Source organism: Rosa chinensis, chromosome 5, assembly GCF_002994745.2.
Source record: "Rosa chinensis cultivar Old Blush chromosome 5, RchiOBHm-V2, whole genome shotgun sequence".
NCBI lineage: Eukaryota > Viridiplantae > Streptophyta > Magnoliopsida > Rosales > Rosaceae > Rosa > Rosa chinensis.
Window position 1 is genome coordinate 11,809,948 of NC_037092.1, and position 72,089 is coordinate 11,882,036.

Genomic DNA, 72,089 nt, shown 5'->3' on the forward strand with positions numbered 1-72,089 from the left:
TCCTTATCCTCAATGTTGTCTCTCATGTATCGCATGATAAAGTAGCCACACTCCTTGCTGCTAGGTTGAGGAGGAATACCCTAAAAGCAGTAAATCCATAATAGCAAAAAAAAAGAATCCAAATTAATAATCATGGGAACCTAATCCAAATTTTCTTCCACAATACTTATAAGCAAATTTTAGAATCCAACATAGCGAATTTCTAAACAATCCAGAATCTAACATAGCGAAAATGTACATACCGACAAATTTTTCCATAGAGGCAAACTTCGGCCTTTTCTGCCCTTGTGTGCATTATACATGGATATTGCACTAAAACAGAACACACGCACACACAATCAGGTTTTAAGAAATAGCCATGCTACCCCAACATGCATTATTCAAACTTGTATATTCCTGATCACTTACCTATTAACAATGGAAACCCATTCTCCAGTGGGTAATCGCCGCTTCATAGGATCCATAAAATAGACAATTTCTTATTCGGGATCGACAATAGTCAGCACCCAATGTTTACTATATAACAATATAATCAGATTTTCATCAACGGCCCATATGTATAACTACAAGCAAAGTATTACATATATAACAATAGCTAATACTAAGTTGCCGATACTTACTCTGAGTTATATGGCAGCATGAAAATCTGTCCAGGTTTTGCAAATATCAGCATCTCCTTTATATGTTGGGATCTTTCCTGGCCTTTCCCACACCCAATTGCACCAATCATCGCAGGGTCAATAAAAGCAACCATATCCAACATTTTATACTGACTCAGGACATCATAGAGCTACCTAATTACAAGCATATACATCAATTTGAATCCAGCAACAGATTATTCACATTGATACACCAATCAGATAACTTTTGGTACTTAATAGAAATAGATTCATGAAATTTACCTCTGGTATATGACTATGCAGTTACCAGTCAATTCTCTCATGGTTGCAATTATGCGCACGTCTTGTCCTAGTATAAATGTTTTCCGTGCATGCCCAAACACTTCAGCCTCAATTTGAATGGTGATAGCCTTCCCATCTTTGAATCCAACCTCACCCCACATGCACAACATCCTCAATGAATTTGGTAATGAAGCTGCCAATGATTGTAGGCTAAACTCATCCTCAGAGTGATCGTCTTCTTGTACCACTTTCTTTTTTCTCCTTTTCTCAGGTTTCTACACATACATAATTAATATAAAATTTTCAAATCTTATATGCTGCAAGCTTAAGCAAATAGAATATCAACAGATCAATGTTTGGATATATATATTACAATTATTACGAGAACTTACGTACCTTCACAGGTGACATTATGACAAGCTCTTTCGGCCATGCTACCCAACTCCCCATGGCCTGCCTAACAGTTCATATTTCATCACCCACAGGAAATGGAACTAAGGCATTCTCCTCAATTGCAACAGAGACTGAAACACGCAAATTACTATCCCCTAGCGGATAACCATGACAAACTTGGGAGGGGCCATTGTGTTCCACAACAGTGCCAAGAGCTACAATATGATCAACTGAACCTAATGCGAACTTGCCTCAATCTCAGTTCCTTGTACCTGAAACAACCAAAAAAGTTGGAATTTTAAAATCAAACATAGATATATACATTGTGTGTGTGCATAGTCCACAATCAATAAAAACTATACTACTTTGCAATAAATATAGACAACTGTTTAAATAACTAACCAACTTCTCTCCAACTAATTGTCCCTGAACTCCATGATCAGCCACCTGTTTCTTTTCTTGGTCACTCAACTTGCTTAGCTCATCCTCTTTTTTGGAGTTGGAAACAGATTTTCCATCACACTCCTTCCTCTTTGAAACTTTGTTTTTACATCCCAATACCCTTTCCTCAATTACATCAATAGCTTTACGAATTGATTTTCCATCCACAAGATTTAATACTTCGTCTCCCACTTGACCACATCGAGCTTCATCAAATGTTGGACATGCGGTCTGTGAACAACTACCTTGCGCAGATCCATGTGGAATGTGTTTCTCTAGTGCTGCTGGAGAACTAGCTGCTTTCCCAACCTCCCTTGCATCTATCTTTGCTTCTATCTGTGCTAACTTACGAACCCAAAATTCTCTCTCTTCTTTTATTGCCTGCTGCTTCGCCTCTTCAATGATCTTATCTCTTTCCTCTTCTAATATTTTTTGTACACTTAACCGAACCGTCTCTTGGAAGCTCTCCCTTTTACGTTTATGGAAGGGAAAGTAAGATGAGGGATTCACATAGCCTCCCACCCCTCGCACTCTATCACCATGCTCAGGAGTGCCCAAAGCCAAGGTTAACACATCATCACTTCCACTAGTGCTTAGTTCTCCACTAGCAATCTTTTCCTTCAAGTTCCTCTGCTCACATTTACAAAATATTAAATAAGCATAATAGTTAACAAAAGGGCAGCTGTACACATTGAACTTCACAAAATTATACTCACAATTTTGTCAGCGCATTGCTTCGTCCCTTCATCCTTGAAGGTTCCCTGCTTGGTTTGTCGTGCAGCAATCCATAGTGTTGCTCTATCAACTTCCTCCTCATCCATTGTTGTAGACTAGCAAAAATATGAGTTACTAAACTTGTGGTGATAAATTAACAGCTAAGTTAACAAATTACCTATCCAATTATGTTAACTTACCAGCTCTTCCTCCAATCCAACATACCCCTTACGGGACATTCTGTGGGGATACTTATTTTTCTCACGCCGCGCTTGTGCAATCCTATGCAATTCCTGAAAAATATATGCACTCAATCCACCATATACCACACACACACACACACATATATATATATATATAACAACTTAACACAACAATCTTAATGTAAAACTTACAAGAAATTTTGGGTTTGTCCGTTCAGCCACAAATTGGGTCCAATGATCTTTGTTGATGAATCTATAATCATCTGGAGGAAACTTTAAGGATTCAGGGTCATCCAAGTAAGGCATAATGTAATGCCTTGTAAGCCGGGACTTGAACTCCCTCCATTTTGATGAAGCTGATTCCAGTACAATTTTCCTCTTTTCAGGACCAATCTCAAATGCCCCCTGTGTACACAAACACAGTTCTGACTAAGTGATAGGAAGATAAACAAAAAGGTCAAATTCACCCATCATTAATAATATATAGGCAGAAACTCAAGGTCAGAACTCGAAAGGTAGATTTCATAGGAATAAGTTCCATTAATAATTTAATAGTAGAATAATGTATACCTGCACACGTAACCAGATTTTATCTTTCTCCTCAGCCGTGACACATCTAGGTATGCTTTTGCTGGTCCTCCAAGTTGTCCTTATGATTGGTATTTTTCTATGAGCTAAGACACCAATATATGATTGCATTTCCTTTGCTACCTTCCCACATGGAGTCCCTTTTACGTTGAAGAGAACCACTCTCTTCTGCCTTAAGCTCTTGCGCTTTGAAATACGGGACATTGTCACACAATGCCGCTTAAGTAGCTTCAGACCTCCGGTTTCTTCATCCTTTCTGTGAGATGAACCATTCTTATCAGAAATGGATGCATCAGCTGATGTGGAACGTGACTTTTTTGATGACTTAGTTTTCTTCAGTTTCAGTCCCTTATCTTTTGACTTCTTCGGTGTTGAGGCAGATTTAGATCGCGCCATTATCTACAAAAAATACATGAGACATTAATTAGTAACTTGTACACCAGAATATACACTTTCAGTAATCAATATAAGCACGATATAATGCACACAATAAAAATAGTGATAATATGGCAAGCAACTAAAAACTTCCTTCATTTTCAGTAATCACATGAAATATATGAACCACAATCAGTTTCATTCAACAACAATAACGAAAGTACAATCTTACATAGAAGGCATTGATATGGGATAACAACTTAAACTCATAGAAAATAAACTGCCTATACTATCCATCAACAATTATATCCTCCTCCCCTTCCCGCATGTAACCCACTTCTTCCTCGTTCGCTAAGTTACCATGTAACTCAATAGATGGCATCATAGTGGTGATAGGATGGTGAGCAATAACAGTGTCCCCAAGCTCATCTTCAACCTCAAAGTCACTGTAATCCCTAGTAGGCATTCTTAGAACTACTGACCACATTGGATCTACAGGGTCTTGAACAAAAAATATCTGCTGAACACAGTTTCCCAACACAAAAGTGTCATTTAAATGACCTTTCTTAATTGACCAACGTGAACCCAAGCTCATCTACCTTCACACCTTTACTATTCTCTACCCAATCACACTTAAAGATCGGGATCCTAAACTTTTCATAATCGAGCTCCCAGATTTCAGTAATCACACCATAGAAACTCATATCATCAATAATTGGCCTTTTATCCCTAGCAGTAGCTACTTGTGGTGTCTTAGCAAGCAAGTAGACACCACTGTTTTGCATCGATCTAACATCATCGCGCTTCCTTGTGTTATACTGCACTCCCGCAATTCTGTAACCACTGAACTTCGATACTTCATTCCTCGGTTTATCTGAAAGCCACCTGACAATCTCAGGGATGTTAGCATCTGGTTCACTAAGTTGAACAGCAACATGCGAAAAACTATAAAAATAAGTTTTTTGAATCAACAACTCAAAATAAGTCACCTGGAATATGATTAGTGCATATTCCCAACATCGTTACTATTGGGACTTACCCTCTCCTTCAACCAATCTGCAAACGTCTTGTTTTGCTTGTCCGTAAGCCACTTTTCATTCTTTTTGTATTTAGGAAATTCCCTCTTCAAATATTCCAAGTGTTCACTACAATTACCAATAAGACAGCAACACAATGAGGGAAGATTAGTGTTTACTTTACATGAAATATTAACATAAATCACAATATTTGAAAGAGGGATATTACTTACTCAAAATAGCTTCTGAATTCATCCGTGTTTTGAAGCACGCAGAGATGAGCTTCGTCAAATACTTTGCCATAAACACTAACAATTGTAGCACCTGAGGTAGGCTTGTCTACTGTGCGAGGGCCAGCTGGGATCCCAATAGTCTTGTCGTCGACTAACATTTCTGCTAAAAACTCAATCGCCTCCTCAGCAATATAACACTCGGCAATGCAACCTTCTGGTCGATTTCTATTTCGAACATATCCTTTGTAGATCTTCATGTACCTCTCGAAGGGATACATCCATCGAAAACAAACCGGTCCACATAACTCCACCTCTCTAACTAGGTGAACTGTTAGATGAACTATTATGTCAAAAAAGGATGGGGGGAAGTACTTTTCCAGCTCACACAATGTTTCAACAAGTTCATTTTGGATTTTTGGCAGCCTTGAACCATCGATAGTCTTGCTGCAGATTTCGTTAGAAAACAGACACAACCTTATCACAGCAATTCTGACCGGCTTTTCAAGTACACCACGGATGGCAACAGGGAGGAGTTGTTGCATTAAGGCATGACAATCATGGGATTTAAGTCCACTAAGCCTTAAATCATCCATGGAAACCAGGTTTGATATGTTAGAAGAATATCCTTCAGGAACCTTCATACCAAAAAAAGACCCACACATGCATCTTTTTTCATTTGCCTTTAAGTTCCAGCTTGCCAATGGCAAGCGCTCCTTCTTGGGACCTTCGAGATCAGGCTTCAATCCTAATCTAATACCCATTTCGACTAGATCCAACCGAGTTTTCACCCCATCCTTTGTTTTTCCATGAATATTCAGCAAGGTCCCTATAAGACTATCACATACATTTTTCTCTATATGCATCACATCAAGGCAGTGCCTAACAGGGAGAAACTTCTAGTATTCGAGTTCGAAAAATATAGACTTTTTCTTCCAGCAAGGCCGGGTTTCATCATCCCCACCCTTATAAGGAGGAGGGGGATTTTTTTTTCCCAAAAGGCCACTTTGGAACTTCCTGCTCCACTCTTTGCAATACTTCTTCACCACTCAAAGGAACAGGAGGGGGAGAATGTTCTGGAAGGTTGTTGAAAGCAGCCTTTTGCCTTCGATAAGGATGGTTTCTTCCTAAAAACCTCCTATGCACGATGTAGGCCATTTTCCCTCCATTCACTAGTCTTTTTGGTTTTGTTTTTTCAAGGAAAATAGGCCATGCATTATACCCCTTAACTATACTCCCAGAAATTCACTAGTCTTTTTGGTTTTGTTTTTTCAAGGCAAATAGGCCATGCATTATACCCCTTAACTATACTCCCAGAAAGATTACCATAAGCTGGAAAATCGTTGATTGTCCAGAATAATAAACCCCTAGCTAAGAGTAAAGTATTCACTTTGTCTTGCGTCGTAGACTCCACTAACTCCTTCCCATAACAGTTTTAAGTCATCTATCAAAGGTTCCAAGTAGACATCGATATCATTTCCTGGTTGTTTAGGCCCAGAAATCAATAAAGTCAACAACATGTGTTTCCTTTTCATTATGAGCCATGGAGGTAGATTATATGCAACTAGAATAACAGGCCAACAACTGTACTTGCTGCTTAATGAACTGTGAGGATTGAACCCATCTGATGACAATGCAAGTCTCAGGTTTCTAGGGTCAGAACCAAAGTTCGGCCATTTATCATCTACTAACTTCCACGAAGCTGCATTGGCCGGATGACGCATCAAGCCATCGCGTTTTCTGTCAGTAGCATGCCAAGTCAGACTCTTACATGTATCCTTTGACTGAAACATTTTTTTGAACCTAGGAATAGGGAGAAAGTACCAAAGTACCTTTGCAGGTACACCTTCCCTCTCTTTGGAGTTTTTACCTATTTTCCTTCTTGAAATACCACATCTAGGGCACTCAGTTGCATCAACATACTCTTTTCTATACAGAATACAATCATTCGGGCAGGCATGAATTTTAGTGTAATCCATTCCTAGAGAACTCAGGGTCTTCTTTGCCTCATAGACAGAGGCAGGTATCTCATTACCTACTGGAAGAAACTCCGTAGAGGCAACCAACCACTCAGAGAAAGCAATATCACTCATACCGTGCTTTGCTTTTAAGTTATAAAGTCTTACTAGAACATTCAACCTTGTGTGAATATCACAACCGGGATATAACGGTTTATTGGCGTCATCGACAAACTGTCTAAACTCATTACACTCATCACTTTCCATCTCTGCGTCACTACCCAACCCTGCTTCATGTTCAGGTATCTCATTGCCATTCACAGAGTAAGAACTGTGTGAATCTGAACCTGCTTCTGCGTCATCAGTATATTCCTCTATTCCTAAGTCTAATAAGGCCTCCCCATGCTCATTCCATCTATCATAACTAGCATCAATTCCATTCACAAATAGATGGTCCCTTATCACAGCAGCGGAAAAGTAGTCAACATTTCCACAATTTGTACAAGGACAGGGAATATGGTTAGGGTCTCTAGCATTTTCCAAGGCAAATTTACAGAACTGTGTCACCCCTAATTTATATTGACCAGATCTCCTATCCGCAACCATCCATGTTCTATCCATTTATACTACGCAAAAACAGAAAAGCAAATAAGAAGACAAACTTAATTGCAAATATATCAACAGAAACACACATTTAAATTTGTTGGTTTCTTTTAAACTGAAAGGTACTGGAACAGGGAATCTCGGTGTGCAATGGACTGAAACAGATACCAATCCAAGATTATGTTTTATCCAATATACCTTCAGCATACAGACTATACAAATGCACCCAAACAGGAAGACAAATATTAATCCAGTTTTTCTCATTATTACAAAGTGGATAATGTTTGAAATATGGCTAATGAAAGGGCAATAATTGCTAGTTGTCTTTCATGCTTTACAATACTTCTAAAATTAACAGAGGCAAATACATAATTTATCAAAAGAAACATGTTGTCAAAAACAAACAAGCAAAATAACAGTATCTGCAAGTAGTACAAATATATCAGAAGCAAGCAACCAAAAATAACATGATCTTCATGTATCATGTAGTAATCCCCAAACTGTAAACACAGCAATTCAATAACAGACACAAGTTCTTGGATTTAGAATAGATTGACTGGGTAAAAGACAACTATTATCTGACAATTCTAGAAATCACTACATCCACAGGGTTCAAGAAAACAAGATAAGGAAATAGTGATAATACTTTAACTATGACATAAATATTATAACTGGTTTTGCCAAAGAAATGGAATCGTACCTGAATCACAACCAAAATTCAGTGCCAAAGCTTCGAATTCGTTGCTAGTGTCCAAAGCTCTCAGATTATCAAAATCTAGACCAGTAGATTGTGCTTGGGTTCACACACGAAGCTTCCTGAAATTCCAGAAATTAGAAAGGAACTGAAAATCATAGAGTATAGGAGGAAGAAATTAGCGATGACCCAGAAAAAAAAGAAAATTGAACCTTTTCTTTGTTGCTTCTCTTCCAATAGGAGAAATAAGGTCGACGCAACTCGGACAATTGAGAGGTGACTGAAACACTGAAACCCACAATAATTTGAGTTAGATTCTCACTATTTCCAACTAAAGGAAGCTCAGCCTGTCCAACCCAAAATGAAGAAATTAACTTCACAGCAGAATCAGAATCCATTAACAATTATAATTAAGTTTCCTACAACGTCTAATATTAAACTTAGAACAAAAACAAAAGTAACAGAGCAGAAACCCAGTCTTTCATTTAAGATGAAATAATTGAAATAAAAACATAGAAGAAGATCAGAACATTGAAGGAAAAAATTCACACAAAGATAATTCAATTTCAGATGTATCTTCAACAGTATAATCTTCTTTATGCTTAGTCAATCATCCACTAATACAAAGCCATCAAGTGGCCATACCTAATCCAAAGCCAAGTTATTCACACATTTGATTGGATAAAGCTAGTTAATAGCAAAAAATCTTGGAAAGCTTAAAGTTAATCACATACTTGAAAGCTTAAAGTACTTTCGAAACATACATGAAAGCTTAAAGCACTTACAACACAACAGGCACAACAGTTAGAAAGTTTCTGTTTCAAGTGAGCTGGTCATCAGCAAATGGTGTTCCTTTTTCCAGTGAAAGAAATGTACGTAATCTGAAAGGAAGACGTAAAGACAATCAGAACAAATAAGTAGGTATAATATCAACAGGAAGATTGCTGTATGTCATCAACTTATTGTAAACATAATGCCATGGATAAACACTATTATACAATTGAGTAATCTCAAGCAATACATCAATTTTTTGGTTTTCACAAAGAAACGCATAACATACACTTCTGTACCAAATCTGCAGCAACTATTCAATAGCTTAAAGCTTTAATACCAACACAAACTTAAGGGTAATTGTGAGAAAAATATGAAGCCTATATTAATCACTATTAAATTTGCTATTCCAAATATGCAATAACGTCAGAAAGCAATGTCGAACCATAAATATGGATTATTTGAGCATACACAATGTTCATAAAGCCTATGCACATCCAGAATTTGACGAATTTTCCCAGCAGCATATCACAAACTACACATTTTAAACTATATGATTACTCTTCAGAACATAATCAATATATAAGACATTTATTTCATTCTCCTTTATCTTGCTTAGAAACCCATTGACCAATGCCATGTCTAAAGTTTCAAACTTCAACAACCAACTACAGCTAATTGAATTATATTTTAGTAATTAGGGAAACATAAGGTGAGGCTGAACCAGAAACTTCCCATTGCTCACAGCATTACCCATAATTCTGGTAAAGACTTCACTAAAAGAATAAGCTTAAACTTTTTCCTATAAACCCAGAGAAACAAAACTGCAATTACCCACAATTTGTACTTCAAATTACACAGAGAAACAAGAAAATTGAAGAACAATACATAAAGTTTCAACCTTTAGCACTATACCCACTAAACCCAGGAATCATTTGAACAAAGATAAAGTCTTTTTTGTAAACAAACCTTTTGTCAGAGTGAGAGAGATCCAAATCCCAAATATGTCGCGAGAGACTATGAGAGAGGACTGAGAGAGGATAACAACCTCTTAAACTTTTTCCTGTAAACCCAGAGAAACCCAGTTGAAAGAAGAACAAACCCAAGAACGTTCTTGCAAAAAAAGCCCAAATTTCACCAGAGAAGTAAAGCAGACCTGGAATCAGCTCTTGATAACGTCGATCGATGAAGTAACAGTCCGACAAAGAGAGATAATGGTGGTTGATGGTCAAGACAGACTGAAATATGCACAAATCCACTTACATTATCCAAAGTAGAAACCAGATTGAAGAAGAAGAAGAAACCAGAAAGAAGAACAAACCTTCTTGGGGAAAGAAATTCCAAAGCAATAACGAGTAAACCTCAGTCCACCATTAGAACCGAACCCTGAAACAAACCCTCAATCCGTTGTAATCACTAACTCTTTCATTCAAAAAAACATAGAAAACTGAAACAGACCTTAGATCTACGAACCTGAAGAACAATGTATCGAAGCCCTAATTTTCCAAATCGATATCCAAATTGTAGTAGGGATCTTAGTAGAGAAATGGGTTTGATTCCTGGGGTTTGATTTCAAGGGTTTAATTCTTCCCTTTGGTTGCGGGCTATTTTGGATTCGGTTTCGAGTAAGAGTACATGCATGGGTTGCTGTGTTGAATTGGAAGGAGCTAAGTAAGAGCACGCAATTGTGGGTTTGGTGGGAGTAATTGTGGGAAAGTAAAGGAATAAGAGTGGTTGTCGGGCTTCAATTAAGATGTTTGGTGGGAGAGTCCAATTTGTCTTAAGTTTCTCCAACAACAGATGAAAATGACCGTTGTGTGACAATATAATGACAAAGCAGGCTAGGAGGGAAAATTTGCCGCTTGTGCCTACATAGGTTTCATCAAATTGAAACTTTCCCGCGCTGTGCAATTTTCTTCCATGCTCAGACAACAGAACAATGACAATCTGTTGTATAAATTTGTGCATCTTACACTAGGTGTGCCTAGTGGGATTTTTCAAAATTCATACAACAATTCGTTGTACAACAGATAACAAAAGACTGTTGTGTGTATAATTCAAATTGGATTTTGTTGAGCTCATTCTCGGAGGGAATCATATGCTCATTTCCCTCCATTCTAGGCCTCACACTTACACAACATAAAATCCTTAACTCAGTTGTGCAATGTCTTCCTAAAAAAAAAGTTTTCAATTTCCTTGCATTCACACAACAGAAACAGATTTGTTCCGTTGTATGATAGAGTTGGTGTTAACACAGAATAGCAGATTTTGGTTCTGTTGTGTGATGAGTGTTGTGTGTTTCGATTTTTGTAGTAGTGCAAAGAAGGAGTGGGCTTGATAGTGAAGCCTATCGGGCTTAGTCTGCAAGCTTGTGACCCGGGCTTTCATGCGTAAGTCAAATGGTGTGTGAGGCCTGCTAGGCTGCTAGGTCTCGCAGAGGGAGAGTGGGCCTGCTGGGCTCAGGTTGGTCTGCCAAAGAATGAAAAATTATTACTCAACCCTTTCGGTAACTCCAATTGAATACGACTAGGTAAGGAAAGATGAGGTTTAGGTGGAGCGAGGCTCTCTTAAGTACACAACCTCATCTGAACCTTACCTAGACATCGCATCCAACTGGATGAGCCTACTTTGAGAAGATTCATAACCTTTGTTATGGCAACATGTGACAAACTTCTGTTCTGGCCTTGTAGCTTGGGCCTGAGCTTCTGGCTCGGGTTTGTTGTTGTGACTTTGGTCTTGATTTTGAGCTTCTGACTCAGCCTCATTTAATATTCACAATTATAACATAACCAAATTCAATATATGTTATTAAATCGTAACGTAAATAAATTAATGTAGCGATTATGTACCTAAGGAATTGGGTTCAAATCCCATTAATGCTTCTGGCATTTCGTATAGGTAATAAGGGCAAATGCTTCTGGCATAATGTTTATGTAATAATCCTGTAATAAATTAGCCCATAATGCTTCTAGCTTAAGGAATTATAATGGCATAATTCATATTGCGTAACATACAATATTAAAATGATTACATTGTGAAACTATTATGGTAATTATTTTGGATGAATATCAATCAAAACCAAAACCAAAACATGAATTGAATCAATTGATCAATCACCAATTATATGGAGTTGAATCTGCTTCTGGCAGTATTAATACTAAATGGTGTTGATAAATTCTAGCTAGCCATAGTGGCATGGTCGACAATGTGCTAGGCTAATGCATGCTGTGGCTGGGTTCGAATCCCAGGAGCAGCAGAATCCTTTTTCTTTTTGCTTGTTTTTTTTTTAATTGGTATGCACTAAATGGTACTACTGGACCAAATGCTTCAAATCCAAGAATCCTAACCTTTTTTTTCTTTTCCAACCAAACAATCCAAAACATAAACAGGTCCAAACAATCCAAAACATGAACAGGTATATATATTCCAAATAGAACAATCAGAATTTAGGGTTCATGCATCATGGAGGATTTTTCATGTTCAATCAATAGGCTCAATAAGCATGAATATAAAATTAGATTTTGGAAAACATTACTTGATGAAGAGCGGATGAATCTTCAGTTTATATGTGCAGAACTGAGAAGGTTGTCTTCTCAGCCAATCTAAGAGCTTGAATGATGATCCGCCTCTTCTCTTGATTGAATGACTAACCACCTCTTCTCCACAACTCGCAATCTAAATTCTAGAGCTTTTCGTGCTGATAACGTGTTGTAAAACAGAAAAGTTTTTGAGAGAGAGAGAGTTTGGACACAGAGAATGAGATATCTTCTATTCATCTCACTATGAGGTTTATGTAGGGCTACATCTTGTGTACAAAAAGTAAAACATCAATCACTCATACAATTACGAATGTGTCAATCGCCAATTAGAAGCATGTCAATCGCCAATCAATAGTAATGGCATGCATCAAGCAATACCTATTGCATGAATAGCCATATCATTTATAACAGTTAAAGAATATTACCGTTAGAACATAACGGTCACTTGTGCTTTAGGGATCGGATTGAGTTAGGGCTCACTGAGATGAATTCTCAGTTATGGGATTCAAGACCCCTCTTTAGAATTGATTGGATCATGTGGAAGGGTTGAAATTTGCTACTTATTTTCTTTTGCTTCCTCTAAAAATAATTGTTTGCAGCGCTGTAGCAGAGGCCAAGGTATGTTCATTGAGAATCTCAGAACTTGTTGTTTCAATTTCTGCATATGGAAATGGTTGTCATATGGATTACTGTTTAGCATATGGAAAGGGTTGTCATAATCATATTGGAATGCTTGATCATGCATATTGATGGAATCCTGCATATATGGTTGAATGCTTTACTGTAATCGTGTGATATGAAGCGTGAAATTGAGAATTATATGGTTACTGTGATGATGTGATGTGATTGAGTATTGTTTGTTTAAGTATGTTGTGAATCTGTAGTTAACAATTAGGAATATGTCTCCCAACATTAAATCTGCAGTATTAATTGTTATTTTCATAGCATGTATGCAAATTAATAACTTCATATGAGAACCTGAACATGAGGTTATTAATTTTAGTTTTGTGTGATTTTTGGAAAATTATATTGATTGTTTTGCACAAAGCAAATCTTCACTGTCGTTTTTCAAAATTTGAGTGTTAACAAAACTGAAACTTGTGTTACTGCCTTTGAAATTGCACTAATATTTTGTCTTCCAAAGAAGTTGTTCACTGTGTAATTTTGAATGCAGAACAACATCATATGTAATCACAACTATCTATTTAGATACCTTGAAGCTTTTCTTGTCCAAAGATATAGACTGTTTCAAGGAATGACTGATTTTTGTAAAATGCAGTATGGTGATTTAGAACTTTAGAATATTGAGTTTTATGCCATAAAGGTATTACTTAATGTTATTTCAGCTATGGGGTGTTATTAAAACTAATCATGTATCTGAAGATTTTAAAGCTAAATGACTGCTTCTGTTTTTATGTCTTTTACTTTATTTTGTTTTGTGTTATTCAAATACATGATTTTTATTTAAAAGTTAACACACATATAAAAGTCTCTAAAGAATCTTATTTTTCTTTATTTTTCGGTGTTTTTAGGTCTAAATGTGGTCACTATAGGCCAAATTCAGTTGCTTAATGGTTGGAATTATAAGAAGTGGAGAAACCAAGTTGAATTTTATCTGTCTATGCATCAAAATATGGATCTTTGCTTGATTAAGGATCAGCCCTTAGAGCTAGATACTGAGAGCACAGAAGAAGATTGGAAATATTATAAGGAGTGGTATAGCTGCAACAGGAAAGCTAAAAATGTGATAAGAACCTCCATGTCTGACACAGTTAGGGGTTCAATCATTGAGCCAGAGCTTGCCATGGATTTCCTAGAAGCCATAGGAGATAAGTATCAGGAGAGTGACAAAGCTGAGGCTGCTAGGCTATCCAAAAGATTTAATGAGCTGGAGTTTTCAGGAAAAGGAAGTGTGAGGGAGCACATTATGGAGTTGATTGACCTTAACTCGAGACTGAGGGATTTAGACATGGGAGTTAAAGACTCTCAGGTTGTGCATGTGGCACTTTAGTCACTTCCTAACACCTACAATAACTTGAGAACCTCATACCATGCCCAAGAATCTAACTGGGACCTGAACAAGTTGATTTCTATATGTGTAGTAGAGGAAGAGAGAATCTGAAAAGAAGGCAAACCAGCTACTGTAGTCAACCTAGTTGAAAAGCCTAAGTGGAAGAAACAAAACAAACTTAAGGCCAAGAAGACTACCACCACTAAAGTACCTGGCAAACCTGCAGAACCTAAAGCTGAGAAACCTTTTAAGTGCTATTTTTGCAAGAAAATAGGGCACATGAAGAGAGATTGCAGTGGTTTCAAGGCTTGGATGATAAAGAAGGGTGAGTCTTTTCCAAATTCTGTCTTTTCCCTAGAAGTTAATTTTGTTAATATAGCATCTCACTCTTACTGGTTAGACTCAGGCTCACCTATACACATAAGAAATTCCTTGCAGGGTTTAATAAACAGGAGGACACCAAAGAAAAGTGAGGTCCAAGTCTGTGTGGGAAATGGTTCGAGAGTAGCAGTTAAGGCCATTGGGACCCTGAAGATTGATTTAGGCTTAGGAAATTTTCTTTTTCTAGATAGTGTTTATTATATTCCTTCCTTGAAAAGGAATTTGATTTCAGTAGGTCTTTTGGTTAAGATTGGATGCAAACTTGTTATTGATTTTAGTGGAATAAAATTATTTCAGGGTTCAAATTATCTTGGCTGTGGTGTGTTTATGCATGATTATTTGAAATTAAATTGTTCTGTTGTTCAACAGGATATTATGTTAATTGAAAATAATGAAAACACTATGAAGAATAACACTGTCACAGGAACCAAAAGAATTTTATTCAACAAGAAGTCTGCAAATCTATGGCATAGAAGATTAGGCCATATATCTGAAGAAAGACTAAAACACTCGAGAAGAATAAAATTTTATCTGTATTAGATTATACAGATCTAAATGACTGCATTGAGTGTTTTAAAGGGAAATTGACAAACTGCATAAAGAAAAAGGCCTTAAGAAGTCAAAGCCTATTAGAACTAATACATACAGACATATGTGGTCCATTTAAACACAAAACTATCTGTGGAAATTTTTACTTCATCACTTTTATGGACGATTTTTCTAGGTACTGTTATATTTATTTACTGTTAGAAAAATCACAAGCTCTAGATGCATTCAAAATTTATAAAACTGAAGTTGAATTGCAACTAGAGAAGAAAATAAAGTTAGTGAGATCTGATAGGGGAAGGGAGTTCTATGGTAAACACACTTAAGCAGGCTAGCAAAAGGGTCCTTTTGCACTTTATTTACAGGAAAATGGCATTAAGGCTCGGTACACAGCTCCCTATAATCCTACCCAAAATGGAGTAGCAGAAAGGAAAAATAGGACCTTGTTAAACATGGTGAGAAGTATGATGTGCACTACAGGTCTACCTATATTTTTATGGGGTGAAGCTCTTAAGACTGCAAATTATATTTGCAATAGATCACCTAGTAAATCAGTAGACAAGACACCATTTGAGTTGTGGTGTGGAAGGAAACCTAGCTTGCATCACTGCCATGTGTGGGGATGCAAGGCTGAGGCCAAATTACCAAATGCATTAACATAGAAATTAGAATCCAAAACTGTCAGTTGCCATTTTATTGGCTACTGTGAGAAATCTAAAGGTTATAGGTTCTATGCAGCTCAAAATTTTACCAGAATTTTTGAAACTCATCAAGCAAAATTTTTGGATGAAGGTTTCAGTAATACTAATTTTGAAGACTTGTCTTTAGAGTTGGAAGAAATTACTGAAAATCAAAATTTACAGAATATCTTGCCTTTAATTCAGTCAAATAATGCAGATATAGAAACTCAAAGCCAAAATCAAGCTTTAGAAGAACCAGTAGCCTTAGAACGTCATATAGATGAACCTATGAATGATGTCCATTTAGAAAACAACCCTGCAGAAGAACAAACTCCACCAGCCTAGGAGATCACAAAGGGAAAGAAGACCAGTATATGGGGAAGAGAGTGATTTTATAGTATACCTGCAAGAAACTGATATCCTAGATGAAGATAATGATCCTTCAAGCTTCAAGCAAGCTGTTGAGAGCCATGAAGTTGAAGAATGGCAGAAGGCTATGAAGGCTGAAATCGAGTCAATGAAGCAAAACTCAATATGGGAATTGGTTAAATCAAACCCAAACCAAAAACCAATAGGCTGCAAGTGGGTGTTTAAGACAAAGAGAGATGCAAATGGCAATGTAGAAAGGCATAAAGCTAGGCTAGTAGTTAAGGGTTTCACACAAAAGGAAGGCATAGACTATATAGAAACATTCTCTCCAGTTTCAACTAAAGATTCATTTAGGATTATAATGGCTCTAGTAGCTCATTATAACATGGAGCTGCATCAAATGGATGTGAAAACAGCTTTTTTGAATGGAGAGTTAGATGAGGTCATATATATGAAACAACCTGAAGGTTTTGTGAAAACAGGAAAAGAAGATCATGTATGCAAACTGAAAAGATCAATTTATGGACTTAAGCAGGCTTCTAGACAATGGTATAAGAAGTTTGATTCAGTGATTTCATCTTTTGGTTTTTCAGAAAATATTGTAGATGAATGTGTATACATTAAGACAGTTGGGAATAATTTTATTTTTCTTATACTGTATGTGGATGATATTCTTTTAGCTAGCACTGACATTAAATTGCTTAAAGATACTAAAGCTTTTCTGTCTAAAAATTTTCACACGAAAGATTTGGGTGAGGCATCCTATGTTTTAGGAATTGAAATTAAGAGAGACAGGTCACAAGGCTTATTAGGCTTATCTGAACACAATTACATCACAAAAGTGTTGAAGAGATTTGGTATGGAGTCTTGTGCATCAGGTGATGCACCCATGACAAAGGGTGACAAACTGTCCAAAAACAATAATTCTAAAAATGGGGGGAGGATGTCTGATATGGAAAGAAAGCCTTATGCTAGGTTGATTGGTAGCCTAATGTATGCACAGGTCTGCACTAGACCTGATTTATCATTTGTAGTTGGAATTTTATCTAGGTTTCAGTCTAATCCTAGTCATGAACACTGGGTTGCAGGAAACAAAGTACTTAGATACTTGCATAAAACTAAATCTCACATGTTGGTTTACAGACAAGTTAAGAAGCTTGAGCTAGTTGGCTATACTGATTCAGATTTTGCAAGTCATTATCCAGATTCTAAAAAGTCCACATCTGGTTATATCTTCATGCTTGCAGGAGGGGTTGTTGCATGGAAAACCATGAAACAGTCATTGATTTCAACCTCCACCATGTAGGCTGAGTTCATAGCCATTTATGAAGGAGTCTGTGAAGGCTTGTGGATCAAAAAAATTTTAATGCATACTAAAGCGTTACATCCAATTGTTTCAGATGCATTAAAAATATTTTGTGATAATGAGGCTGCAGTATTTTTTGGTAAAAACAGTAAAAGGTCTAACAACTCTAAACACATAGACTTAAAATTCTATACTGTTAGAGAAAGAGTAAAGCATGGTGAGATAAATGTTTTGAATATTGACACTGAATCACAACTTGCAGACCCTTTCACTAAAGCATTGTCAGTTACAAGCTTTCAGAAACATACCAAGAACATGGGAATTTTATCAGATTTGGAGGCTTGAGTTCAGTGGGAGTCATCTTTTAATTTTTAGAATTTGTTTTTGTAATAGGTTTCTTGGTTCAGTTACTGCATTCTTTAAACTTGGCTTGTAATTTTTTTTTTTTTGCAAACTTTAAATAAAATGAGGTATTTCATATATGTGTTTTTAGTTTTCTGCATTTACTGTTGGTTACAGGTTTTGAACTTTAAAATGTCTGTGTGTGTTATCAAGTGAATTTTTCTGCATTATAGAATGCTGCAGATTCAGTTTCAATTTTCAGTTAAGCAAATACCAGTTCACTAGTGTTTTAGTTTTCCTGTTAAGATTTTGAGTATCAAAATCATTCTGTTGGACTATGAGCATTGGATATTGCAGGTAAATATACTTATCTAAATTTTGCTCCTATTATCACCTTGAGCTTATGTGGTTGTAGTGTTTGATGTTAGTGATCTTTAATCAATCTGGTTATTTAATCAAAATTGGTTTGAGGTTCTGCATTATTTTTTGCAAATTGACCAAGCTGAATGAGCTATGAGTTTTTGTGTATTTCAATGCACACTTCAGTTTGTTGTCTATATGGGGTTATAGGTTCAGTTGTGTTGTGTGCAGACAATGTTAGTCCAAGTGGGAGAATGTTAGAATATGTGGACTTAACATTATCTGAATCACGTTGAGATAAAACCAATTGATTTAATCCTATGTAAATAACAAGAAGTACATGAATATAACTCTATTTTCTAGTTATCTATTGAGGTGTATATCTTTCAATAGAAGTAGGAAACTCATTAGTAATTAACCTGAATTACATCAAGTGTTTGTGATAAACTGTCACGCCCCTAATTTTTTTAACACAAATAATAATCGATATATAAACCCATAATTATACATGCGTGAACGTTCAGCCATCAATACCAAATACCTAGAAAACTTTTTCCCTTATACAACATACATATTGATGCCCTGAACCCACTATGTCAATATTGACCTACTCCACAAAGTCATATATTACATAAGCTTACGAATTAAATTGTCAACAACAAAATAATAAGTAAATTCTCCTTAGAGCTTACTACAGCGGAAGTAATAACAACGGTAAAGTCACAACATATGCTTCCTACCGTGATGCTGCCAGCACGCTACCTCAGCTTCAGCCACGATTACCCTGACCTGCAGGATTAACCCCTACATCATTCCATTGAATAGTGCACCGGGTTGCCACACAACAAACCCGGTAAGCTTATGAAGCTCGTATGACTAAACTCTAAACCACAAAGCAAAACACATTTCTTATGAAGCTCGTATGACTAAACTCCAAACCACAAAGCAAAACACATTTTTTAAGTCACCTCAACCTAAACACGATATACACATAGCTCACACCTACGGCCATCAATTCCATAATCTTCCATATCGTGCCTACATAAGTCAACTGGTGACTACAGCCTCATGCTCAGATTCTCAACTGGTGACTACAGCCTCATGCTCAGATTCTCAACTAGCGTCCCATTACACAAATTCAATCAAACAAGACTTCCTCAAGCAATGTTTGATGTCATTCTAACGCCCTACGACGAATCCCAAACTACGCTCATTTCCTCCCCACTAGGAGCCTTTGTCATCAATCATGACATCAAAGGTGAAAATCAACAATTCACCTTCCTATCCTCACCACAGAGTACAATTCGTCACCACTATGGCTTTTAAGGTAAATCAAACCATTAATCAATACAATCAAGAAGAAACAAGACAATCACATTCCAAAACAAGCAAAACAATTCATGGTAACCCCTGCATATAATTTAGTTCAGGAGGTCACACTAGTCAAACAATTCAAATCATAGTAATCATCGTAACCTCACACTCTGACGTTCGTAGGTAACCCCGGCCATCACAACAGTCTTCTCGATTATTGTTAACTTAATAACAATTCAGCTCCACTGCCGAGCAGTCATCACACTTATCATCGCACAGCTTCCACTGGTCATCACGCAGATATTCATCATTCTACTGATCATCACACAGATCCTGAGGGTTATCACACAGATATTCATCATTCTACTGATCATCACACAGATCCTGAGGGTCATCACACAGATAGCAATTGTCTAACTGATCATCACACAGATATCAATAGTGCAGCTGATCATCACACAGATTTCAATGATTCATTACACAAATATTCCTACACAAGCTTCACATGGCAATCATCACACTGATTCAACGATTCATTACACAAATATTCCTACACAAGCTTCACAGGGCAATCATCACAAAGATTCATCACACTGATTCAGCGATTCATTACACAAATATTCCTACACAAGCTTCACAGGGCAATCATCACAAAAATTCATCACACTGATCATCGCACAGCTTCCACTAGTCATCACGCAGATATTCATCATTCTACTGATCATCACACATATCCTGAGGGTCATCACACAGATATTCATCATTCTACTTATCATCACACAGATCCTGAGGGTCATCACACAGATAGCAATTGTCCAGCTGATCATCACACAGATATCAATAGTCCAGCTGATCATCACACAGATATCAATTGTCCAGCTGATCATCACATAGATTTCACCGGTCATCACACAGATATCAATCATCACAAAGATTCAATACTTAATTTCACTATTTCCAATGATACTGAACTCAGTACGTCCTATGCTGCCCATATCACAACAATTGCACCAAAACATATATATATATATATATATATATATATATCATGTAAATATATATATACGTAGTCATCCACTCAGGAATGCCACTAATACCATCTATAGTCATAGTTAATCCCATAACTCCAAGACAATATGGTAACTAGGCTCATAACACATATCGCGAGATTTACTCACCTTGAAACTCCCGCTGCGTCTTCAATACAGAACAAGGCATCCAAACCACCCAAATTAGCTGTCCAAAGAATACCTCGTCACGTACCTAAGGAATTACAACTCTGATTCAGTTAACGAATCACAAAGAATAATGTTCGAAACTCTAAATGGAACCAAAATTCCCAAAGTGACGCCAATTAACGCGAAACCACATCCGATACCACCCAATGTCTCCGGAATACTTCCACGATTGATATGTCCAAACCACAAGTCGATCGAATGCTCAGATCCTCACGGATCGAATAATTTCACCGACACGAAATGGTAAAAATCATAACAAATCCATTCGAACTCCAAAATTTGCATATTATATATTGAAACGCTCGTATCAACGAGTAGAACATATATAATACCAGAAACAGTCCCTTACATGGTCGAAACACAACCGGAACGCAGCCACAGGCAGTGGCGCACCGCCGCCGGCCAAAAACTCATTATTTCACAAAACTCCCAACATCAAAAAGCTTCATCTAAGCATGCTTGTGAATTTTCATAACTAGCTCGAAGTCAGAAAACAAGCATAAGGGATCGAAAACTACCTCACAAGCCGTGGATCACTGTTCAATCCGAGTTGAACCAACTTCCACGTAAATCGATCCAAACAACCACCAAGGATCAATTAAGGAGGCTGCTCTGAGCTCAACCAAGAAGACTTGAAGCCTCGCTGACGTCGGAATAAGGATTTCCGACCGGGTCCAAAATCCTCAAACTGCACCGCCTTGCTGCACTTCCTCCACCAAGAATCGCCGCAAGAGGCTGCCACAGAGACGACCACATGAGAGAGGCGAATCGTTCTGTGCAGGTTTCAAGGCTAGAGGTCGCCAGAGATCACCGGAAAAACCTGGTCCGATCACCGGGTTCGGGTCGGGTCAAACGCGAGTGAGGAGAGAGAACGGAGCGTTTCTGATTTTTTTTCCGGAATGGTGAAAGTAAAATGGAAATAGTAAATTTCCAAAAGTGGAAACTCCTATTTATAGAACTTTCCCAAAACTTCCGCAGACCATAACTTTCTCATATGAACTCTGATTGACGCGTTCCGCATGTCCACGAACTCGTATTGACAAGCTCTACAACTTTCATGAAGGAAGTTTTTGGAGAATCCCAATGTATAAAAAGTCAACCTTTGCACCCCCTTAAAACCATACTTTTCAAATAATTAATTCGTCCGAAACACTTCCGCTCGGTCCACGAGCCACGAAACTGTCCTATAACCACAATTTAGATTTTGGAAAATGCTCGGAAAATAATGACGAATTTCCGGGGTACTACATAAACATTAAGTCTCCTATTAAGATAAACATGAAGCAAGTATTGGACTCCTTATGGGATGAGTCCAACTCGGGTTTATTGGCCAATATAAATAGGGAGCAAAGTCCTTGTATTCATCACCAGTTTTTAGCATTTTGTTCAGCCCCATTCTGAAGCTTTTGGTGTTGAAATACAGAAGGCTTCTTGCTCCAGTTCTGCTGCTATTCATCCTCGTTCCAATTGCTCAAGATGTCGAACCTAGGCCAAGCTGTTTCTACAGGGATCCAAAGTGTTATTGATCCAGGTGGAGTCCTAGTTCCACTAGGAAAACTATTCTGTAGATTTGTGTGGATGTTGTGCAGCTGGTTTATTTGTTCTTGATATGTAGTTGTATGAATTGATCTTGTGGTTGATGTGTTCTGTTATTGCATCATGTAGTTTAACAGTTCAGATGCTCAAAACTTGTATTTGCAGAGAAACTGAATTGGCCATCTTGCACAATGAAGGCGTAACTACAGGGGTTGAATCCCATTATATAAGAATGGTTGTGGTAGCTACTCAACCTGATGGTACCGTTTTTGAGTCCGGTAGGGATAGCAGTTTCACAGCACCCAACGCCTGAGCAAGAGTCTGAAATGCTCTCACGGTCGTCACATAACGACATGCACCCTGTTTGGAACCTCTTTTCGTCCCGGTAGCCTTGGAAAAGTGCATAAGTGTCGCAACCGAAGGCGAAGAATTTGTTTTTGGTGTCAGAGATGGTATAAGGAGGAGACACGCGGAGAGAAGGGCTGTTGCTATACGTCATCTCTCCTTCCTTGTTATAACATTCTTTAGCTATGAAAGTGATAATTTGCAGCTCACCCTCCGCAAGCGAAATGTCAGTAATTGTGAGTGTAATACCTGCCCAGTGTGTTGATGGAGGAGTGGTGGATAAATTGCAAGTGAGGTTAAATCGAGTGTTTGTTGGCAAGTAGCAACCATCACCTATACCAAATATATATGGATATGGAATTTGGACATTACCGAACTAGTCGAGACAGTAAGGCTTAGCTTGAGGTGGCAGCGTTTGAGTTGCAACCAGTCCCATCAGACAAAGTTGCATAAGCAGCATCCTATGTAAGGACGCCATTAATTTCACAGATCTAGCTTCTTTAAGTATCAATTCCAGCAATGAGTAGAAGTACTTAAGTAGTATGATTCAAGTACTGCTTGTCCTGCTTGATTATAAGCAAGTGCAATATATAACTGCTAGTAAGCGCTGGGCCTTTTTTTTAAAAAAAAAAAAAGGGGGTTTGGAACCCAACTTAGTTGGGAAGCTCAACCCCACGCGAGGTTCCATTTATTATATTAATAGTAATATTTTGCTGTGGGGGACATAAAGCCTAAACCCTGAGCTACAAGAGAACAGTGACAAAGATCGACTAGAGGGTTCAACTAGGGGAATTAGCGCCTAATGCTTTGCTCATCGATCTAGTCGTCTATACTAATTTTCTATTGTACGCACTGTTGCTGTCCACCTTGAGTCAAGTCGTCCCTATAATGTCCTGCAAGTTATGGATGCAATAGGAAATGGAGGATCGTTATCCCCCTTGGTAATGCTCTTAGTGCAACCTGTTGGATTTATATCAATGAATTGAAAATATGCATCTACAATATATAAATAATTATAGCAATAATTTATACAATAGTATATGGATTACAATACACAATATGTATCTGAAATAAAGGAATTGTAATTGCAAGAGAACTGACTTGTGATTCGATAGAGGCTTGCAAATTGGCAATGTCCTTTAGACAGAATTTCACCCCTACTCAGTGCTTGTAGTCCGTTAGGCTTCTGTCCACCAGGATACAACTATCGATAATCCAAGAGCCTAGCACCAGACCTTGGATTCTAGCGAACGTACTAAGTGATTTTTTCTCTGAATGAAGGAAAAGAACAAATCTATATTTTGGAGAGGAAGACCTATTGGGTTTATATAATGTTTGAGACACCTCTTCAGTTTAAATTGAAGAGGTAAGTTGCCTTTCAATAACCTCTTTAGTTCAAATTCAAAAGGTAAGTTGATAAGACTTGTGCTTTTGAATTCAACCGTCAAAAACTGAATTCTATTCCAGCAGTGTTTGGAAATCTCCTTGAGTTAAATCCAAGTGAGAAGAAATCTCCTTGAGGAAGATTCAAGTGAGGTGAAATCTCCTCTAGACAGATCTTGGAGAGGTAATAGATGGATCCGAGTGAGGAAGAAAATCCTTGACGGATCCCTTTGAGACAGATCTAATCCTCCTAAATGAAAACTGATTTCTATTCAAACTCTAACAGTCCCCCACATTTGAATAGAAAGATGAATATTAGGAACTATGGTAGAATTGTACTAATGATGAAATATTTCGAGAGAAATTTGGAATTGATACGCATCATGAGAGGTGTCTTTTGGACTTGAACCTACCTTAGTGAATACTTATCGGACGTACTTGGTGACGCAGTGGATATAAAATCTTGAACTGTTCACCATTGTAGTAGATCAAGACAACAAGCATCACATGTATCACTTCCTACACTTTTCAGTTCATACGTTTGTGTTCATTTTGGTCCTGAACAAATCTCGGATTCATGAGAGGTTTAGAGAACTTAGCCATGTAATTCTCATAAATGCGACCCCACATTTACTCTCGTATAGGTGACACCTAATTTATGAATATCCTGCTATATTCCTCTTGAAATGTAAGAGATTAGTGTCATTAAGAATACTAAATTCAACCTTTCACTTCATCACAGGTCACACACTTTTCCCATCTTAGGAATGAGTTATGTTGTGTGTTCAAAGTTTTGAATCTTACTCAACTAGTTTGCCTATTGAACCTAAACCATGGGATCTCCAATCAACTAGGTTAGGTTTCCGCCAAGTTTGATTCATTGAATTGGCTTTAAACCCATTCCCCTCGATGTATACTTTACTTGCTCTCTAGGTATACCCTTTGTAAGAGGATCTACAATATTCTCTTTTGATTTAACATAGTCAATGGAAATAGTTCCATTTTTGAGCATTTCCTTGATTGTATTATGCCTATGTCTTATGTGCCTCGATTTCCCATTATATATATGGCTTTTTGCTCTAGCTATTGCTGACGTGCAGTCACAATGTATGAAAATAGTTGTAAGAGGCTTAGGCCACAATGGAATGTCATCTAAGAAATTACGAAGCCATTCCGCTTCTTCTCCAGCTTTATCTAAGGCTATAAATTCAGATTCCATTGTTGATCGTGCTATACACGTTTGCTTTGATGATTTCCAAGATACTGCTGCTCCTCCAAGAGTGAAGACATATCCACTTGTTGATTTAGATTCATTGCAATCTGAAATCCAATTAGCACCAGTATAGCCTTCCAATACAGGAGGATATCTTGTGTAGTGCAACCCATAATCAATGGTATACTTTAAGTACCTTAGTACTCTTATTAAAGCCTCCCAATGATCTTTTCCAGGATTGTTGGTGTATCTACTAAGCCTGCTTATGGAATAAGCTATATCCGGCCTAGTACTATTCATAATGTACATTAAACATCCAATTACTTGGGAATACTCCAATTGTGATACACCTTCACCAACTTTTTTCTTGAACTTGCAGTTGGCATCAAAAGGAGTTACGGCAGGATTGCTATCAAAGTGACCAAATTTCTTGAGTACTTTTTCCACATAGTGGAATTGAGTTAAAACATATGCATTTGCACTCCTTTGAATGCGAATGCCAAGAATCACATCAGCTCTTCCCATATCTTTCATACCAAACTTAGAGTTCAACATTTTCTTTGTGGAGTTTATGACATCTAAGTTGGATCCCAAGATGAGCATGTCATCTACATATAAACATATAATGACACAAGAATTTTTAAAATTCTTTATGTAAACACATTTGTCACATTCATTGATCTTAAAACCATGTGTAGTCATTGTGTGATCAAACTTTTCATGTCATTGTTTGGGAGCTTGTTTAAGTCCGTACAAGGATTTAACAAGTCTACAAACCTTATTTTCTTGACCTTTTACTACAAACCCTTCCAGTTGTTCCATATATATTTCTTCATCTAATTCACCATTTAAAAATGCAGTCTTCGGGAACTTGACTAACAACAGTCTTGCTGTCCACCATCTTATAGTTCAAAAATTTTCCAATAATGAACTTCTTTGAACCTGCGTCATCAACTTTGTGTTTAAGGAAAATATGATTTGCAGAGAGATTGATGAGAGAATTGTGTGTATTCTATTATTGATAATAGGAGCCCTTTATATAGGGATTTACAAAGTACATAATCATACAAGGAAATAGAATCCGAATATAATTAGGAAATCTAGAACATTCTCTCCTATTACAACTCTAGAACTAAACCCTAGTTTGAAGAGGCATACTCAATGTCGATATCCTTCAACACTCCCCCTTGTGCCGCTCAAACTTGGTGATGACGCTTTGATCGTTGCCTTGTTAAAAAAATTGTCAGGTAACAAAAACCATGTGGGACAAAAATAACCCTGGTCGAAGGACAAAAAGAACACAACACGTCCTTCACTCTTCAAGATCGATCATGTAGACATCATTCCCCCCTGATGTCGACATCTCCCCCTGATTGCTACAATCATGGGAGTTCGGATAATTTTCTCAATTCGAGACTCTTCACATGTTTCTCAAAAGTGGATTTAGGTAACGACTTAGTGAATAAGTCCGCTACATTATCCTCTGATCGGATTTGATTCACTTCAATCTATAGAAGTGATTAATGTTGTTGCTGATTGTAAAAGAACTTTGGCGATATATGCTTGGTGTTGTTGCCCTTGATGAAACCTAATTACATTTGCTCAATTCATAAATGCATGTAGGTTCATCTGTGGTAGACTTCAAACCACAACCTCCTCGAATGTGTCTAATTACAGACCTTAGCCATATGCATTCATGCACGGCTTCATGTAGAGCAATAATCTCTGCATGATTTGAGGAAGTAGCAACAAGGGTCTACTTTGTAGACCTCCAAGATATCGTTGTGCTTCCCATGGTAAAGACATAATCGGTCTGGGAACGACATTTGTGAGGGTCAGAGAGATACCCTACATCAGCAAAATCTATCAAAACATCATCATGGTTTTGATTAAGGGAGGAGGATGACGCGGGCCACCGTTGGTGGCTGCGGCTTTGCCGGTCACGGCGTCTTGGACGGCGCTACTTGGGCTAATGAGATCCATTCTCATTCTTTCGTCATTCTTTTCTCTCTGCAGGGATAGAACAAGCCCATATCTATCGTACATTTTAAGTAACGAAAGATTGTCTTTATACCAGTCCAATGGCGTTGCATTGGCGCAGGGCTACATCTAGCCAACAAGTTCATAACAAATGAGGTGTCCGGTCTTGTATTGTGTTAAGTACAATAATGCGCCTATTGCACTTAGCACACTTCTGCCAATTAACACGTCTTCGTCATCATCCCTGGGACGAAACGTATCCCTCTTAGGGTCAAGACTACGGACGACCATGAGAGTGCCTAGTGCTTAAACCAATGCTTTAAAGATCCCCATATATAGCATTACCTCACCGATTAATTGAGATGCACCTTGTGCATTTGGACATCCTCCATGGACGTTGGTGGCGACACCACCACTACCGATGGTGCCTGTTTTGTCTCTCCCACGTTGGCCAATGTTGCCACGTGTCCGCGTATCTAGCGGCTTTCCTTCCTTTGTAGGGCCGTTGTATGGACCCACACGTCCATTTTGTTGTCCCCTAACTTTTAGGGTTCCGCTCCTTGTGCCCTCCTTTAGGTGCACAATTTATAATTCGCCTCATGAACGCTCTTAGTTCCAACGGACCTTTGAATTATAGTTTTTCACGAGTATGTTATCAGCTTACTCAGTAACTGACATAAGTTGATGAAACCTTGTGATTTGTCTAGCATTGCACACAAGCCTATATTGCTTGGCAATCATTAGCGCTAAGACGGGGAAGGTTGAGAGGATTTTCTCAATTAATCTTTATTTTGTGTGCTCTTCACAGAATCCCACTAGTAGTGAGGTGATTCTTGACGTTATTCACCCATCGGTGATAACCAATGTTATTTGAATCTGGTTTAGTGAAGTCGAGTTTTTGCACGTTTGCATTCGACATTCAAAAACAAAGCAGAATAGATTAGTTTCGGAGTAAAAACTTCCACGAAAACTAAAATAATAAGATTTCCGAGCTATGCTACCAAGAAATCAATTTCCAAGAATATTTGGATTAGACCGAAACAATGATGTTTAATATGGTCAAAAATTGATGCTTGCGGATGCTCTTAGTCCGAAGATTATGAACACTCTTAGTTCATTGATTACAAACGCTCTTAGTTCGAATATTATGAACACTCTTAGTTCATTGATTACGAACGCTCTTAGTTCGTTCAGCGTGAATCCCCACAATTCCGCTTATTAAAAAATCGAACCCATGAATGTATATGGCAAATCTTGCAGCAAATAAAGAAATTTAAAAGACAAGAAAGCAGGAACTTTAATCACAAAAACTTACTTGTTGAAATTTGGAGCAGATTCACTTCTGAACAGCTCCCACTTCGAATGGTGTACATGTCTCAAAACGACTCCAATACGGCTGAAATTTGGAGGTCAGATAGAAGAGACATAGACGAACAACTTTTATGAAGGAAGGATTTTGATCTGAGGACCCGATCAAGATGTTTCAGGGCATGAAAACAGGCTGATCTGCACAGGAACGAGCGTGCTGCTGTGCTGCAGGGGCAGCAGGCGTGCGACGATGCTGCAGGGGCAGTAGGTAGCACACGGGTGCTCAAGGTCTGTAGGGGCAGCGTACGGTATGGCTAGCTAGGGCTAGGAGCTTGCGGCAGTTGGTATTGGCCGAAAACAGGAAAAACTGGGCAAAAAGTCGTTTCTGCCGGTTTTTCTGCAAGAGGACCAGTTGCTTTGATGGCCTGTTCAGGGGCTTCTGGACCGGTTCTTGGTGTTCTGCTTCCTGTTCCTATTTCCTAGGACAGAGACGGTGCTGCTAACAAAATCTGGTGGCAATTGGGTGTCCGGAAGGTGGTGAACCGGTGGAGAGATCGCAGCGGATGGTTTGTGGCTTTTGGCGGCCGGTTCGGTAAGTTTCCGGCCGGTTTTGGTTGTGTTGCCGCCAGTTCCGGACTCCTTGGGTCGGGGGCTACTAGTTGGGAGGTGGAGGCAACTAGGGTTTGAGGGTTTCGACTTGTTTTAGGGTTTTGGTTATTTGTTACAGGGTTAGGGCTCGTGCTGATAACATATTTAAGGAAAATATGATTTGCAGAGAGATTGATGAGAGAATTGTGTGTATTCTACTATTGATAATAGGAGCCCTTTATATAAGGATTGACAAAGTACATAATCATACAAGAAAATAGAATCCGAATATAATTAGGAAATCTAGAACCTTCTCTCCTATTACAACTCTAGAACTAAACTCTAGTTTGAAGAGGCACACTCAATGTCGATATCCTTCAACACTTTGTATTTTTTCTCCAAAGAATTCCAGAGTTCCTTTGCAGTGGTGTATGACCTATATACATCATACAGATTATCATCTAGACCATTAAGAATATAGTTCCTGCAGAGAAACTCATCACAATGTTTCCAGGCATCAATTGCATTCAATTGTTCTGCAGTCACGTCATCTCCTTCTGCCTTTGGAACTTCTTCCTTCACGACATGAGCAAGGTTCAATGTTGTTAGATAAAACAACATTTTTTGTTGCCCCCGTTTAAAGTCCACGCCCTTTAATTTTTCTGGTTTTTCAACATGAGTTTTGACGCCATTCACTAATACTTGATCCATGAATTTCTGTCTAAAGATTGTTGGATTTATATCAATGAATTGAAAATATGCGTCTACAATATATAAATAATTACATCAATAATTTATACAATAGTATATGGATTACAATACACAACATGTATCTGAAATAAAGGAATTGTAATTGCAAGAGAACTGACTTGTGATTCGATAGAGGCTTGCAGATTGGCAATGTCCTTTAGACATAATTGCACCCCTACTCAGTGCTTGTAGTTCGTTAGGCTTCTGTCCACCAGGATACAACTATCGATAATCCAAGAGCCTAGCACCAGACCTTGGATTCTAGAGAACGTACTAAGTGATTTTCTCTCTGAAGGAAGGAAAAGAACAAATCTATATTTTGGAGAGGAAGACCTATTGGGTTTATGTAATGTTTGAGACACCTCTTCAGTTTAAATTGAAGAGGTAAGTTGCCTTTCAATAACCTCTTTAGTTCAAATTCAAAAGGTAAGTTGATAAGACTTGTGCTTTTGAATTCAACCGTCAAAAACTGAATTCTATTCCAGCAGTGTTTGGAAATCTCCTTGAGTTAAATCCAAATGAGAAGAAATCTCCTTGAGGAAGATTCAAGTGAGGTGAAATCTCCTCTAGACAAATCTTGGAGAGGTAATATCCCCTTGAGATGGATCTGAGTGAGGAAGAAAATCCTTGACGGATCCCTTTGAGACAGATCTAATCCTCCTCAATGGAAACTGATTTCTATTCAAACTCTAACAGCAGAATCGCTTAACCAAGTTTAGCGATCCATGTGAATGCCATGTAAAATTGCCATTGAGTCGACCAAGTCCTTTTGCGTGCTTGCGGTTAACTTCCGTAGCCTTAAACAATAATTTACCATGCAATCAAGTACTGAAATCTTTGACTTGTAGATTTGTAATTGTAATTTACCGCACAAAAATAGAAAAATAATTAAAAACAAAAAATGAACTTACACTATGCCAATAATACAATCAGACAACACACTTCCAACAACTGCAGAATTTTTAACTGTCATCTCTCAGTAACAAACGACATCAAGAATTATTCTATTGTGTGAGACTGCTTCAGGCAACACCATTTGTAGTGTAAATGTGATGTTGTCCCAATTTTCAAATCAGACAACATAATTTTTTTTGGTTGTTGTCTCTTTTTCTTATTCAGACAACTGTTATTACTTTGCTGTTGTCTCATTTTTAGATTCAGACAACAGTTATTTAGTGTTTGTTGTACAAATAATATTAAGACAATGATTGAGTTTTGATGTTGTTTGACTCATTTTAGTTCACACAACAATCGTTTATTTCTGCTTTGTTCTGTTGTGCAAATTTCCTTTAAACAAATGAATTCATACAACAATTATTTGTTGCTTCTATAATCTGTTGTGCAACTCTCCTTCAACTCAGGCTGCGTTTGGGGGGGGGGGGGGGGGGGGGGGTTTGCTCCCCCGCTTATAAGCACCTCAACATCTCGCTGGTTTACGCTTCTCCTCAGCTTTTTCCAGAAGCCAGCACTTCTTTGATGGAAAAGCCAAAGCCGTCTCACCCCAGCTTTTAGAAGCAGTAGATGGCTTTTGTCACTGTAGCGGTGATTACTGTAGTTTAATGAACTTCTGAAAATACCAATTTCTGTCCTCTCTTTGTTTCAGCAATTACAACATGCCATGAAACCTTCTCTTACGTGTTCAATTCGAACCTCACACAGCGCCGCAAACACAAACGCATAATCTCTCTCCCTGATTGCCTTCACCTCGCCTCTCATCTGTGTTCGAAATTGAAGCCTCAATCCTTGATTGCTGGCTGCTTGGCAATTTGATTCACGGTTAGTTTTATATCTATTTTAGTTTCAATTTCTTTGAAAAAGAGGTATTCTAGGTTGATTTGGGTTTCAATTTCAGTTTCAATTCCAATTTTGCATCTATTATAGGTTGATTTCAGTTTCTATTTCAGTTTCAATTCATGTAATTGGGTACTGAATCAATGGGGGTTTAGGTTGATTTGGGACTGTGATTTTGGTTCATTCACAATTATCATGGGAAAAGGGATATGGCTCACTCTGCTTTCTCTACGTTTTTGTTAGGTTACTACGTTTTTGGAACCTTGGAGTGTTTATTTTGAGAAATGTTGCCTTATGGTTTTGGGTACTGATCTCCACATGATGGTTATGCAACAGTTATAGATTGGAATTATGTTTCTCTCTGTGCTACAAGATTAGATTCTGAATTATAGATTGGAATTTACTCTCTGTTCTCACTCTCTGCAGCAATATTTATCTGTAATGTATGCTTATTTGAGTTAAAGACTGTTATTTGGGTTTAGGACCAGATTATTAAATTGCTGCGAGATTGAATGAGAATTTTTCGTTCATTCTTTTCCCAGGAAGCATCTTTAAGAACTCCAAACTTTTGAGTTCTTATCAAGTTCCACTAGTGAGCATTCCGAGGAATTGACATTGAGGAGAACTGGGATAAGGTATGTTATGGATGTCATTTTGTTACTGCATATATTTGAAATCCTAAAATGCATCTTCTATAAAAAAACTTATATACTTTGCACAAGTTAAGACCATATTTGTCCCAACGGGAGCTTCCCTTTCACCAGATGTATCTGCTCCACTTGTTGCAACCCTTCCCTTGGAGGTAATACCTTTGTGTTCAATGATATGGTATATTACTTTTTGTTCATGTCTTTGCAGGAAGTCATTGTTGTTTTACACTATAGGTTTCCATCTTTTGACACGTCAGTGCCCAGTTTACTTCTGACCAGAAAAAAAAATTAAGTTATTTGATTATGCTTAATTTATTAGTGGCTGGGTGCAATAATATGTTATTCTGTTGATTTCATGTTCATTTGGGATGATATTGGTATCATTAACAAATTGTATTCTTAAATCCAGATTAAGAGCAAAATTGAGGAGTTTATCAAGTCTGTATTTGCTCTATTTCAAGGGGTGTTAGAAAGTCTTTGACAATTCCATTTCATGGTATATTTGTAAGAAGAACCTTATTAACAATTAGTATGTTCCAGATCTCAACTTCACATCTCTATTTTCCGTTCAGTTATGCACAATACAAGTGTATAAAGATATGAGACAGCATGAGGCTCATCTCGCAGCTGAAGGAGATTATGGAAATGACAATGACGTCAATCTCATCATTACAGACTTCAAATATGGCGAGGAAAACAACCATGTTGATGCCGCAGATTTTGATTAAATAGTCCATTTATTTTCCAAGAATTATGTAATGGCAATTATGCCTTAATCAATAAATGACAATTTTGTATTAACTCTTTCTCAGGTGGCGCATCCAATGAAGTATGATGTCTAGGAAAGTGATTGAGATTAGTGGTACTTAAGAGAGTCTTGCTCCACCGACATCTCTCTCTACTTCCCTGGTCATATTTGATTGGAGTTACCAAACGGATTGAGTAACTACGATTTGTCTAATTTTGATTTTTATTTTGGATTAGACTTTGGTTAAGAAACTTTGATGTAATCATTAGCTATTAATAAAGTGTCGATTCTTTTACTTAATGTCTTGGACATACCTTAATTCGAACTTTATTTGAAAGATATAAAAGCCAATGGTTTTCATGTGGAAACACATTGTGAGAATGGACAAGAGTTCCTTTGCATCACCTCTAATGACTACGGACATAAACGAGTATTAGAGAAACTTATGTGTCGCTCTAGTGGGTTGTATGCAACCACTATTCGAGTCATTGAATCTAACCATATCATGAGAGATGACTTATAGGATTCTGACACATATAGGCTTTGGCACGACCGTTTGGGACACCCAGGTCATGATATGATGATCTGTGATACTAAAGACTTCACACGGACATCTCTTCTTCAGAATGAAGAGAAGTGAGAATCAAAAGTTGATTCAAAGAGAGCATTGCACCGCCCTCGCGCCTTGGGGCGCCGCCGCCATGCACCACCGGCAGGCCAACGCCGGCACCGTGATCCCCCTGCGGCAAAATCATGGCTTTGACGCCATGTATGGAGACTTGGCTCCTCTCTCTACTTCTCAAAGTAAATTGTGACATTGTGGCTCAACCAAAACCTTCATTGGTTGATTATAAGGCCAATCTTTCGTTCTGTAAAGCCTGTTTTTTTAGGATCAAGACCATCCTATGCAATGGACACTAAAGAAATAATTCTATTCTTACATAGAATCCAAGGGGATTTTGTGGATCGATTCAACCAACTTGTGGAATGCTTAGATGTTTTATGGTGTTGGTTAATGTGCGGACACGCTGGTCAAGTGTCGCGCTATCATCCACTCGTAATGCTGCTTATGATGAACTCCTAGCCCAGAACATATGGCTACGGGCTCACTACGCAGATCATCCGATTAAGTCAATTTGACTTAATAATGCTAGAGAGTTTATATCGAAAATTTTCGATGACTATTGCATATCATTGGGTATTGATATCAAGTATTATATTCCCATGTACACACCCAATTGGTCTAGAGGAAAAGCCACCATTAAAAGACTACGATGGTAGCTCGGATTTTGGTAATGCGCATCAATATTTTCGCTTGGGTTATGCAATATCGCATGCAGCTATGCTAATTCGTCTACGACTCATAGCCACTCAACTTTTATTTGCGTTACAGTTAGTGACTGGGTGCGAGTCTAATATCTCGTACTTATGCATATTTGAGTGTGCGATTTATGTGCCAATTGTGCCGCCACAGCGCATCAAAATGGGTCATTGCAACAAATGCATATATATATATATATATATATGTTGGATATAAATCTCCAACTATCCGTTCGCTATGTAAAACCCTTGACAGGCGATCTCTTTTTCGCTAGATTTGCGAATTGTCACTTTGATGAGATAGTCTTCCCGTCGTTAGGGGGAGATTAGAACGTCAATGTTCAACAGGAACGACAGGAATTGTCATGGTCTGTCCCCACTATGTCTCATCTTGATCCCCTAAAAGTGACGAGATCACATATACCTGCTGCAAGGATTGATGTCCCCACAAGAGGACATGGTGCCACCCAGAGGAGATGGGTACGGCACCACTACCATGAATGGTGGTATGGTGACGCCACAAATGTGGCATAATGGCGTCATAGGCCATGGGTTCTGCTAGAGAGCGTAGGAGACCCATAGGTTCGATGGATTCTCACCTTAGGAAGAGAGCGAGTTTGGCACAACTTGATCCATTGATCATTGATACTCAAAATCCATCTCATGAGAATATTCTGAATTGTGGTTATGTCCAAGAGACATCGTTGGGGGACGCCTCAATGTTAGAACCAATTCCTGAGAATATAGAGATATCTATGAATTACACTAGTGTACATGAAGACGTGGAATTATTGAGACCAATGACATCGAACCTTACTCCGTTGAAGAATGGCAACGTAGAGAAAATTAGCCTAAATGGAAAGATGCAATTCAGGTTGAATTGGATTCACTAACAAAGAGGAAGGATTTCGGGCCTGAGATGCCAACACCTCCTAACATAAAACCTGTTGACATTAATAGGTCTTCGTTAGATAGCGTGATGAGAAAAAGAGATGATAATCTCGCCTTATGGCGCAAGGCTTCTCACAAAACGCCATAGAATCGACTACGAGAAGACATATTCTCTCGTAATGGATGTCATTGCACTCCACTACCTTGTCAGTTTAGTAGTTTCCAAATAACTGAACATGCAGCTTACGAATGTGGTCACTACGTATCTCTATGGGGATCTAGATACGGAATATAATGAAGGGTCTTGTGTACTTCATTTACCCAAATCAAGTGGCTTTTGACCACGGAGTGCGTTTGCAATGAGGGTGAAACGCTCACTAAAGTGACTACTTGATTGGGAAGGGATATGATGAACTATGCCCCTGCGTTTTCATGACAAGTTCTGGATTTGCAATTGTCACGGTTTATGTTGATAAACATAATTGGAACCCTTGAGAGTTAAGGGAAACCAATGAACACCTGAAATCCGAGTTTGAGATGAAGGACCTTGGGAGAACATGGTTTTGTCTAGATTTAGAACTTGTATACCGTGTCAATAAATGCTTTGCATTTTGATAAAGTCAAAGATTTTTTCTGTATAAGTAATCTCATTATTTCTACAGTGTGCAACTTCTGATCCTGATGACCGTAAGAGAGCCCTTGTAATTGGAGGAGGAATTGCTAACTTCACTGATGTAGCTGCAACATTCAATGGCATTATTAGAGCCTTGAAGGAGAAGGTGATCAGCTAAATCTACTTTGCTAAACCCCAATTTTGTATGTGTTTTGTTACCATCTTTTCTAAGTGCAAAACTGACAATGCCATATTTGATCAATCAGGAAACAAAGCTTAAGGTTGATAGGATGCATCTTTATGTTAGGAGAGGAGGTCCCAACTAACAGAGGGGACTCGCAAAAATGAGGGCACTTGCAGAGGAAATTGGCCTCCCTATTGAGGTAAGCAATGTTTCTGAAATCTCTATTGAATAAGATTAAAGAAAAAGCATACATGTTGCTGATATTTGAAGTGCCTCCCCTAAGAAATTCTGACATCACTTCTGTTCTTTGATCTCTTGTAGGTCTATGGTCCTGAAGCAACAATGGCTGGTATTTGCAAGCAGGCAATCCAGTGCGTCACTACTGCTGCATGACAACGTTATATGAAGATGGCTGCTTTCTTCTTGTCTATCTCACCTTTTCTTCTGTGGCAAGTTTCAATATCTCCATACCTTGTACCAATTTCTATTGTTAAGCTCTTTGTACCAATTTCATTCTGTCAAAAACCTCAGCAAAGTTGATGTAGTTGTATGTGCTAATGAGTAATATGATAGTGGGATGGTACTGTGTGACCTAATTACAATAATGAAAAATTTAAATTGGTATCGATTTCTCTGGATATCAGGTTCCTTATTAATATCAAAACCTCGGCAAATTTGAAATGCATAATAGTCCTGAGGACTTGTAGCTCTAGTAATAAGGATAATTACTGTCCCTATACATGAGGGTCTTGAATTTGGCCAATGAAAATGGGGAGCTATATATGCTGCTCATCAACCTCCATTGCCCCTTGAATTATCTTTTTTGGATATTTAGAACCCAAAACAGTGGACAAAGAGTAATCAAGCGGAATGATCATTTTGCAGATCACTAGCGTATGGCATCAATCCTTGAAAAAAAATTTCATGTCTAAATTGAGAAAGAGCCCACATCAATATCAAAGAGGAATTAGTAAGAGAGGCACTCTGAACTAAAGTTCTATCATAAGTACTCATAACAAAGTTGAAGCTAGAAACCCTAATTTCTCCAAGCCCCTAACCCCAAATCAAGCTCAAAGACATAAAATTGAAGCTGAAAAGGAGCCCAAATTAAAGATGAATAACAACGAGGAACAAGTACGAGAGTCACCTCACTTGGTTCAGCCCAGTTGACTTTTTTGAGCAACTGAAGGCTAGCCTTTTTCAGTTTACCGAACTTTGCTTTTCAGCCAATTACTCTCAGAATTAAGCAGAAGCCGGTTTTTTTTTTTTGACCAAAATTAAACTTTCCCCTTTACTCGTATTCTAAAACACTGAATTCGACTCTCGTTCTCTCAAACCGAGTCCTCTGACCTCTCTCTCAGTCCCCTACTCCCCTTGATACAAAAATGAAAACCCAGAGACCGGGTCTCGACGGTGGACGACGGCGGCATGGCGGGCGGAAGCTTTATCGCTTCTCTATCTCCTCGAACAATGGTCTTGGTCTCTCCACATCACTCGAGATCTCGGTCTCTCCTCGTCGTCTCTCTCCCAAGTCTCAATATCTCCTCGACGGCTCCGGCCCTCTCCTTCTCTCCTCAACTATCGAAGGTCTTTTTCATCCTCGTAAGCCGACAGCTCTAATCGAAAGCAGAGAAATGGAGCAGATCCAGTTCAATCCTGGAGGTCTCTCTTTTTATCTTTTATCCTTTCTTCTCTTTCAATTCATATATCATTTAATTGTTTGTTATGCTGCAATTTGCGAACACCCAGAACGAGAAATTGGTCCAACGTAGATACAAATAAGGTAGGACAAAGGCTTTATGTGCCTCCTGAGCTGGAAACGATAATTCTTTGTCCGTCTGTCTCTGTGCGACTGTTGTTTGTTTTATTTTTGGTATCTTTGATCCTCTGCTGTTAGGTCTTGTTCTTCCTTTTCTTCCACTTCTCTGCAAATCTTCATATCTACGCGGATTGACCATCAAATTTCCGCCAACGTTTGGCCCTCTGGGTCAATCACGCAATCTCAATTTACATTGGCTTTTGAATGGTGGCTTGGTTTGCTCATCAATCCTAGTCTGAAAGGTAATTTAGCTCTGTTTCTCAGTGATACGTATTCAAATTTATATAATTAGCATTCTTTGATTTAGAAATGTATAATTTCCTATGAACAAATACGATGTTCATAAACAATTAAATTTGGATGCTTTATCTTTTCTGAGGTTCAATTGAGTTTTACACCATTGAAATAAGGAGGCCTGCACAGCTGTTGTTCATAATTCATGTGTTATTGGCTGCTATGGGATACTGGGGATTAGATTCTATTGATAAATTGTCAATTTTTCGGGTTTGTTGTGAAAGTTCTGATAATTGTGCTAGCTGTTGATGTTTCAAAGGTGAATTTAGTGTCATGGCTTTGTTCACTTTCTTAATTAGAGCCAGATACTTGGATAACATGTCTATGTCTATGTTGTTAGACTAGTTCTGATTGTAAACATATACCGTTTTATTGAAGGTTGGCTAAAGAAGCCTGAAAATTATAAAGATTTAACATTCATTATGTGATATGCTCTCTCCCAATGCTCTTCACTAACAAAGTATATGGGTTTTTGAACTAGTTTGGTGTTGAACATCAAGATGGGAGCTTGTGCGTCCAAGGTCAGTGTTCTTTTCATTCTTCCGATCCTTATGTTTTCTTCAGCGGCTTAAGACTTCTCATATGTCAATTGATAGTAATAATATATCTTCCTCCCAGGAAGTTTGCGGGCAATTGTTGGACGATAGTTCAATTTCTATGCTTAAAATGTATGCAAAAAAAGTCTATTCACTTTGATATTTCTCCTCTGTACTTCCTAGCTTCTTTTTTCCTTCCTTTTTGTTTTATACGGTGTCTTCCTTCTCTTCCGCATTATATTACATTCGTTGCAGATATAAAGAGAAGTTTACCCATTTATTCTCACTTCATACCTTGCAGATTGCTCCAAGAAAATATAGGGGTTCATTGGGAACAAAATGTGATTTTGATATAATGTAAATGGAATGCTGTAGGGCACTACGAAAAGTCTGAATCATTGGCTAAAAGCATCAACAAATCAGAGAGAGAACATGAACTTGTAATTGCTGTAAGTTGTATATATCTAGAACATCTATCAATTACAAACTTGATACAGAGTAGTTTTTTTTTGTGCTATAATTGAGATATTTCAGTCTATATCATCTAGGACATCTTTCAGAACATCTGGAACATCTTTCTGTAGTTTTTTTGCTGTAAGTTGTATATATCTAGAACATCTTTCAGAATCAGGTATTTCTTATTCTTTTCTTACTTTTGTGGTATTTTTCTTCAGTTAAAACTTTCTGATATATATATATATATATATATATATATATTAGATAATTGTTTTATTTATTGTTATTTTTGTTTTGTTTGATAATTATTAAGAGATAAGAAGGATTTGGTTTTGGTTGTTGACAGTGGGTGAGAGAAATGAAAGAGAAAGATAAAAATCATGTCCTTCGCCAAAGCAATCATGTATGTTCTTCCATTAGAGAAACTCAAAAAAGACTTCTAGTAATCTGAACCAATTGAAGCTGCTAATTAAGACTTTTTGCTAATCTCCCTGCTTTTAGTAATCTAAACGAATTGAAGCTGCTAATTGAGTTTGTTATCTTGTCTGCTAATAAAACTAGACTAGTGCTTCGATGAGGTACTTAATGAGTTTGCTCTACTTGTGTTTTCAGATTTGGTCAAGAACCTTGGTACCATTGCAAGGTCTGGCACCAAGAAATTCATGGAAGCCTTGGCAGCGTGGCTGCTGGACCTGATTTTAGCATGATTGGTCAGTTTGGTGTTGGGTTCTACTTTGCATATCTTGTTGTTAAGAAGGAAGAGGAAGTTGATGAAGAGAAGGAAGTGGTCATGTTTCTGGCCTTGATGTTTTTCACCTTTTTGTTTAGGCAGGGTTAGTATGTTCATGTTAGGATGATGATGGAATGAATTGGTTTTGGATATTTAATCAATTAATGGATATGTTTTTGGATGTGTTGATCAATTAGTTTTGATTAGATGCCATATGCAGAATGTATGTACTGTGACTCTCTCTCATACCATTTCATTCCAAATACAAACTGTTGTCTAACAATTGTCTTAAAATGGAGTATCATGGCATGGAATTCAAAAACTGTTGTATGAACAATTTAACTACAATACTTATCAAACAGTTTCAATTGCGCAACTAGAGAAAACACAATAAGAGAATCATTGTTCAGCATAATTAAAAACATGTTATAAATGATAATGACTATTCATGTAATAGGTATTGCTTAATGTATGCGATTGACAGACTCGTAATGTATGCGATTGACATACTCGTAATGTGCGATTGATTAGTATAGCTATTATGTATTGCATTTTGTATACATGATGTAACCCTATACAAACCTCATGGTGAGATGAATACAAGACAATGATCCAATTCTGTACAATACGTTATCAGCATGATACTCTAACCCAAGCCCTAGCTAGAAAAAAACCCTAACACCCGAAATTTCTTTCACCAAAAACTGCCGCAAGCTCCTAGCCCTTGCTAGCTATACCGTGCGCTGCTCCTGCAGCCCTTGAGCACCCGTGTGCCTCCTACTGCCCCTGCGGCATCGTCGCACGCCTGCTGCCCCTGCAGCACAGCAGTACGCTAGTTCCTGTGCAGATTAGCCTGTTTGCACGCCTCGAAAATTCTTGATCGGGACCTCAGATCAAAATCCTTCCTTCATCAAAGTTGTTCGTCTCTGCCTCTTCTATCTGACCTCCAAATTTCATCCCTATTGGAATCTTTTTGAGATCTGTACACCATTCAAAGTGGGAGCTGTTCAGAAGTGAATCTGCTCCGAATTTCAACAAGTAAGTTTTAAGATTAAAGTTCCTGCTTTCTTGTCTTTTAAATTCCTTTATTTTCTGTAGGATTTTCAATATACAAACATGGATTCGATTATTTAATAAAGCAAAATATTGGGGATTCACACTTAACGAACTAAGAGTGTTCGTATGAACTAAGAGTGTTCATAATGCTCGGACTAAGAGCGTCTGTAAGCAGCAAATTGTGACCATATTAAAACATTATTGTTTGGTCTAATCCAAAAAAGATTCTTGGAAATTGTTTTCTTGGTAGCATAGCTCGGAAATCTTATTATTTTAATTTTTGTGGAAGTTTAGCTTTGAAACTCATATATCTTCTCTTCTTATTTTCAGGATGTCGAATAAACCTGGTCTCGACTTTCCCATGCTTGACTCAACAGGCTCGGATTACCACAGTTGGGTAACTGATGTTGAGAACCACCTCACTTCAAAGGGAATATTACCCATAATCCAGGCACCTAACCCGGATCGTGTGTTTGTGCGAACACCTACAAAGCATGCTCAAGCAATTATCTTGATGCGACGCCATATGGACAAGACACTCAGATTGGAGTATATCTCTATCAAGGATGCAAGAGAGCTATGGGTAGAGCTAGAAGAGCGCTTTGGCAATGTCCAAGATTCCCTCCTCCTTGACTTGAAGGTTCAATGGAACAATCTGCGCTTTGCTGATTTCAAGTCTGTTGCTGAATACAATTCAGAAGCTCTTCGCCTACAGTCCATGTTGAGGTTTTGTGGACAACCTATCACAAAGCAAGAGCTAATTGAGAAAACTCTCTCCACCTTCCCCATTTCAGCCATTGTGGTATAAAAGCAATACCGCATTGAAGTCAATGCTGGACGGATCACGAGGTTTCATCAGCTTATCAATCTCATATCTGTAGCTAAGAAACATGATAACATACTCGTGAGGAATTATAATTGAAGGCCCATTGGAACTAAAAGCGTTCGTGGGGCGAATTATAATGCACACAAAAAAGGGCGCAAGGAGCGGAACCCTAAGAATAAGGGATATGAGGGACGTATAAGTCCATATAACCGCCCTAACAAGGAAGGAAACTGTATGTTTTGGTGCGGATACACGTGGTGGCAATGCCACACGTGGGAGAGGTGGTCGTGGTTACGTGGTATCCCTGGTCGTGGTGGTGGCGCCATGGCTCGTGGTGGAGGCGCCATGGCTCGTGGTGGAGGCGCCATGGCTCGTGGTGGTGGCACCAACCCTCCTAGGGAACGCCCACAACGTGCACCTCAATTAAAGGGAGGCAACCACAATAACATGTGTCATCGATGTGGATCAAGTGAGCATTGGTTCAAGCAATGCAAGGTAAGCGAGCAACTAGCTTCAAGATACAGGGCATATAGAGACCTGAGGGAGCAAGAAGTGTACCTTGCAGAAGAAGAAGAAAATGGTGGAGACGTCCATCTCACCATAGAGGACTTCAAAGCTGACGATGAAGTGCACAAGGATGCCGTAGACTTTGATTAGATTAGTCCTTTTATTTTCCAAGAATTTTTGTAATGGCAATATGCCTTAGTCAATAAATGACAATTGTATTAAACTCTTTCTTATGTGGTGCACCCAATGAAATATGATGTCTAGGAAAGTGATTGAGATTAATGGTACTTAAGAGAGCCTCGCTCCACCAACATCTCTCTCTACTTTCCTGGTCATATTTGATTGGAGTTACCAAACGAATAGAGTGACTACAATGTGTCTTAGTTTGATTTTATTTTGGATTAGAATTTTTGGGACCTTTGATATAATCATTGGCTATCTTTATTAATAAAGTATCGTATTATTATTCGATGTCATGGACATGTTTTAATTCCGAACTTTATTATTTTTCAGTATGTTTCTTGGAGAGTTGGAATGCCTTGTTGATAGTGGCACCACACATACTATATTGCGACATAGGCAACTATTTCTATGGATGACGCCTAGTCGATCTTCTGTGACTACGATGGCTGGACCATCACAATTGATTCATGGTCGAAGACCAGCTCAATTTATGTTGCCAAATGGCACAAGTATTAATGTCACCTAAGCTCTATATGCTCCTAGGGCTGGAAGGACCCTACTGAGTTTTAAAGATATAAGAGCCAATGGTTTTCATGTGGAAGCACATTGTGAGAATGGACAAGAGTTCCTTTGCATCACCTCTAATGACTACGGATATAAACGAGTATTAGAGAAACTTACGTGTCGATCTAGTGGGTTGTATGCAACCACTATTCAAATGATTGAATCCAACCATATCATGAGAGATGACTTATGGGATGACACATATAGGCTTTGGCATGATCGTTTGGGATACCCAGGTCGTGATATGATGATCTGTATATTAAAGACTTCACACGGACATCCATTTTTCAAAACGAAAAGAAATCAGAACCAAAATTCGATCCAAGGTAGGGATGTCGCCGCCTACCCCTTGCGTCCCAAAAGTGTTATTGACACCACCAATTCCTCCTTGGTTCCTTTTTCTACTTCTAAAGTCAATTGTGACTTCGTGGCTCAACTGGATACTTCCCCGGTTGCTTCTAAAGCCCATCTTTCGTTTTGCAAAGCCTGCTCTTTAGCAAAATTAGGATCGAGACCATTCTATGCAAAGGACACTAAAGAAAATATTCCATTCTTACAAAGAATCCAAGGTGATATTTGTGGACCTATTCAACCAACTTGCGGACCATTTAGATATTTTATGGTGTTGGTTGATGCATCGACACGATGGTCACATGTCATGCTATTGTCCACAAGAAATGCTGCATTTGCTAAACTCCTAGCACAAATCATTAAATTAAGGGCTCACCACCTTGATCATCCCATTAAGTCAATTCGTCTTGACAATGCTGGAGAGTTTACATCAAAAACGTTTGATGACTATTGCATGTCCATTGGGATTGAGGTTGAACACCTTGTTCCATGTTCACACCCAAAATGGTCTCGCAGAAGCTGCCATTAAAAGACTTCAAATGGTCGCTAGAGCATTGGTTATGCGCACCAATCTCCCTGTTTCTGCTTGGGGCTATGCAATATTGCATGCAGCTGTGCTCATTCGTCTGAGGCCTACTGCCACTTTACCCTTTTCTGCGTCCCAGATGGTTACTGGATATGAGCCTGATGTCTCACACTTACGTATTTGGGTGTACAGTTTATGTGCCAATTGCGCCGCCACAGCGCACCAAAATGGTTCCTCAAAGATGATTAGGTATTTATGTTGGATATGACTCTCCAACCATTATCCGCTACTTAGAACCCTTGACAGGTGATCTATTTACTGCTAGATTTGCGGATTGTCACTTTGATGAGATAGTCTTCCCGTCGTTATGGGAAGATAGGAATAATAATGTTCAACAGGAACGACAGGAATTGTCGTGGTTTGTCCCCACTTTGTCTCATCTTGATCCCCGAACCGCACAGTCCGAAATTGAAGTGCGGAGAATTCTCGATCTTCAGAACGTAGCAGACTCTATGCCTGATGCGTTTTCTGATATCGCTAAAGGTGACAAGATCACATATACCTGTTGCAAACGTGCCTGCAAGGATTGATGTCACTAAAAATCATGGACATGGCGCCACCCTAGGGGTATTGGGCATGACGCCGCCACCACTAATAATGATGGCAATGTGGCTCAGGCCGGGCTCCCAGAGTGGGAGGCCCAAAGGTTCGATGGATTCTCGTCTGAGAAAGAAAGCGAGTTTGGCACAGAAAGATCCATTAATCATCGACATAAATAACCCGTCTCATGAAGATATTCCGGATTATGGTTATGTCCAAGAGACATCATTGGGGGACTGTAATACTCGGTTGTTTTCTTTAATCAAAGAAAAAACTTAATTATGGCATTGCTTTACTTTCCATGTTTTAAGGCTTTACCTTTCATGATTTTGTCTGCTGAAGAGTGATTAAGTGAACGACCGACACCAGCAAAGGCTCACACACACACACACTCTCTCTCTCTCTCTCTCTCTCTCTCTCTGCCGAAACCAGCAACCAAAACAGAGCATTCCTTCTCCAAGCTGGTTCTCGCTCCACAGGACATCAATTGACCCCAGACCACCTCCCACCCCTTCGCCTCTTCCATGCGCAGCTTCCGGTGGTAGCCTTTCGCCGGCTCTTGAACCGTATACGGCGGTGGAACACGAGGCCGGTTTGAGCTCGTTTTGGTTCCAAGCTTGATATCTCAAGCTACCGGCCATCAATCCTCACCAAACTTCATCCTCGAGCTCACCTCAACCTCCTGAAGCTCCCAGAAGCAACCTTGCATGGCGGAGTGGTCTGTGGCGGCGGCTGCAAGTCAACCCCGACTTAGATCGAACGAAACTTTCAATCCTGATATCCCGAGCTGTAGAGCTTCGTTTTGAGTGATTCTTAAATTGGGGAGATTGCCTTGAGTTGCTGAACAAATCGCCAGAAGGGATCGAAGCGATTCGTGGAAGTTTTTACGTCGAACTCAAGCTCGCCGGATTCTGGAAAAATTCCAGCCACCTCGACTGTTCTAGGTAATTTCGACCCCTTCCAGTCATTTCCAGCTTACATGCTAGTCAGGAAAGTTGTTAAGCTTGATGAGATGAAGAGGAGCAGCCCGGCCCCAACACCATTGGCGGTGGTCGGCGGCGGCTCTGCCACTAACTCCGGCGGCCATTTCCGGCTACCTCCGGGGACCTTAAGGGCAGTTTCTGCCAATTTTTATGTTCTACATGTTAAGACGATCATTTCGATATATTATACGAAATTTTTGGATATCGTATGATTAAGTTATGAATTTTTTACGTTTTGATCGATTTCGATAGTTCGATTTATGATCTGTGAAGATCTGACCGTCCGATGGACTTGTAGTTTTGATATGTTGATCGTATGACTGTCCCAGCGACTTTGTGTGGTCATGGATGAAGATCCGACCGTTGGATCTTCGTATAATTGTGAAATAGTGATTTAGAAGGCTATTCGTGAGAATCCGACCGTCAGATTTTCATATAAATTTGTGGAGATGTTAGTAAGGGCGATTCAGGAAGATCCGACAGTTGGATCTTCGTGATAATTTAGAAGGATGATCCTAAGGGTCAACCGTTGGATCATCGTTTAAATTCGATCTGACCGTTGGATCGTCGTTTAATTATGTTTATGAGTTGTTGGCTAAGTTAAGATCGTATTGGATTAGGTGATTGACGGATTGATTTGGCGGACGATTGTGAATCGTATCTTGAGCTGTTAAGTAGACGCAGCGGGATTTTAGAGGTGAGTAAACCTCACATGGTTCATATTACGAACCGAGTACATTTAATTACTTTATTTTGTCGTAATTGTGTGAAAATATTTATGGAATAAACATTTGTTTTAAATCATATGGACTTGATCAACTACAGTCCATAAATAAGTAAAATAATTTTAACTATACAAATGAATTTCACGATTTTTATGCTTGAACTATAGTTGGTATTAGTAATTATCCCTGAGTGGATAATTACGTATATATATCTATATATATATATATATATATATATATTTACGTGATTATATATGGAATGGTGTGACATAGAGTAGTGTGGAATTGTGATGATTTTATATATAATATGGACTGAAATGTATTGTGCCATATTTATATATGATGATTTTGGATGGATTAATTCATGTTCGAAAAATCATAGTTGACTTGATGGGTTGTATAGAGGTCAATGATGTGGGGTTCTGAAGACCAAATGGTCTAAGGTCCTTCGGTTTAACGATAAACCGGAGTGCATGTGTTTGAGGTTGAAGGAAAGATCACATGCGATGGGAATAAATGTAGGTTGTGGGAATGACCACATGCAGTGAGGGTAATTGCAGGTTGTGGGAAAGACCACATGCAAGGGGAATAATTGTAGGAAAGACCACATAGGTGATATTGAGATTAGGGGATTGTGGGGATGTATTCCTCGTTGTTTTCTGTGAGTTGGTTTGACGTTTTCTTTGTGAATGTTGAGATTGTTGGTTGTTACTTGAGTTAAAAGTTTTGTGTTATAATAAATCAACCGTTCATTCTTGTTTACTCATACGAGCTTTGCAAAAAGCTTACCGGGTTTTGTGTTGTTGCAATTCCCGGTACACTATTCAAACGGTGTAGCGGGTAATCCTACAGGACAGAAGAATCAGGAGGGCGATCGAGCTGTGTAGAGTAGCTGCTTGTGATACTCTGAATTTCTATTGTGAGGTTTGTTATGCTCATTTAGAGCTTTACAATTTTACTTTGTAAGAGTGAGTTGTAATAATTAACTCGAGGTTTTCGAGATTTGAAATTTGAGTGGCATGTGGTGTGGTGGTTCTGAGGAAAAAATTCAGAACGTTTATTTGTTGTAGTTGTTTAATTTATGTTTCGGATTTGAATTTGTTATTCAAAATTCGGGGCGTGACAGTTTGGTATCAGAGCGTAAGGTACATATTTGGTGATGTGTCAATACTTACCGAGTGATGGCCCGTCTGCAGCGGATCCCCATCGTGTGCTCTCCAGTATTGGCAAAGTCATTGGATATGTGTGAGTGTTAGGAGTCGTTTAGGCCGCTAAGTCGTCTTAGGAATGTGAATACTTTCCTAGTAGTATTGACTTGGTTAATGTGGACTTGTATTGACTTATACTGTGTTGAGTGTTATACATGTATTAACCAAGCATACTATGCTTCCTAGGTAATCGAAATTCCAAGGGGTGGGATTAGATTTCGTGGTGGGGGCGGAAGAGAAGGCAGAACTGGTGGTAGGGACAGGTTCCGTCCCTTAGAGGAGCTTTATGATGATGATGTAGAATCTTATATCGGTGTACAACCTACTCCACCCATGGGTGAAGTGGCTGACCCTGGTCGTCTGTTGAGATTGGCTAGAGACATTAATCATCTGGGGGCAGTCAAGTTTCATGGAAGCATGGATTATATGGTGGCTGATCAGTGGGTCGAGGATATGGAGACTTATTTTGAGATGATGGACTGTAATGAGATCGAAAAGAGGAAGCTAGCCACTTTCATGCTAAAGAGTGAGGCTAGGGTGTGGTGGAATTATACTCAAAAGACCATTGACGTGACCACCCTGACTTGGGATGGTTTTGACGTGACCATTTCCTTCATATTCCGAGAGAAGTACTTCCCAGCTTCAGTGAGGGAAAAATTGGAGCGGGAGTTCCTCTTACTAACACAGGGAAAGATGACGGTGACAGAATATGAAGCAGAGTTCTCCAGGCTATATCGGTTTGTGAAACCAATGGATGCTGAGGATTTGGCCAAGAAGTTTCAGCGGGGGTTGAATGCTTCCATTGAGCGTGATGTGGCCATTTTGGAATCATGAAGGAAATTCTAGCAAAAGCTCTGATCATTGAGCAGCAGAACTTGATTCATAAGGAGAAGGAAACAGCTGAGAGGGATTTCCAGGGAAAGGGAAAGACAGTGGCAGGTAGCAGTGGATCCAGAGACTTCAGGGGTGGATTCTGGAAGAGACAAAAGACTCAGTTCCACCATCAGGCCGCAGCTAGAGTAGCAGCAGCTCTTCTTCCACCTATTCGGGCTGTACCTATCAGGCAAGCTGCACCTGCAGCACCCTTGAGATGTTTTAACTGCAAGGAGTTGGGTCATACTGCCAGGTTGTGTTCTAAACCCAAGGCTGGGGAATGCTTTCGATGTGGATAGACTGGGCACCATGCCAAGGACTGTACTCGACCTCGGGGTGGAGAACGAGATAACCAGCAGAGGCACTTCCCTCCACCACCAGCTAGAGTCTTTGCAATCGGTCAGAGAGGCACTGGGGTGGAAGGTACCTTATCTATTTATACCTTTCTAGAGTACTATTTGATACAGGAGCCTCCCACTCTTTCATATCTAGTTCAGTGGTGGATGTGTTAGGTTTGATTGCCATGCCTCTTACTAGATCCTTATGTGTTACATCACCTCTTGGTGTATCTCTTGAGCTTGATATGTTTTGTGATGATTGCCCTATTGGGATATGTGGTAAAGAATTCTCTGCATCGTTGATTGTGATACCAGATCACACATATGATGTGATTTTGGGTATGGATTGGTTGAGCCCGAACCATGCATTGATTGATTGCTTTAGGATGATTGTGTCCTTTCGTATTCCGGGACAACCAGTGTTTCATTACCGTTGTCTGAGGTCCGACATCGCTATGAGGACAGGGATTTTGGCTCATATTGAGTCAGGGAGTAGTATTTCTGAGATTTCATGGATTCCTGTAGTTTCAGAGTATACTGATATGTTTAAGGAGATACCAGGGTTGCCTCTAAAAAGGGTAATGGACTTCTCTATTGATGTGATACCAGGTACTGTCTCGGTATCGAAAACACCCTATCGGATGGCTCCAGCTGAACTTCAGGAGTTGAAAGTTCAGATTGATGGATTACTGGCTCAAGGGTTCATACAGGCTAGTGTATCTCCTTGGGGTGCACCAGTGCTGTTTGTGAAGAAGAAGGATAATTCACTTCAATTATGTGTGGATTATCGGCAGCTGAACAAGGTGACCATCAAGAACAGGTACCCTTTACCTAGGATCGATGACTTGTTCGACCAGCTTAGAAAGGTTACTGTGTTCTCAAAGATTGATTTGAGATCTGGATATCACCAGTTGAGGGTGAAGGATGAGGATATCCCAAAAACAGCGTTTAGGACCAGGTATGGGCATTATGAGTTCCTTTTCTTGCCTTTTGGTTTAACTAATGCACCTGCGGCATTCATGGACTTAATGAACCGTACGTTCAGTCCTTACTTGGATCAGTTTGTGGTGGTGTTCGTTGATGATATCTTGATTTATTCAAAGTCGTCTGACGAACATGAGAAGCATTTGCGGATTATACTGCAAACATTAAGAGAGAAGGAATTGTATGCCAAGTTCGAGAAGTGCGAGTTTTGGCAGAAGGAGGTCAAGTTTCTCGGTCATGTAGTTTCGAAGGATGGAGTTTCGGTGGATCCTTCGAAGGTTGAGGCGGTGATGAGTTGGAGTCGCCCTACCACTATTACTGAGTTTGACCTTACAGGCGTTTCATTGAGGGGTTTTCTGGTATTGCTTCGGCTTTGACCAAATTGACAAGGAAGGACACTCAGTTTGTATGGACGGATGAGTATGAGAAGGCTTTCAATGAGCTGAAGACCAGGTTGACTACAGCACCAGTGTTGACTATTCCTACTAGCGGTGGTGGTTTAGTTATCTACAGTGATGCATCTCATCAGGGTTTGGGGTGTGTGTTGATGCAGAATGGTGGTGTTGTTGCTTATGGCTCTAGACAACTGAAGGTTCATGAGCGGAATTACCCTACTCATGATCTAGAGCTAGCTGCAGTGGTGTTTGCCTTGAAGATTTGGAGACACTATCTGTATGGTGAGAAGTTCGAACTCTTTTCTGATCATAAGAGTCTAAAGTATCTATTCTCCCAAAGGGAGTTGAACATGAGGCAGAGGAGATGGATGGAGCTCATCAAAGACTATGATTTCACTTTGGAGTATCATCCCGGAAAGGCCAACGTCGTGGCAGATGCTTTGAGTAGGAAGCCCCGAGTAATCATGGCATCACTCATGGTGCAGGAGTGGCTCATGTTGGAAGCTGCATCTGAGTTTGATCTTATGCCCACAGGAGTTGGACATGAAATGTTTCTCGGAAGTATCACCTTACAATCCACCTTGACTTCCAGGATCATTCAGGGTCAGACACTTGATGAGTTTGCTCAGGCGAGGATTGATGAGATGAATGTTGATCCGAATGTGGAAGGCCCTTCTGAGTAGGCTATTGGGACAGATGGAGGGTTGAGATTTCGTGGAAGATTGTATGTCTCAAGTGTTGATAACCTCAAGAAGGAGATCATGCGGGAAGCACATAGATCTAAATACACTGTACATCCAGGGGGTACCAAAATGTATATGGATCTACGAAGGCAGTTTTGGTGGTATGGAATGAAAAGGGATGTAGCAGAACATGTGTCGAAGTGTCTTACATGTCAGCAAGTGAAGGCTGAGCATCAGAGGCCCGCGGGGATGCTGAAACCCTTGCCGATTCCTGTTTGGAAATGGGAAGAAATCTCCATGGACTTTGTGACTGGATTGCCTAGGTCCAGGCAAAGTTATGACTCAATTTGGGTAATTGTTGACCGATTGACGAAGTCAGCACACTTTCTTCCTGTGGCAAAGACTTACTCTGGTGATGCATTGTGTAAGTTGTACCTGAATGAGATAGTGAAGCTTCATGGTGTGCCGGTCACGATTGTTTCTGATCGAGGTGCTCGTTTCACTTCGGAATTTTGGCGTAGATTCCATAAGGCATTTGGCACATCTTTAGCTATGAGCACTGCATTCCATCCACAGACAGATGGCAGACCGAGAGAGTGAATCAAGTAATGGAGGACATGCTTAGAGCTTGTGTACTCGACTTCAAGGGAAGTTGGGCGGATCATCTACCATTGGTAGAGTTTGCCTACAACAACAGTTATCACTCCAGTATCGGTATGGCCCTATATGAGGCTCTTTATGGTAGGCCATGTAGGATCCCTATCTGTTGGGCTAAAGCAGGGGATAAAGGGCTTTTGGGTCCTGAAATTGTACAGGAAACTACTGAGAAGGTCACTGTTATTCCGGACAAAATCCGAACAGCACAGAGTAGGCAGAAGAGTTATGCTGATTTGAAGAGAAGACCAGTTGAATTCGAAGTAGGTGGCCACGTGTTCTTGAAAGTCTCACCGAGGAAAGGTGTGGTGAGATTTGGGAAGAAGGGGAAGTTAGCACCAAGGTACGTGGGACCTTTTGAGATTCTGGAAAGGGTCGGTGATTTGGCATAGCGGCTTGCTCTACCTGTTAGCATGTCTGGCGTACACAATGTCTTCCATGTGTCTATGCTCAGGAAGTATATAAGAGATGAGTCCCACGTGATTGATCATGGTACGATAGAGGTTAGGGGGATGTAACCTTCGTGGTTGAACCTGTACGTATTTTGGATCGGTCTACGAAGCAGCTTCGAAGGAAGGAAGTGGAGTTGGTCAAGGTGTTGTGGAGTCACCATGATGAGAGTGATGCATCTTGGGAGTTGGAGTCAGATATGAAATCAAAGTATCCACAGTTATTCATCATTGAGCATGCTTGAATTTCAGGACGAAATTCCTTTAAGGGGGGTAGATTCTAATACCCAGTTGTTTTCTTTAATCAAAGCAAAAACTTATTATGGCATTGCTTTACTTTCCATGTTTTAAGGCTTTACCTTTCATAATTTTGTCTGCTGGAGAATGATTAAGTGAACGACCGACACCAGCAAAGGCTGACTCTCTCTCTCTCTGTCTCTCTCTCTCTCTCTCTCTCTCTCTCTCTGCCGAAACCAGCAACCAAAACAGAGCATTCCTTCTCCAAGCTGGTTCTCACTCCACAAGACATCAATTAACCCCAGACCACGTCCCACGCCTTCGTCTCTTCCTTGCTCAGCTGCCGGTGGTAGCCTTTCGCCGGCTCTTGAACCGTATACGGCGGTGGAACACGAGGCCGGTTTGAGCTCGTTTTGGTTCCAAGCTTGATATCTCAAGCTACCGGCCATCAATCCTCACCAAACTTCATCCTCGAGCTCACCTCAACCTCCTGAAGCTCCCAGAAGCAACCTTGCACGGCGGAGTGGTCTGTGGCGGCGGCTGCAAGTCAACCCCGACTTAGATCGAACGAAACTTTCAATCCGGATATCCCGAGCTGTAGAGCTTCGTTTTGAGTGATTCTTAAACTGGGGAGATCGCCTTGAGTTGCTGAACAAATCGCCAGAAGGGATCGAAGCGATTCGTGGAAGTTTTTGCGTCGAACTCAAGCTCGCCGGATTCTGGAAAAATTCCAGCCACCTCGACTGTTCTAGGTAATTTCGACCCCTTCCAGTCATTTCCAGCTTACATGCTAGTCAGGAAAGTTGTTAAGCTTGATGAGATGAAGAGGAGCAGCTCGGCCCCAACACCATTGGCAGTGGTCGGCGGCGGCTCTGCCACTAACTCCGGCGGCCATTTCCGGCCACCTCTGGGGACCTTAGGGGCAGTTTCTGCCAATTTTTATGTTCTACATGTTAAGACGATCATTTCGATATATTATACGAAATTTTTGGATATCGTATGATTAAGTTATGAATTTTTTTACGTTTTGATCGATTTCGATAGTTCGATTTATGATCTGTGAAGATCTGACCGTCCAATGGACTTGTAGTTTTGATATGTTGATCGTATGACTGTCCTAGCGACTTTGTGTGGTCATGGATGAAGATCCGACCGTTGGATCTTCGTATAATTGTGAAATAGTGATTTGGAAGGCGATTCGTGAGAATCCGACCGTCGGATTTTCATATAAATTTGTGGAGATGTTAGTAAGGGCGATTCAGGAAGATCCGACCGTAGGATCTTCGTGATAATTTAGAAGGATGATCCTAAGGGCGATCTGTGAGGATCTGACCGTTGGATCATCGTTTAATTTAGATCTGACCGTTGGATCGTCGTTTAATTATGTTTATGAGTTGTTGGCTAAGTTAAGATCGTATTGGATTAGGTGATTGACGGATTGATTTGGCGGATGATTGTGAATCGTATCTTGAGCTGTTAAGAAGACGCAGCGGGATTTTAGAGGTGAGTAAACCTCACATGGTTCATATTACGAACCGAGTACATTTAATTACTTTATTTTGTCGTAATTGTGTGAAAATATTTATGGAATAAACATTTGTTTTAAATCATATGGACTTGATCAACTACAGTCCATAGGTAAGTAAAATAATTTTAACTATACAAATGAATTTCACGATTTTTATGCTTGAACTATAGTTGGTATTAGTAATTATCCCTGAGTGGATAATTACGTATATATATCTATATATATATATATATATATATATTTACGTGATTATGTATGGAATGGTGTGACATAGAGTAGTGTGGAATTGTGATGATTTTATATATAATATGGACTGAAATGTATTGTGCCATATTTATATATGATGATTTTGGATGGATTAATTCATGTTCGAAAAATCATAGTTGACTTGATGGGTTGTATAGAGGTCAATGATGTGGGGTTCTGAAGACCAAATGGTCTAAGGTCCTTCGGTTTAACGATAAACCGGAGTGCATGTGTTTGAGGTTGAAGGAAAGATCACATGCGATGGGAATAAATGTAGGTTGTGGGAATGACCACATGCAGTGAGGGTAATTGCAGGTTGTGGGAAAGACCACATGCAAGGGGAATAATTGTAGGAAAGACCACATAGGTGATATTGAGATTAGGGGATTGTGGGGATGTATTCCTCGTTGTTTTCTGTGAGTTGGTTTGACGTTTTCTTTGTGAATGTTGAGATTGTTGGTTGTTACTTGAGTTAAAAGTTTTGTGTTCTAATAAATCAACCGTTCATTCTTGTTTACTCATACGAGCTTTGCAAAAAGCTTACCGGGTTTTGTGTTGTTGCAATTCCCGGTACACTATTCAAACAGTGTAGCGGGTAATCCTACAGGACAGAAGAATCAGGAGGGCGATCGAGCTGTGTAGAGTAGGTGCTTGTGATACTCTGAATTTCTATTGTGAGGTTTGTTATGCTCATTTAGAGCTTTACAATTTTACTTTGTAAGAGTGAGTTGTACTAATTAACTCGAGGTTTTCGAGATTTGAAATTTGAGTGGTATGTGGTGTGGTTGTTGATACGTCTAAAAGATGCACAACTTAAAACTTGCACTCAAATATCATCGTTGGTAATATAGTGATCAAGCAAGGGTCATTAACCGCTGAAGATTGTTCCTAAACTGCTAACCAAATGTCACAAACTACTCTAAACCACGCTACTGAACAGTTAACGAAAATAAATTAATTAACTAACCTAGAATTGATGGAATTTTCTATAAATTTTACAGGATACTAAAAACACATTGAATAACACACGTAAAAAATTTTAGAACAATTGGAGTTGATTTGATATATGAAATAAATCACGTAAAATTGAACACAGTAAGATAACAAAGCAGAAACAGATTTTATAACTTTAAAACTATTGACAGAAACAAAGCTAAGGACTCATTCTCCACCACCAAACACACTCAATCATATCAAAGCTCAGTTATGAAATCTTAATTCTCAGTTGAATTTACCCGAAGTTAACTCACAAGCTCGAATTAACCCATTACCCTTTCTTAGTTCCTCGTTAAGTGAATACAAGCTCACCACTTAATCTATTTCCGATTATGCAACCTAGACACAAGCTCGCTAAGTTTAACATATCAAAATCATTAAGCAACAAAAGGGTTTGGATAAATCTAGGGGCACAAGTACATTGGTAGTCTTGCTAAACCTAGGGTTTGAGTCACATGTAATTCAAGAAAATATTTTGCTACTCAATTGGAATCAACACACGACATATACGAATCTAGTGTTACTCTTAGCATTAGAACCCTAACCTATTCATTTAGTTGCGTACCTAAACAAACAAGCAAAGATTCATCTTGTAGACACGGTAAAACAAACACTCAATTGATAATATAGAAAACCAAAAATTGAATTGTCATCAATATGAATTGAACATGTTTAGGGCTTTGAAATTGCCCCTAGCTACAAAAGTATTTAGCTAGACATAGTCATGAACAAAACAAAAACTAGAAGAAAGGAAGAGGAAGAGATAGCGGCTAGTTGATGGCAGAAGATGTCATTATTTCTTTCTCTTGTGCCGCCCCTCCCCGTCCAAACTGATCACGTCCCTCTTTTATTGCTTAGGTTAGGAGATTTTCACTTCTTTTCCTTTTAGGAATCAAGTAGCTTCTCCTTTAAGATTCCTAATAATTTTCACCCATAAAAATATGTCATATATCTCTAATAAACAGATATATTCAGTTAATACTCGTCGATGGGCTTCTAAGGAATTCGGGTCTCAAATCATGGATTTCCGTCAAAGTGTCAGATTCTCGGACTGCTCGACCTTGCTAAAAATATGTCATATATCTCTAATAAACAAAGATATTCAGTTAATACTCGTCGGTGGGCTTCTAAGGAATTTGGGTCTCAAATCATGGATTTCCGTCAAAGTGTCAGATTCTCGGACTACTCAACCTTGCTAAAAATATGTCATATATCTCTAATAAACAGAGATATTCAGTTAATACTCGTCGGTGGGCTTCTAAGGAATTCGGGCCTCAAATCATGGATTTCTGTCAAAGTGTCAGATTCTCGGACTGCTCGACCTTGCTAAAAATATGTCATATATCTCTAATAAACAGAGATATTCAGTTAATACTCGTCGGTGGGCTTCTAAGGAATTCGGGCCTCAAATCATGGATTTCCGTCAAAGTGTCAGATTCTCGGACTGCTCGACCTTGCTGTACTAAATCGGCCATAACTTTTTGTAGAAAAATGATATGAATGAACCGTTAAAAGTTCTGGAAACTAGACATCCGAAGATTTCCAAACATGTAAAGTTCGCTATCTGGTTCATTCTGAGCTACTCTCAGGTTCATGTCGAAGTTGACTGATTTGCACAGGCAGATTTACTGATTTAGCTTCCTTTCTTCTACTTTGCTCCATAACACCCACAAAACATAAAAATAAAGTAAACGACTCAAATAGATGGAAAACTAGCTAAGAAAACATGAAGAAATCAATACAAAATCATGTACATTCATGAGCTTATCAGTTGTTCTGAGGAAAAAATTCAGAACGTTTATTTGTTGTAGTTGTTTAATTCATGTTTCGGATTTGAATTTGTTATTCAAAATTCAGGGCGTGATAGGGACGCTCCAATGTTAGAACCAATTCCAGGGAATAGGGAGATCTCCATGAATTACACTAGTGTACATGAGACATTGAATCGAGATTCTATTATCCTTGATGATGTGTTTGCATATTCTATTGCTCAAGAAATTATAGAACACGATGATATCGAACCTCGCTCCGTTGAAGAATGTCAATGAGGAGCAGACTGGCCTAAATAGAAAGATGCAATACAGGTTGAATTGGATTCACTAACAAAGAGACAGGTATTTGGGCCTATAACGCTGACACCCCCAAGTATAAAGCCTGTTGGCCATAAATGGGTCTTTGTTAGAAAGCGTAATGATAAAAATGAGGTTATTAGATACAAAGCCCACCTTGTGGCGCAAGGTTTCTCACAATGCCCTGGAATCGACTACGAGGAGACATATTCTCCCGTAATGGGCGTTATAACATTCCACTACCTTGTCAGTTTGGTAGTTTCAGAAAAACTTGACATGCAGCTTATGGATGTGGTTACAACATATCTCTATGGGAATTATAGAACACGATGATATCTAACCTCGCTCCATTGAAGAATGTCAACGAAGAGCAGACTGGCCTAAATAGAAAGATGCGATCCAGGTTGAATTGGATTCACTAACAAAGAGACAGGTATTTGGGCCTATAACGTTGACACCCCCAAGTATAAAGCCTGTTGGCCATAAATGGGTATTTGTTAGAAAGCGTAATAAGAAAAATGCAGTTATTAGATACAAAGCCCGTCTTGTGGCGCAAGGTTTCTCACAATGCCCTGGAATCGACTACGAGGAGACATATTCTCCCGTAATGGGCGTTATAACATTCTGCTACCTTGTCAGTTTGGTAGTTTCCAAAAAACTTGACATGCAGCTTATGGATGTGGTTACAGCATATCTTTATGGGGATCTAGATTCAGAGATATATATGAAGGTTCCAGATAGACTTCAATTACAAGTCAAGTGGCTCTAAACCACGGAGCGCGTTTTTAATAAGATTGAGATGCTCACTATATGGATTGAAACAATTCGGACGGATGTGGTATAACCATCTAAGTGACTACTTGATTGGGAAGGGATATGTCAACAATGAAATATGTCCATGCGTATTTATAAAGAGGACAAGTTCCAGATTTGCAATTGTAGCAGTTTATGTCGATGACATGAACCTAATTGGAACTCTAGATGAGTTAAAGGAAACTGCTAAGTACTTGAAATCCGAATTTGAGATGAAAGATCTTGGAAAAACATGGTTTTGCCTCGGACTAGAACTCGAACACCATAGTGATGGGATTATGATCCATCAGTCAGCATATACTCAAAAATTATTAAGGCGCTTTAATGAAGATAAAGCAAAGCCTGTGAGTACTCCCATGATCGGTCGTAGTCTTGAGCCTGAAAAAGATCCGTTTTATCCAAAGGATGAGGACGAAGACTTATTAGAGGCTGAAGTGCCCTATCTAAGTGCAATAGGAGCATTATTGTACTTAGCTCAATGCACAAGACCGGACATCTCATTCGCAGTGAACTTGTTAGCTCGACACAGTTCTGCGCCAACACGCCGCCATTGGATTGGCATAAAGACAATCTTTCGATACTTGAGAGGTACGATTGATATGGGCTTGTTCTATCCCTACAGAGAGAAAAGAAATAACGGAAGTGTGGGATCAGACTCCACAAGGCAAAACGCCACCTTCCGTGCTCCTCCTCCCTTCCATCAAAATGACAACGATGTCTTGATGGGTTTTGTTGATGCAGGGTATCTCTCTGACACTCACAAAGGTCGCTCCCAAACAGGTTATGTCTTTACCATGGGAACCACTGCGATATCTTGGAGGTCTACAAAGCAGACCATTGTTGCTACTTCCTCAAATCATGTAGAGATTATCACTCTACATGAAGCTGTGCGAGAATGCATATGGCTAAGGTCTGTAGTTAGACACATTCGAGGAACTTGTGATTTGAAGTCTACCACAGATGAACCTACATGCATTTATGAAGATAATGCAGCTTGTATTGAGCAAATGAATTTAGGTTTCATCAAGGGCGACAACACCAAGCATATATCGCCTAAATTCTTTTATAATCAGCAGCAACGAACACTTCTAAATATTGAAGTGAATCAAATCCTTTCAGAGGATAATGTAGGGGACTTGTTTACCAAGTCGTTACCTAAATCCACCTTGGAGAAACATGTGAAGAGCATCGGATTAAGAAAGTTATCCGAACTCCCATAATTGTAGAAATCAGGGGGAGACCTTGACATCAGGGGGAGGTATGATGTCTACATGTTCAATCTCGAAGAGTGAAGGACGTGTTGTGCTCTTTTTTCCCTTTGACCAAGGTTATTTTTGTCCCACAGGGTTTTTGTTACCTAGCAAGGTTTTTAGTGAGACAACGATCAAAGCGTCATCACCGAGTTTGAGCGGCACAAGGGGGAGTGTGGAAGGATGTCGACTACTCCACATTCACGTGCGTTGTGCTCTTTTTCTCCTTCAACCAAGGTTGTTTTTTCCCACAGGGTTTTTATTACTTGGCAAGGTTTTTAACGAGGCAACTTAGAAGCGCATAGAAGAGGCAACACTATTGACATGGAATATTCAAGGGGGAGTGTTGTAAATGATAATGACTATTCATGCAATAGGTATTGCTTAATGTATGCGATTGACAGACTCGTAATGTATGCGATTGACATACTTGTAATGTGCGATTGATTAGTATAGCTATTATGTATTGCCTTTTGTATACATGATGTAACCCTATATAAACCTCATGGTTAGATGAATACAATACAATGATCCAATTCTCTACAACAAAACATCAGTTATTTAGAGAAATCTGTAGTATTAAATATAAGCAAACAATGCTTTCTTCATTTTTCAATTGTCTTGTGTAAATCCACTCAACAGTTAACAGCTATTCCTTGATGTTGAAGATTCATAGAGACAACACTTTTTCTAAAAGCAATGTTCTCTGACTTGTCCTCACAAGTCTCCAGTCTTCATCTTCTACTGACTTAATTTGTATTCCATAACAGCAATGGTTTTCTACTATTGTTTTTTCTAGTGTTCAAAGAATAGGTATTTAGACATCTGCTCTTGTACTATCTTTCTTCAGACGACAGTTTTGTCCTGTTGTCTAACCACCCCCATCAGACGGCACAGGCTTTAACAACAGCACCCAACCTCATCAGACGACAGTCCAAAACTGTCGTCTGATGCCATTACTGACGTAGTGAAACATAAGGAAATCAAAAGAAATTTCCTAAAAAACTGCAAGGAATAATCAAACACATAGAATGATAAACTCTAGTTTGTCAGTTATTTCATTGGAATTTCTCCTTGTGATGAATCTCTCTCTCTGTGTGAACGCCTTTCCAAAGTTATCAAACACATTTCTAGCTAGATAGTTCCATGTATTCCATCAATTCTTTGCCAGTATTAATGTCTACTTCTTCCACTCTATGATAATATAGTAACGCATATGTCGGGCCAATATCTGCACTTATTTGGAGTGTTGGTTCATTTTTTTTTTTTTGGAGAGTGCATGCCTCAATATTATAGCTCCATGCATGGCTACATCTTTCCTTGTAGGCCTTTCACCCCCTTTTTAAACTTGGACATCTTTCCTAGTACAAATCGGGACTTTTTCGATATTTTTTGTGCCGTCACTTGAAACAAGTGTTAAATACCATTATCTACAAACTGTGATATTATGACTTGATAAAATTTCATGATTAGCACCTTGGAGGTGACATGTCCGGGAGTATTTGAGGCATGTTAAAATGTGTCAAACTTTGCCAACACCATTTCTTCTCGAAATTCTCCTCAACTATAATCTTATCATTGAGAAAAAATAATTTTTAGGAGCTGCTCTAAGAAATGGATCGATCATTCAAGATATTTTGGGCCGGGCCGGCAAGAGTTGTGATTGGGAAAGAAAAATATCTTTTCCCTAAAAAAAAAAAAGCGGGAGCCATCAACGGTCCACCAACCCGATCAAACCCTCCACATTCTTCTCCAGTCCTCCGTCTCCGGTAGCCGCCAATCTCTTCAGAAACAGGTTCGATTTGTCTACTTTCTCTGTTTAGTACCACTTTGGTTTCCCTTCTCTGTATATCGTTCTACTTCATTTCTCTGCTTACAATTGAAAAATCTCCTGAAGACAACCAAAATTGTTTGTACTATCAAGTTGGTGGACATTGATTCAATGCTTACAGTTCAACTTCAGTTGAATTCGAAGGTGGTCACTTGTTTGTGCAATTCAATTTCATGAAGTTGAATTCTTATTTACTCTTGAGTCGGTGTTAAAAACTTTCGAGTAGCATTATTCGAGTAGCTTCTTTGGTTATAGTATCTGTAGTATCAGTTCATCCATTCTAAATGTGCTCCCCTTATGTTTTGGAGTTTTTCAACTATTGATGATTTCTCTTAACAAGGATTACGTTTGAAATTTGCAGGCTCGAAGAACTGCCACTCATGTTGTTTGAAATTTACAAAGGCTACAACTTTACTTGTGTCTTTTGCCTCCAATATATGTTCCCAATTCGACTGGCAGCTACTTGATATCTGTAAGTCCTTCACTATCACTAGAATTATAAACTACGATGAAGTCAATAATTTTATGGGAATTCCTCCTTGTTATGAGAGTCTATATCTTTGAGTTTGGACGTTTTTGAAATTTAATTATAATTTCCTTCCCAGAATCAATACAGTTTTGCCTTTTTGGCTTCTTGCTTTTGCATAAAAAGCAAATAGTCATATAACTTACTGAGGCAGAACAAAGTAACTTGTACAAATAGTTCCATCAATTATTTGCTTGTATTGATGTCTACTTATTCCACTTGATTATAATGGGATGGTAATCTGTTCAATATCTTCACTTATATGGAATGGGGATCGAGTGTTAGGTATGTTCTTTGGGAGAGTGCATTCTTAAAAATCCATAAATTATGGAGAAGACCAGGTTAACCTTGTATATATATACACATACACACATAGAGCTTCCTCTCTAGACTACTAAATTTCTAATCGATCTGTATGCAATGCTGGGTCGTCCCTTCTATACCAGAGCACTAGTTTAGCGTCCCAAGTCAAGCACTAGTGGTTAGATATATAGTTATTTAATTAGGATTTAGTCCATTCCAACCTTAATTTGAAAACATAATTCATATAGTCATGTTTTTCTACTTTGTTTTCCTTTCCTATCTTTAAAGTCCTACTTTAAACGGAAATCAGAATTTATTTGTATCTTTTACTTGACCTGTAATGTACCTTGGGTTGATGTGTTCTGTCTTGTAATTTTGCTGAATTCTAATATTAAATCCTAGCTGTAGGCTTTTAGTTTCGTTATCTCAGCTGGCTACTCAAGCATAGCTTTACTTTGTCTCTAAACTCTTCCATTTTAGTTGTTTGTTGCCTTCTCAATCTGGAGGGAAAGTCTTCTTCTTCTTCTTTTTCTTGTTGTCCATCACCACCAGAGGTCTAGACAAGCCAAGCTAGAATAATTAAGGCATACACATCCCAATTTTGTTAAACTTTGAAATCTATTTCATCCCTCTGTATTTAATTTCCACCTGGAGTTATGCTACGATAGTGATTAATTTTGCAGTTGCAATTTGAAAATCTGAAGTTCACTATGAGAAGCTAAGGCCATCTCCAATGGAGGGCTAAGGGCTTGACATAGCCCAAAAAATAGAGTTTTCCATCTCCAATTAGGGGCTATGCCATTACAAAAATGAGTTTGAAGGGGCTGAAAGGGCTATGGGCTGGGGTATATATGGCCCCTTGTTTAGCCCTTGGGCTTGTGCTGTGTGGGGACCACGTTGTACACAAAAAACCTAATCTGATGTAATTGCATGGCTGATGTCAGCTAAGTCTAACCGTTGGGATACTTTTTTTTTTTCTTCTGCTTGAATGCAACGGCTATATTCTCAAAAAAAAAAAAAATGTAACGGCTAATTTGCAGAAAAAATAATAAAAATCTATCAAATATTCCTATAAATACCTCCTCACTCTCATTTTCATTTCTCACCTTCACTCATATTTTTTTTCTACCTCCTCACTCCAATACTACTTATAATGTGACACGTGGCACGATAAAATTTTATCTAAAAAATTAATAACATTTGATCAAAAAAATAATTATATAAGTGGAAATAATAGCATAGTTATAAAATATTATATATTAGAAATACATAATGAAAAACAATAAAATAATAGGGCATTTAAAATTATAGCCCTAAGGGTTGGAGATGATAGAAATTATAGCCCTTACTATTTGCATGAATAGTGATTATGGGGGGCTAAAATAGCCCCCGAGTGATTATGGGGGGCTAAAATTTAGCCCGGGGGCTATTTTAGCCCTCCACAGCTGGAGATGGCCTAACAAACTATTGCATCCAAAGCTCTGCGTATTTTGGTAGAAGCCTAGAAGGTGATTAATTAAAAAACATAAAGCAACTGAAGGCCTAACAATTGACCTCATTTTTCACTGTCACAACAAAATATCAATACCAAACCTCTAAATTGAAGACACTTCTACTACAGAAATTATGTCAGCATGGCCTAAAAGGCCTATTGGCCATGCCTTTGATTAAGACTGATAAATATTGTTTTAGCATTCTGATATCTAGCTAGATCTACATTACAAAAACTGCATCAATATTAACGAGTCAAATGACTATCGCCCATCAGCATACGAAGACATTGACATGTCTATTTGCATGCTGGACCCACTGGCAGTACCAGGACCACCACCACCATCAACATTCACAGAGTAATCCTTGGAAGTATTAGGTGATCCGAGCAAGTGCTTAGTCTCTTCTGGAAAGTTATGATCTGCAGAACCCCATGGATGCTTTGTCATAATCAATCCTTCTAGCTCCATGGCTACTTCTTTCATGGTAGGCCTTTCCTCCCCTTTTACCCTCAAACATCTTCTTGCAAGTTTGGCCACATTTTTTGCCATCTCAATATTTCCTTCATTCACTATCTCATCATCAAGCACTTGATTTAAGCAATCTTTTTCCATGGAAGCAACAAAGATGCTTGCTAAGAATTTATCTTTAGAAACTGCCACTTTGCTTGTTAAAAGCTCAGCCAAGAGAACCCCAAAGCTGTAAACGTCACTCTTTTCTGTTAGTTGGTTTGATTGCAGATATTCAGGGTCCAGGTATCCTATTGTCCCGAGCACTACAGTTCGTATTCCAGCTTCACCTGAAGAAACCAATCGTGAAGCTCCAAAGTCTGACACTTTCGCCGTATACTTATCATCTAACAGAATATTCGCTGCTTTGACATCTCGATGTATGATTGGTGTGGAAATTGAGGAGTGTAAGTGGGACAGCGCTTCCGCACTTTGAGCTGCTATCTTCATTCGTAATTCAAATGGGAGTGATGATCCTTTTTTATGAATGTGCTCATAAAGAGTGCCATGTGTAATGAATTCGTATACTAGTAGAGGCACTTCTGTTTCTAAACAACAACCTAATAGCTTTACCACATTTCTGTGGTTGATTTGAGAAAGGACAATCACCTCGTTAACAAACTGATCACTCTGGGTCAGGGCACCACCTTTCGACTTCTTTATGGCAACCACTATGTCATCCGCCAGTATACCTTTGTAAACTGTTCCATAACCTCCTTCTCCAAGGACTCTACTCTCATGATAGTTGTTTGTTGCCTTCTCAAGTTCTTCAGCAGTAAAGATTTTTGTTGTCTTCATCGAGCTTCCATGACTAGCGAGTTGTTGCAGAAACAATAAGCCACCATTCTCTTTGAAGTACTTTTCTTTGAGTTTAATGAACTCTCTTTTCTTCATTCCCCAACATATCCACGGGAATAAAACCAAGAAGCCCATACTTACACCTGCAAATAATTGAAAATTCATGATCAAATTTGTTTTAATAAGTTTGCTTTTGTATATTCTATATGATGTTGTTTAGAGGTATACATACGATGTTTGTTTCTCTTTTGTGCATATTCTATATGATGTTGTTTAGAGGTATATATACATAGGATGCTTCTATTTGCGCAATATGGTTTCAAAAATTGACAGAGCCTCTTCTCTATTCTCTCTCGTTAACAAACACAATAGAGAAAACGTCTTCCTTTATATATGGAAATGATTTATGCATTCTCTTTTTATTACTTTTCTATGAAGAAAAAGTATGAGAATACTATGTTAATTAGAATTTGGAACGGACATAGCTGAAGCTAAATAAATTTCAGTCCATCATTACTGTTCAATAAAAGTTTAGGCTATATATGGTCATACGAAGCACATGCATGTTAATATCTAATTATACATACCCAATGAAATCATAAGCAGGAGAACGATCTTTGAGTGTCTTTTGGAATCGTCTTTGATGCAAATCTTGTCATTCATGCCGTCGTTTTTGTATCCTTTGTAACATGAACAAGAGTAATTTCCTGGAAATGGTTTATTGAAGCACTGTCCGTTCTCGCAGGGCAAAGCCTTGCACTCGTCAATATCTGAAAGGGAAATTAGGAAAGGAAAAGCCTGTCAGAAATCAATACATTTGGTAAAATTGTAATTCCAAGGGTGCGCTTTAATTAAAATAATGTTGATATAATAGTAGCTAAGTAGGTAAATCAAAGATAATCACCACCTTTGCAACCATCTGGGTGGTACGGGTTTCCTTCATAACCAGGCGAACACTCGCACAAATAACCTACAGACCCATTGATAGGCCTGTTTTTGCATATGCTATTAGCTGTGCATGCGAAATCCTCCCTTTTCTGAGCTTCATGACAGGGGTCTGTGTCATTCCCAATGGCCCAATTAAGGACCATTGGAAGTCGTTCAGTGTCATTCAGTTGTTCAAAACTGGAAGAGGAGAAATTGAATTGGCCTTGCTCTGCAATGAAGGCGTAGCTGCAGGGGTTAAAGTCCCACACATACGAATGATTGAAGTAGCTATCCAAACTCACAGTACGATTGTGCAGTCCACTGGGGATGCTAGTTTGGCAACACCCAGCGCCAGAGCAAGAGTTCTTATCAACACTGCTAAAGCTGTTGCATACTGACACGCACCCAGTAATGAATTCTTCTTCCCCTCGGAAGCCTCGCATGATTGCGTAAGTGTCACAACCAACGGCATAGAACTTGTTTTTGGTATCAGATATGGTGTATGGAGGACCCATCCAGAAATGAGGTCTGTTTCGGTAAGTTAGATTGCCCGTTTCATTGTAACAATCTTCCCCTCTATGGCTCAATATTCGCAACTCCCCAACGTCTATGGATATGCTGGTAACAATGATATTGGTGTCCCCCAAGTAGGCTGTTGGGGGTTGGTCCGGTTGGGCCCCCTGGCTACAGTTGATGCGGAACATATCTCCCAGGTAACAACTCTCATTCATGCCAAATGGATATGGAATTGTGAGATCACCGCACTTGTCAGAGCAGCCAGGCAGGGCTTGAACAGCAGCTGCTGTTGTCGTAGTAGTAGCCGCCGATAATAGGATTAGGACTGCCGCCAATGGGAATTGCAAGGCCATGATCGACATGGCATGCAGCACTAGCTTGTTTGTGGAATATAATTAAGGAGGAGTATTGGTATCAAATAGTTGTATTGTTGACGATGAGTAAAGCAGTATTCCTGAGTCGGCCTTTTGTAGTCATGGCATGGGAAGTTTCTGGACAACTTCATTCTATGCTCTAGCTAGCTTTCTATTTCAGACTGGGTCGTCCCGGGTTATTTCCTGAAAATTAATAAAACACAAACTGACATGGAAATGTATAGTCATGCGGGATGGTGATTGTCATTCATTGACTATCAAATATCACCATGTTGGAAGTACCTTACGACGGACCATTAGCCATGCATTAACTGCTGGCCGCAAGTGTGAAATAATGGAATATAAACCGTGGAAACGATCAAGAAAGGAATAATAGAAGAATATAAATCATATTGTGGGAACCATATTCCTGACCGGTCTCCCCAAGTTGTGGGAACTATTTCCATAAGAAAAATATAAACCATATTAATAGTTACCGCTACACTATTACTAGTTTATATATATATATATATATATATATATATATATATATATAGAATCATTCTCAGGTGCGGATATCCGCACCTAAGAAAAAAGGTGCGGATTTCCATTTTTTTCCCGCTTTCCGATCACATTTTCACATCTTAACCGTTCAGTTTTTAGGTCCTAATGTATAGATCATCTCTACAAAATTTCAGCCAAATTGGTGATCATTAAGGCATCCAAAACTGCAATTTACACGAACGGACCGAATCTGCTGAACCGGAACCGTTCGTATTTATAATGGTAAATTGCAGTTTTGGATGCCTTAACGATCACCAATTTGTCTGAAATTTTGCAGAGGTGATCTATACATTAGGACCTAAAAACTGAACGGTTAAGATATGAAACTATGATCGGAAAGTGGGTCAAAACTGGAAATCCGCACCAATGAAAAACTGCGGACGTCCGCAGTGGAGAAGGCCTATATATATATATATATATATATAGACACATTTCCTATTCAGAGCAGAGCTCCACTTTGAAAATTAACGTGTGAAGTTTGAGTTTTTGGTCACTTTTCGGTCGCATATCCACATCTCGACCGTTCAGTTTTTAGGTACTAGCGTATAGATCATCTTAGCAAATTTTCAGCCAAAATGATGATCGTTAAGGCATTGATAACTGCCTTAAAGCTAGTATAGTTCAGGTTGACAGATTCAGTCCGTCCATTGGTTTAAGCGAGTTATATACCTTAACAATCATCAATTTGGCTGAAAATTTGCAGAGATGATCTATACACTAATACCTAAAAACTGAAAGGTCGAGATGTGGATATGCGACCGAAAAGTGACCCAAAACTCAAACTTCACACGTTAATTTTCAAAGCGGAGCTCCGCTGTAGATAGGATCTGTATGTATGTATATATATGTGTGCGCAATTGTATTACTTCATGGAATAATCGCCTCATTCATAGATCAGTCAAATTAATAACTATTTACTACATCTAAATTGCAAAAATAATATTTTCTTTTTCTTTTTTTGTTAACAATAAATTATGTTAGATAAACTAAAAAGAAGTGAAGAATTCTGATTTTAGAAATTATGATACCAATTGCTAAGGTTAGTCTTTAACCATGATACCTAATCGTCTCTTTTAACTTGAAAGCTAACGATATGTCATGTCTTAATGTATTTTAGTCGAGATAAAAAAAATTTTGAGTGCTGAATACTAGTAAATCGTAATTCATCTCTCCTGTATATATCTAATATATTCTCATCAGCTCGGCATTAACTCAGTTAGTTATCATGGTCATATACAAATTAATTAAATCACATAGATTATAAACTACAGTTGAAAACTATTTTGTATCCGACATTATATCAAACGTACCATTGACAAAGCTGGACCTAACATGGGGCCCGTGAGTCGGCGGGCTCAAGCTCGGTGTCTAGTCCGGCCTAATTTTTTTCCTTAGGTATTTAAAAAAATTATTAAGTAAATAAAATGTAAGTCTTTTACTAAATAATAAGATTGGTTTAGTTGGCAAGTTGCTTTCCTTTCTTTTATGTTACTCTTAGCCTAGATTTGAATTGCCTTTTTGTTGTATATTTTTTTGTTCTATTTTTTTTGGCTATTTTTTTTCTTTTCTATACAAAATGTAGGCCAATTTTCATTTTTCGCCACAAGCCTCAAAATCTCAAGTCCGGACCTGACCATTGATACGTGTTTACTCGTGGACATGAACACGTAGCCCCGTGTATGTCACGCATTATATCATATACACAACCTTTCTTTCAAATATCTTTACTAAAGACAAGTAGCTATGATACAGTGATGGAACATTCCTAGTCAATGCCCTTTCAAATGTCTTAATAAAGACAAAGTAGCTATGATACAGTGATGGACCATTACTAGTCAATGCCGTGCAAAGTGTGGCAAAAATATGTTTTCTGCAATTGGAGTACCAAGTGGTAAAACGAGAGGACTAAGTCTTTAATAATTTATTTGCTGTGTGAAGTCAAGCGATGTAAGATTAGTCAGCATGGCAAGCAAGATTTTTTTTCCTTTCTTTTTCATGCTATTGACTTGAGAAAACGAAGACCAACAAAGACCATTATTAAAGGAGGGAAAATATATATATATATATATATATATATGTATATATATATGTATGTATGTATATGTAAACAAGTTAAGTAAATTGAGTTCTGCCTTGAAAGATGGGCAAAATAACTTACAAGTAACCTGCTAGCTGGCTAGCTTCATTTCATAAAAGAAAAGATTTCACACAACTAATGAAATTACAACTCATACATTCGGCCCAAAAGAAAATTTACAACTCACATATACCATACCTTTTATTTTAGGAGGCACTACTCAACTCTCAAATACTGTAAAGCAAACCCAAACCAAATTAAGAACGTACAACGCAATACAACACTAGCTATGAAAGGAGAAGCTAATATTAATCAACTATTGCCCAACCATCATCGGGCTTCATTATTTGGGCTTGATTCTGCATACTTTGGTCGTAGTCAATACTGGTTATAACCTCACCTTCATCACCTCTAACCAATGAGCAAAATATCGATGATCCAGAAAATATCGACCATTCAAAACATAGAAATTTCGAGAAAATATCAATATTGATAAAATTTCGACAAAGTCTATGAAAACTTGGAGAAAAACATAAAAAATTTAAATTAAACTTTAGGATATGTCTAGTTGATCAATAATCTACTCTATTTCAAATATATATATATATATATATATATATATTAGGCAAATATTATTACATAATAAATTAGTATAATTTAAAGTGAATAAATATACATTGAGTCACAGATATTTATTGAAATTTAACTTTAGTGAATATTTATAATCTTAATACAAAATATAATACATATCATTATAGTTTGTTAGGATACAAAGTATCTAAAATAATAATTATGATTAGTAACATAATAAAACAAACTATTAAAAAAAGGATTATAAAAAAAAGAGGAGATTAGTGAAGAATGATACCGGTAATTGACGAAGTCTTCTTCCAGCAGCATTGATTGAGTTGTTTGTATTCTTCTTACACAACCAAGGTTCGAATCCCAAACTCGTCTGCCCTCTTTTTTCTGAATTTTCAGTCTGACTTGGCAAATTGGGCTGTTGGGCCACAAGAAAAGTAAGGAAATTCAAGCTGGGCCACAAGAAAAGTAAGGAAATTCAAGCTGGGCCACGAGAAAAAGGAGGAAATTTCGCGAGTTTCACCCAAATATCTTAAATTTCCACAAATATCGTGATATCTCGAAAATTTCGCACAAAATAATGGTGGTATATGAAGATAATTTTGCCAACTCAAAAAAAGCGAAAATTTCGCCGAAAATATCGATTTTTCAGTCCTTGCCTCTAACATCAACAACGTAAGCATTTGTAGGTGACATCGCAAGCAAGTAGTTGGTCTCTTTGGGAGAGGCATAGGCATCAGGCTTCCCCTCTGGATGCCTTGCAATATCCCCTCCAGCTCCATAGTTACTTCTTTCAGCGTAGGCCTACCCCCTCCTTTCAAACTTAAACATCTTTTGGTGAGATGTGCAACTTGTTCAACTATTTCAAAGCTTCCCTTTTTGATTATTTCAAGACCACAAGAATCTGATCCAAGCTATTCTCTAACACCGACGTTACAAAAAAGTTCGCTAGGTTTCTCTCTGATTCATGCTTCTTGTCAGAAATTGCCACTTGACTCATTATTAGCTCCACAAGGACAACACCGAAGCTATAGACATCACTCATCTATCAATGTATTTGACTGGAGATCTTTAGGGTCTAGGTACCCAAGCGTACCTTTCACTTTCACTAATGTGGACAGCTGATTTTGATCTTTATGAACCTATTTCAAATTAAAGCTTTAAAATTTGACACTTGTAGACTATATGAGATTAATGATCGTAGTCAAGGTCAAGGTCAACCATTTGAGTCAAGAAACTCAACTAATCTTACACTTGACAAATGTCCTCAGCTGATTGGTAACCAAGAAATGGATGTTAGAGAGATTGATTAAAGCCTAACACAAAGTTGTTAAAGTCTGGTTTATGCTTTAACCAAAGTGGTTACTGTTAGCTCTATATAAAGCAATGTAATGAAAGCTCTGTAATAATTACTCAAGTACAATTCTTAATAAGAAAACCATCATCTTCTTCCTCTAGCTTTCTGCTCTCTCAAATCCCTAGATCTTTGATTTCAGCATGGTATCAAGAGCCATTTCAACAACACTTTGGCTGTGAAATTCTCATCCAACGGAAAAAAAACCTTGTTTTTGTCTGAGATAGTGTAAGAAGGGGGTAGATCGACCACACTGCCTCTATACAAGGAGGAGTCATATGAATTGTTGAGTCAACAATTTTGGGACATGGTCACCATTACTTGCAACTCACCCTCACCCATAGAAATGTTAGTAATGTTTGTGGGAAAGTATTAGCTATCCAAGAACTTTAGGGATGGTCGTTGCGAGGTGTGTTGTCTCAAGTGATATTGAATGGCTAAGTGTTACGGGCCGAACTTTGCAATGCGCAAAGTGGACCGTGCGACACTTGCTAGCAAGCAAGTCAGTCAAGTGAGTACCTTGCAAGGAACAATGAAAGCCACACGATATTAAAATAGCGCTAGCGGTAAGCAAGAACACAATTATATAAACATTAGGCAACCATGAAGAACAAATGAATAATCAAAAGAAAAGATCAAGGAGCTATCTCACGGGACATAGATGATTTAATAATTCCTCTTTTATTGATGGTAGGACGGTAAGGGAGGCAAAAGTACATGTGCTTACCTATACTAGTTCCGTAGTCCAAATTACGCCGACTAGGAACCCCTCCCTATAGAGCATAACATGCTTAAATGGCCAAAGTAGTGGGAACACATGCACTTGGCCGAGGAGACCAAATGCTAAATAAAATAAATTACATAATTCGTAAATTACCAAAACATCCCTAGCATACAAGCAACCAACCAAAGGCTTAACTAATGACCCTGGATCCTCCCCTACTTAAGCTGTTGGCGCTCCTTGGTCTTGAAGTCTTCAATCTTCTGCTTGAACTTCTTCTTTAGGGCTTCAGCATTCTCCAAACTAGTTTCTTCATCTCTAAGACCCTTCTTCTTGATAAGGAACTGCTGGTATGGGCGCTTTGACACTCTGATCATTCTCTCT

At 38.7% G+C, this 72,089-nt stretch overlaps 3 protein-coding genes and 2 long non-coding RNA genes across 29 annotated transcripts; 3 read left to right on the forward strand and 2 right to left on the reverse strand.

Annotated features, from left to right (window-relative positions):
- Nucleotides 1-271: 271 nt before the first annotated feature.
- On the reverse strand, nucleotides 272-8,422 carry LOC121049057. The gene is made up of 3 exons (XR_005799232.1): nucleotides 8,330-8,422; nucleotides 8,124-8,239; nucleotides 272-312 (listed from the first exon to the last, which is right to left on the reverse strand). It is a non-coding gene; the product is annotated as an uncharacterized LOC121049057 (long non-coding RNA).
- A 27,721-nt stretch (nucleotides 8,423-36,143) lies between these two features.
- LOC112167205 lies at nucleotides 36,144-36,818 on the forward strand. The gene is made up of 2 exons (XR_005810951.1): nucleotides 36,144-36,473; nucleotides 36,596-36,818. It is a non-coding gene; the product is annotated as an uncharacterized LOC112167205 (long non-coding RNA).
- Nucleotides 36,819-37,524: 706 nt separating this feature from the next.
- On the forward strand, nucleotides 37,525-40,298 carry LOC112168152. 25 transcript variants are annotated; one of them, XR_005800789.1, is made up of 6 exons: nucleotides 37,525-38,335; nucleotides 38,869-39,055; nucleotides 39,299-39,372; nucleotides 39,458-39,554; nucleotides 39,726-39,782; nucleotides 39,992-40,298. XR_005800789.1 is itself a non-coding variant. In XM_040507338.1 (5 exons), the coding sequence occupies exons 1-4, from the start codon at nucleotides 37,660-37,662 to the stop codon at nucleotides 39,752-39,754; spliced, it is 477 nt and encodes a 158-aa protein (XP_040363272.1). In that variant the 5' UTR covers nucleotides 37,528-37,659; the 3' UTR covers nucleotides 39,755-39,782; nucleotides 39,992-40,298. The 25 variants fall into 25 exon arrangements, 4 of the variants coding, with proteins under 4 accessions (XP_040363272.1, XP_040363271.1, XP_024161040.1 ...); XR_005800786.1 differs by having other exon boundaries at nucleotides 37,528-38,335; nucleotides 38,869-38,908; nucleotides 39,225-39,372; XR_005800791.1 differs by having other exon boundaries at nucleotides 37,528-38,335; nucleotides 38,869-38,908.
- Nucleotides 40,299-47,971: 7,673 nt separating this feature from the next.
- Nucleotides 47,972-48,472, forward strand: LOC112203162. The gene has a single exon (XM_024344169.1). The coding sequence runs from the start codon at nucleotides 47,972-47,974 to the stop codon at nucleotides 48,470-48,472; it is 501 nt and encodes a 166-aa protein (XP_024199937.1).
- Nucleotides 48,473-63,315: 14,843 nt separating this feature from the next.
- On the reverse strand, nucleotides 63,316-66,553 carry LOC112202431 (wall-associated receptor kinase 2). The gene is made up of 3 exons (XM_024343447.2): nucleotides 65,519-66,553; nucleotides 65,199-65,381; nucleotides 63,316-64,754 (listed from the first exon to the last, which is right to left on the reverse strand). Exons 1-3 carry the CDS (start codon nucleotides 66,414-66,416, stop codon nucleotides 63,568-63,570), a joined length of 2,268 nt encoding a protein of 755 aa, XP_024199215.1. The 5' UTR covers nucleotides 66,417-66,553; the 3' UTR covers nucleotides 63,316-63,567.
- Nucleotides 66,554-72,089: the final 5,536 nt, after the last annotated feature.

Excerpts from the sequence above, each read along its gene's own strand:
- LOC112168152 (XM_040507337.1), top strand. The coding sequence starts at position 37,660 with ATGAAAACCCAGAGACCGGGTCTCGACGGTGGACGACGGCGGCATGGC. Across the intron at positions 37,937-39,298 it reads GATCCAGTTCAATCCTGGAG|GGCACTACGAAAAGTCTGAA; the intron begins GTCTCTCTTTTT and ends GGAATGCTGTAG. Across the intron at positions 39,373-39,457 it reads AACATGAACTTGTAATTGCT|TCTATATCATCTAGGACATC; the intron begins GTAAGTTGTATA and ends GAGATATTTCAG.
- LOC112203162 (XM_024344169.1), top strand. The coding sequence starts at position 47,972 with ATGGGTGAAGTGGCTGACCCTGGTCGTCTGTTGAGATTGGCTAGAGAC.
- LOC112202431 (XM_024343447.2), bottom strand. The coding sequence starts at position 66,416 with ATGTCGATCATGGCCTTGCAATTCCCATTGGCGGCAGTCCTAATCCTA. Across the intron at positions 65,382-65,518 it reads CCACCCAGATGGTTGCAAAG|ATATTGACGAGTGCAAGGCT; the intron begins GTGGTGATTATC and ends TTTCCCTTTCAG. Across the intron at positions 64,755-65,198 it reads CCTGCTTATGATTTCATTGG|GTGTAAGTATGGGCTTCTTG; the intron begins GTATGTATAATT and ends AATTATTTGCAG.